Source organism: Phacochoerus africanus, chromosome 14 (genome assembly GCF_016906955.1).
Source record: "Phacochoerus africanus isolate WHEZ1 chromosome 14, ROS_Pafr_v1, whole genome shotgun sequence".
Lineage (NCBI taxonomy): Eukaryota > Metazoa > Chordata > Mammalia > Artiodactyla > Suidae > Phacochoerus > Phacochoerus africanus.
In genome coordinates this window covers 907,252-963,390 of record NC_062557.1, presented here as the reverse complement: position 1 = coordinate 963,390, position 56,139 = coordinate 907,252, and the positions used below count along the sequence as shown (strand labels likewise).

General features: G+C 66.2%; 6 protein-coding genes across 17 annotated transcripts; 3 read left to right on the top strand and 3 right to left on the bottom strand.

The window, feature by feature from the left end:
- Nucleotides 1-240: 240 nt before the first annotated feature.
- Nucleotides 241-26,468, top strand: ASPSCR1 (ASPSCR1 tether for SLC2A4, UBX domain containing). 6 transcript variants are annotated; one of them, XM_047757579.1, is made up of 16 exons: nt 241-383; nt 1,183-1,238; nt 3,985-4,099; nt 5,654-5,754; nt 12,672-12,729; nt 13,551-13,624; nt 13,876-14,320; nt 21,418-21,557; nt 21,799-21,880; nt 22,108-22,174; nt 22,843-22,905; nt 23,268-23,320; nt 25,739-25,790; nt 25,973-26,042; nt 26,118-26,293; nt 26,375-26,468. In XM_047757579.1, exons 1-16 carry the CDS (start codon nt 282-284, stop codon nt 26,386-26,388), a joined length of 1,668 nt encoding a protein of 555 aa, XP_047613535.1. In that variant the 5' UTR covers nt 241-281; the 3' UTR covers nt 26,389-26,468. The 6 variants fall into 6 exon arrangements, 3 of the variants coding, with proteins under 3 accessions (XP_047613535.1, XP_047613536.1, XP_047613537.1); XM_047757580.1 differs by lacking the exon at nt 26,375-26,468 and having other exon boundaries at nt 23,135-23,320; nt 26,118-26,257; XR_007131764.1 differs by lacking the exons at nt 26,118-26,293; nt 26,375-26,468 and having other exon boundaries at nt 23,268-25,790; nt 25,973-26,019.
- A 1,271-nt stretch (nt 26,469-27,739) lies between these two features.
- On the bottom strand, nt 27,740-30,670 carry CENPX (centromere protein X). 3 transcript variants are annotated; one of them, XM_047757586.1, is made up of 5 exons: nt 30,418-30,670; nt 28,578-28,629; nt 28,317-28,370; nt 27,966-28,054; nt 27,740-27,889 (listed from the first exon to the last, which is right to left on the bottom strand). In XM_047757586.1, exons 1-5 carry the CDS (start codon nt 30,445-30,447, stop codon nt 27,875-27,877), a joined length of 240 nt encoding a protein of 79 aa, XP_047613542.1. In that variant the 5' UTR covers nt 30,448-30,670; the 3' UTR covers nt 27,740-27,874. The 3 variants fall into 3 exon arrangements, with proteins under 3 accessions (XP_047613542.1, XP_047613540.1, XP_047613541.1); XM_047757584.1 differs by lacking the exon at nt 30,418-30,670 and adding an exon at nt 29,122-30,392; XM_047757585.1 differs by lacking the exons at nt 28,317-28,370; nt 30,418-30,670 and adding an exon at nt 29,122-30,401.
- Nucleotides 30,671-30,684: 14 nt separating this feature from the next.
- On the top strand, nt 30,685-37,584 carry LRRC45 (leucine rich repeat containing 45). 3 transcript variants are annotated; one of them, XM_047757577.1, is made up of 17 exons: nt 30,685-31,309; nt 31,761-31,822; nt 32,178-32,248; nt 32,472-32,650; nt 32,905-33,033; nt 33,646-33,758; nt 33,996-34,054; nt 34,258-34,335; nt 34,559-34,694; nt 34,796-34,873; nt 34,972-35,083; nt 35,157-35,227; nt 35,655-35,747; nt 35,854-35,946; nt 36,400-36,570; nt 36,659-36,806; nt 37,009-37,584. In XM_047757577.1, the coding sequence occupies exons 1-17, from the start codon at nt 31,090-31,092 to the stop codon at nt 37,203-37,205; spliced, it is 2,010 nt and encodes a 669-aa protein (XP_047613533.1). In that variant the 5' UTR covers nt 30,685-31,089; the 3' UTR covers nt 37,206-37,584. The 3 variants fall into 3 exon arrangements, with proteins under 3 accessions (XP_047613533.1, XP_047613532.1, XP_047613534.1); XM_047757576.1 differs by having other exon boundaries at nt 30,686-31,309; nt 36,397-36,570; XM_047757578.1 differs by lacking the exon at nt 32,905-33,033 and having other exon boundaries at nt 30,686-31,309; nt 36,397-36,570.
- A 478-nt stretch (nt 37,585-38,062) lies between these two features.
- Nucleotides 38,063-40,902, top strand: RAC3 (Rac family small GTPase 3). 2 transcript variants are annotated; one of them, XM_047757583.1, is made up of 6 exons: nt 38,063-38,220; nt 38,742-38,813; nt 38,992-39,109; nt 39,222-39,284; nt 40,161-40,324; nt 40,436-40,902. In XM_047757583.1, exons 1-6 carry the CDS (start codon nt 38,186-38,188, stop codon nt 40,494-40,496), a joined length of 513 nt encoding a protein of 170 aa, XP_047613539.1. In that variant the 5' UTR covers nt 38,063-38,185; the 3' UTR covers nt 40,497-40,902. The 2 variants fall into 2 exon arrangements, with proteins under 2 accessions (XP_047613539.1, XP_047613538.1); XM_047757582.1 differs by having other exon boundaries at nt 38,065-38,220; nt 40,161-40,320.
- Nucleotides 40,903-41,897: 995 nt separating this feature from the next.
- DCXR (dicarbonyl and L-xylulose reductase) lies at nt 41,898-43,848 on the bottom strand. Of its 2 annotated transcripts, XM_047757587.1 has the most exons (8): nt 43,689-43,848; nt 43,501-43,598; nt 42,839-42,993; nt 42,712-42,754; nt 42,534-42,633; nt 42,381-42,445; nt 42,175-42,292; nt 41,898-42,064 (listed from the first exon to the last, which is right to left on the bottom strand). In XM_047757587.1, the coding sequence occupies exons 1-8, from the start codon at nt 43,738-43,740 to the stop codon at nt 41,961-41,963; spliced, it is 735 nt and encodes a 244-aa protein (XP_047613543.1). In that variant the 5' UTR covers nt 43,741-43,848; the 3' UTR covers nt 41,898-41,960. The 2 variants fall into 2 exon arrangements, with proteins under 2 accessions (XP_047613543.1, XP_047613544.1); XM_047757588.1 differs by lacking the exons at nt 42,712-42,754; nt 43,501-43,598 and having other exon boundaries at nt 43,689-43,825.
- Nucleotides 43,849-45,907: 2,059 nt separating this feature from the next.
- On the bottom strand, nt 45,908-48,174 carry LOC125114349 (carbonyl reductase [NADPH] 2-like). Its single transcript, XM_047757589.1, is given in 9 exon segments — nt 45,908-46,358; nt 46,456-46,573; nt 46,820-46,884; nt 47,008-47,107; nt 47,201-47,243; nt 47,338-47,492; nt 47,598-47,695; nt 48,107-48,119; nt 48,121-48,174. Coding segments are annotated over 9 exon segments (735 nt in total). The 5' UTR covers nt 48,160-48,174; the 3' UTR covers nt 45,908-46,254.
- Between the last annotated feature and the right edge of the window lie 7,965 nt (nt 48,175-56,139).

Sequence of the window (56,139 nt, the reverse complement as noted above, 5' to 3'; positions counted from 1 at the left end):
GCCTAGGGCAGGGAGCCCTCGCCTCGGTGCGCTCGCGGCCCACACGGTCAGCACAGACCCGGGCCACGTGGCCCCGCGGGGGTGGCCTCGCGGGACCACTGCTGGGCGGGCGCTCGGGGGCCCAGCGAAAGCGTCGGGGGGCGTGGCCAGGCAGGGGCGGGCCCGGAGGCGCGCTGGCCCCGCCCCGGCCCCGCCCCCGCGCCCGCGTGGCCGTGCGTCCCGCTGTAGCGGATAAAGTTGTTTGACGCTGGGCGGGCGGCGGCGGGTCACGTGAGCGGAAGATGGCGGCCCCGGCAGGCGGCGGGGGCTCCGCGGTGTCGGTGCTGGCCCCGAACGGGCGGCGCCACACGGTGAAGGTGACGCCGAGCACCGTGCTGCTGCAGGTGCGGCCGCGGGCAGGGGGGGCGGCGGGAGGGGGTCGGGGGCGCGGCGCCGGCCGCTCCTGCGGTTGCTTCGAGGGCCGCGGGGGCGGGGCCGGGCGGAGCCGGCGGGGCGGGGCTTGCGGTGGCCAATGGGCGGCCTCCTGGCGCGGCGGGCGCCGGGCTCCCGGCACCGAGGGGCCGGCGGGGGTCGCGGCCCCTGCCGCCCTCAGCGGAGGCGGCGGCGCGCCCAGCCCCGGTCCCCACCCCGGGGACGCTCTCCGGCGCGGTGCGCTGCCGGCGGCTGTGCTGAGTCACTGGCGGCACTTCGCCGGGCAGCCGGCCGACGTCGAGCCTATCACGTTGAAAGTGCCTGCTGAGCGCGGCTGTGTCGGCGACCGTGCGCGCACATGGTGCGGCGGGGGCCGAGCCGGTGGTGACATCTCAGGGCGTGCTGGGCGCAGAAGGGGGCTCCCTCCGGGGGTGGGGGGGCAGGACCCACTCGAGCTGGTTCTCTGTGAGGGGGAGTCCCTGAGTGTGTGGGAAGAGGTCTGTGGGGACGGATTGTTGGGGACCCGGTGTGGAGGGCCCCCCCCGCAAGAGCTGGGGTGACAAAGCAGGTCCAGTGCGGAGGAGGACAGGGCGCAGTGAAGCGTGCGTGCCTTTGAGTGGTCGGTCCCTCTCATGGCTTGTACTGGGCTGTGTCCGGCAGAGCCAAGCAGCTCTCCAAGAGGCGAATTGTGCCCTGGGTGCCTCAGTGTCACTTGCCTACCACCCCCGCGCCCATCGGATGCAGTGGCTCATGCCCTTATCTCACCCCTAGGTCCTGGAGGACACGTGCCGGCGGCAGGACTTCAACCCCAACGAGTACGACCTGAAGTGAGTGCTCTGGCCACTGTGGACTACAGTCTGTCCCCTCTCCCCAGCTCCCCTCCCCTCCCCCAGCCCGTCCTCCCCAGCTTAAAGGGACACAAGCCTACTTTCTCACCCGTGGGAGGCCAGGAGCCCCCGGTACAGTGCTGGTGGAGCCGCACTCTCTCCAGAGGTCTGGGGGGGATCTGGTCCTGCCTCTTCCAGCTCCGGGGGGCTCCAGGTGACCCGAGGCTTGCGGCTGCCTCCCCATCCTCTGCCTCCTTTCTCCTGTGTGTTGTGTCTCTGTCTCTTTCTGTCCCTCATGAAGTCATGTGTCCGTGGATTTAGGGCCTCCCGGGTCATGCAGGATGACGTCATCTCGAGAATCTTGATCACCCCTCTGCAAAGGCCCTGTTTCCATAGGTCACACTCACGAGTTTGGGGGGTCAGGGGGTGGATAGATCCTTCTAGGGGTTACCATTCTACCCACTGCAGAGGGTTTTTATGCATTTGGTGCTATAAGGTCCTGGTGGGGCTCTGAGGGTGAGAGGAGGTGGCCGTGGAGAAATGCGAAGAAACCTGCAAACAGAGAGGGGGTTCTGGGGCCTCAGAGCCCCTGTGTTTGTGTGCACAGGTCTCTGTGCGCGGGCGTTTTTCCGAAGAGAGAGCTTGCACCAGATTCTCCAGGGGTCAAAACCCCACACTGGTGGATGGGTTTCTGTCCCGTAGCGGGAGCTTGCCACCTTAGCGGTGTGTCCTCACGGCAGGGGTGGCGAGGAGCCCGAGGAGCGGGAGCCTGTCTGTGCGTCGCGTGGGGCTGTGCATAGGAGGTTCTGAGCAGAGAGGCCCTCACGCCATCCTGGATCCCTGCTTCCTTCCGCAGCCCCCGAAAATCCCAGGCACCTGGGCCGGCTGGTGCCCTGGTCTCCAGGCACAGAGCTGGGTGGTCCCCTTTCCGCTCTTGTGTTCTGAACCTGCCTCAGACATCCACGTGGTGTCTGGTCGGAGCTGGTCAGAATGTCAGGCCTCTGACTGTGCGTATTGATTTTTTTCCTGTCTCCTTTGTGGCCACCAATCGCGTGATTTGTTTAAAAAGTGCTGCCACTGCCGAGGAAGGCAGCCTCGGGTGCACGCATGGGCGCTCCCTTCTGCTCACCGCCAGGGCTCCCAGCACAAGCTCCCAGGCTTCCCCTGGGGTCTGCTGTCCCGTCTCGCCTCGGCGTCGAGGTTGTTGTATGGCAGCTTCCGGCAGTGTGGAGGGTTGCCTTTCCCGTCTTCAGGTGCTGTGTTCCCGTTGAGAAACTCATTGTTTGCAAAGGCACCTCGGCCTTCATGCAGTCGGGTGACCGCCTGGAGACCGTCCGATCTCACAGTCTCTCACCGGCACTGTCGTTTCCCCCCTAGCCTTCGGTAAAAAGAGAGCTCACCGTCTGACTTCTGAGCAGCATAAGTACGTTCTCTCATTCGCTCTCCTGGCCGTGCATTCTGCCCTCTCTCTCCTGTAAAATCAAAGCCGCACCGCGGTGGCGGTTTGTGCCGTGGGCAGGAGCTTTTCTCAGGCCCAGCTGATCTCTGGGGTTAGCAGTGCTGGTTCCTGTTCCCGGAGGCTTCCTGGGAGCTGAGGGGGTCTGGAGGAGAGGCCGCTTGGCTGCCACGCTCCCTGCCCCCAGGTGAGGCCGTGTCCAGGTCTCTGAGTCCCTTGCAGCCCCCTCTTGCCTCCTCAGCGGTGGGCGTCGGACTCTGTGTCAGTCCAGACGGGGGTGCGTCGAGCGGGACGTCAGGCCCTGCGCGTGGTGGGCCCAGCGCAGTCTTGGGGTGGCCCAGGCCACCTGGTGGTGCTGCTCATCTGAGTTTCCCGTTTGTGCAGCGTGCTGACCCTGACCCTGGCCACGCTTCCCAGGAAGGCAGGCTGCCGAGAGAGGCCAGCGGGCGTCTGGGAGGTGCTGGGGTTCGCCCTGTGCCCATCTCTCCTGGCCTGGGGTAGGAGTTCGCTGGGCTCCCCCCAGTTCCTTCCAGGACCCGCCCCCACTTGGACTCAAGCTGTGCGAGGGGGTCAGAGGACGCTCCAGGCCTCGCCTGCTTGTTGGAGGCTCAGAGCTGCAGGTCCCTGTGCGGCGGCCCAAACGCGCGGGACACGGGCAGAGGGACTTACGGGCTGGTCCAGGGTTGGAGGACCTGGCTTGGCCGGCCAGGAATGGGGGTCTCAGCCCTTCATCCCCAAATCCCGGCCACCGGGAGGGCCTGGCACTCCCTGGGGACTTCAGGCCGGGTCATCCTGTTTGTGCTTTTCTAGAACCTTTGCCTCTGTTGCTTGTCTTCAGAGTTGTGGCTCTGCTTCAGAGAACGGCAGGAAGCAGGAGTGACTGGAGCCGGTCATCTTGGCCAGTGGCTGGCTGCACGGGGAGCATGGCTGCAGCGGCCAGGCCGCCGCAGCTCTGGGCGGTGATGACAGGGCTCTATTCGAACTTTCCTGAGCAGAGCAGGGCGCACGCCCCTCGGTCACGCCTGTGTATGTTCTGATTTTCCGAGTGCGCTTGGGCGGGTCCCACAGCGCTGCCCCATTGGAGGGAGCCCCAGGGTGACCGTCTGTGTGCTTTCTGTCCCTGCAGCTCGCGCTCTCTTTCCTTCCCGAGACCCGCTACGGGAGCTGGGGACCTGCTCTGCCTCTGCAGGCTGCAGGATCGCTGGCGGGATGCGGGCGTCCCTCGGCTCCCGGCAGCCCTGGGCTGGGCTCGAGTCGGCAGGCAGCCCGTGGCTTTGGTCTGTCTTGCAGGTTTCAGAGGAATGTGCTGGACCTGTCTCTGCAGTGGCGATTCGCCAACCTGCCCAACAACGCCAAGCTGGAGATGGTGCCCATCTCCCGGAGCCGCGAGGGGCCTGAGACCATGGTAGGTGGCCCTCGCGGTGGGCTGGCAGCACCACTCCTGCCTGCCCTTCCCCTTCCCGTTCAGGCTCAGGTGGTCCGGGCCTCAGGAGGCTTCAGCAGACCGCCTTCCCGCCTTGCTCTCCGAGAGCTGCTGGTGGGAGACGAGAGTCTGCGTTCTCTGTGCTGAATGGCCTTTTTGGGGTGGGGGTGGAGAGGGGTTGTGCTGTGTCCCCATCAGCACGCGGGCAGCCTTCACCATGGGACCTGATGTTTCCAGCCAGAAAATCTCTGAGAATCTTGAGCCGGCAGGGCTCTGCGGAGGCCACGCGGCCTCAGTTCTGGGGTGAAGGCACAGCTGGGGCGCAGGGCTCTGCCACCCGGAGTCCTGGTCGTCCGACCCACACGCTGCTCTCCACCAGACCAGTAACCCTGGCCCCAGCCCAGGGGGTTAGCGAATGACTGTAGGGTCGCTGGGCACAGAGATGGCAGTTAAAGGACTGCTGCCAGCTCACACCCGGCTGTGTTCTCCCAGCAGGCGGGAGGAAGGCCCGGGCCCTGGGGTGTCAGCTCTCTCCAGAGGCCCCCGGGAGTCAGGCAGCTGGGGCTGAGCCCACTGCCCCTCTCTGTCCATTGCCGCTGTGATTCTCAGCCTTTCTCGTGGAAGGAACACTGCCTTGCTGCGCAGGTTCCTGGAGGGCGGCCTGGAGGAGCCGTCCCTCTTTTGTTAGTTATTGGGATTTATTGTAAATGAACATGCTCCTGGAGTTCCTGTTGTGGCTCAGCGGGTTAAGAACCTGACGAGCATCCATGAGGTTTCGGGTTCGATCCCTGGCCTTGCTCAGTGGGTCGAGGATCTGGTGTTACCGTGAGCTGTGGTGTTAGGTCGCAGCCATGGCTGGGATCTGGTGGTGCTGTGGCTGCGGCGTAGGCCGGCAGCTGCAGCTCTGCTTCGATCTCTAGCGTGAGAACTTCCACGTGCCACAGGTGCGGCCCTAAAGAGACAACTAAATAGTAGATAAACATGCCCTTGAAGAGTCTCAAGGCTGCTTCTGAGCAGGAGGAGCCATGGTGTGGTGAGTCTGTGCCCGGCCCTGGCAGCTGGGGCAGAGCTGGCGCATTGTGGGGCTCCAGCCCTGCTGTAGCACGTCTGTCGTTCTGCAGAGGGACCTGAGAGGTATTTACCCCTTCCCAGGTTGTAGACCTGTGTCCCTGTTCAGGGAGGCAGTCACTCAAGATGGGCCGACAGAAGCAGTGTGCTCGTTTATGAGAAAGGGAATTCAGTAGACAGGGGGAGTTAGTTACCTGTTAGGTAAGAAATTACCCTGGGGAGTTCCCTGGTGGCGCAGTGAGTTAAGGATCTGACACTGCCATGGTTGAGCTCAGGTTGCTGCTGCGGCGCGGGTTCTAGCTCAGGCCCAGGAACTTCTGCACGCTGCAAACTTGGCTGGAAAAAAAAAAAAAGTAAGGAATTGCTCTGGCGAGTGAGGGGCAGCGCTCAGCCTGGCTCCCCGCGCCCCGGCGAGGGGCTCGCGCCCCGGGCTCAGACCTCTCCCTGACTTGGCGCGCGTCTCCCCAGGTGCGCATCGCCCTGCAGCTGGATGACGGCTCCCGGCTGCAAGACACTTTCTGCTCAGGCCAGACGCTCTGGGAGCTCCTCTGCCATTTTGCGCAGATCAGGTGAGTGTCGGCGAGCAGCCCGCAGGCGGGGCTCTGCGCCGTGCTGGGGACATCGCCCGGCCCTGCCGATCCAGACCCACGGGTGGGAAACGAGGGCCGCGCCTGTTCTTCAGCCGCACCAGCCGCGCAGGTTGCCGGCAGCTGGTCCTCACTGGGGGGGGGGGTCCCGGGACAGCTAGACCTCCCCCTCCTGGAGAGCAAGACACACTTTGGTGCTGGGGGGAGCTTGAGAGGCCCCCCCCCCCCGCCCCCGCTGCTGCCGCCGCCACTGGTGTAAACTCTTTAAGGTGACGCTGGGCTGTGGTTGGGGCTTTTTTTCTTTCGGCTGCACCCACAGCATGCGGAAGGTCCCATGCCGGGGATGGAACTTGCGCCACAGCAGGAACCAGAGCCACAGCGCTGACAGCACCGGCTCCTTGAGCCGTGAGGAAGTGCCGGGCACCGGCTCTGTTTAAAGAGAAAATCTTGCCGACAGCTGTCACGTGTTAGGTCTGTCTGGGGATTAATGTTTATTTTTATTTACTTATTTATTTATTTATTTGGTCTTTTTGTCTTTTCTGTGGCTGCACCCACGGCATACAGAGGTTCCCAGGCCAGGGGTCGAATGTTTAAACTTTGCCCCTGTGTGTGTCAGAAGGGTCACCTTCTAAGTTTTATTTCTTCGTTGTGGGAGGGAGTCTCATGAGTCCACTTTTAAAACTCTCCGTCCCAGAACGCGAGGATAGAGTGGCTGCTCTGTGGCTGTAGGCAAGTTGCTCACCCTCTCTGGGCCTCCCGAGGGTGATGAGAGGATGCGTTCTTTTGTCTCGAGTGCCGAGAGAATGGGGCCTGGCTTGAGTATGCCTGCGGGGCAGGGGCTCTGGGCAGGTCCCCACCCTAGGGAAGCCTGCTCCGAGCGGACGAGGGACCTGCTGCCCCAGCCGTCCCAGCAGCCGATTCCTGCTGCCCCACCTGAGCCCCACCCGAGCTGCCTCCGGGAGCTCCTCACCAGCCCTCTCTGGTGCTGGTGGCCCTCTGTTCCCTGTTCTTTGTAAGAGGAGGCCGTGGGGGCAGCAGTGCCAAGCCCCAGCGTCCCTACCCCTCCTAGGTGCCTGGTCCCTGGCAGCCAGCCTCTGCTCCCCGCCAGACGCGTTCTGAAAGGACCCCCCCCCCACTGCACCCCCCGCCACCTGCATGGCCTCCAGTGGCATTAGCGCTGCCTCCCTGTGCAGCTCTGGGCACCTGTTGTCCCACCAGGCCCTGGGGGGTTGGGCTGCTGTTCAGGGTTTTGTGGGGTACTCCTCAAAGCTCAGGGCCTGGGGTCCAGCACCTCCCTGCCCAGCTGCTGGCTGCGCTGCTGAAACGACGGGGCCTCTGCTTGTTTCTCTTTGTTCTGTCATTTATTCGGCACAGTCGGCCGGGGCTGCAGTGGGGAAGCTGGTTCTGGGCTTGCAGAGCTACCTGACCGGTACCCACCCCGGTGGGTGTTCAGAGCGCTCAGATTTCCCCAGGAAGGAGGGACACCGCCTTGGGGGCTGGGGAGGTCTGGGAGGAGCCAGCTGCACCTGCAAAGGGAAGGTACTGCTGCTGGGGCCGAGGGCCCGCACGGGCAGAGGGCCCGGGGCCGGACTGAGCAGGAGCACCCGTGGAGCGCTGCGATTCTCGGCCTTCTCCCAGGAGGCCGAGCGCCGTCAGGGGGTTGGCAGTGACACGGCCTGGAGGACGGGCAGTGTCTGCCGTGGATGTGGGTGGGGAGGGTCTGGGGTGGCGGGCCAGTGCTGGATGAAGTGGGGTCTGGGATTCCCTCCCACTGTGTGCTGGGCGAGGCGGGGCCCTCTGGACGGCGGGGGCGGGGGGGTGCCCGCACTGTTCCGAGAACGGGGGTGGGCAAGTGTGCGGCCCCCATGGCTGCCACGTTGTTGTCGGCTCTTGGCGCTGGGGGCTCCGCTGGCTCCCCAGTTACCAGCTGGGTACCGACAGCCAGCTGCACTGCAGCCAGAGCCCCAGGCGTGAAGAGCCCCGTGGCCCCACGCGCCCAATCTGAGTGAGGCAGCCGGAAGGGGTGGCGGCCGTCCAGACAGGCGGCAGTTTGTCCCCCGTCTCTGAGGACCTGGAGATGGGTGACATCGAAAAAGAGCGTTCACAAGTTCTCTTGTGGCACAGCAGGTTCAGGATCCAGTGTCGCTGCAGCGGCTCGGGCGCAGTGTGGCGAGGAAAGCATGGCAGGAGGTAGAGCAGGGCCACGGCTGGGGATCGAGGGGTGTGATTGCTGGCATGTGTGACCGAATGCCGCATGTCTGGGGACAGCTGGCGGCCTGAGGATCTGCCCTCCTGCTCACATGCCGGAGGGTCAGCCGGTCTGTCCTGTCTGCAGCCTGCCAGAGCTCATCCTTCCTGGGGTGGCTGGCGCCTGAGGGTGCAGGGGGCCCTGTGAGGCTGGGAGCTGATGCCTGGATCTGGGGTGCCGGGTCCCTGCCGTCCTGGCTGAGGTGCCTCCTGGGGAGGAGCTGCAGAGCCCGGTGGCCAAGCGTGAGGATGGAGGCCAGAGGAAGGGTCCAGACGGCCAGGCTGTGGGCTTCCGCGTCTCTGGAAAGAGGACAGAGAAGCACGGGGGGGAGCTGAAGGCCGTGACAGCCCGAGTGACCGGCAGGGCCTCGTTGGGAGCTGCGGGCCAGGGGCTGGCTCCACAGGCTTGGGGACGGCTGGCCTGCTTGAAGGCCTCACCCCGCCTGGCACCACCACCAGGAAGGAGTGTGCCATAGGAAGATCATTTGTTCTAGAATGCTCTACCTTGCCAGATTAGTGAGGCGTGAGCACACACGAAAAAGCTGTTTTTAGACCCAAAAGATCACCTGTCTGCTACGCGCAGCCTCTGCACAAGCTGCTGGCTGCTGCACGGAAGGGCGGGCATGGAGGGCAGGGAGCTGAGGGGCCCCGCGTCGCCAGAGCCCCTGCTCAGGCTGCGGTCGTCGAAACAAGGGGTGGCCTGGGGAGCAGGCTGGACTCTGCAGTCTGGGGTCCACCTTCCCGAGACCCGGCGGTTCCTTGGCTGCCCGTGTCGGGGGGCCAGGGTCACCCCATCATGAGGATGGCCGTGCCCCTCCTGGGCCTGCGTCCCGGTCCAGGGGTCGCCTTGGGGAGGCCGAGGTGCTGGGAACACAGGTCGCACGCGCCTTTCGGGCCGACTGGCTCAGTAAACCGGGCTTAGGACGTTAAGAAACAGCACTGGGGAGCAGTGGGGACAGCGGCAGAAGAAGCAGGGTGACGAGGCAGGGAACGTGGGCCAAGGCAGGGGTTGTGCCGGGCCAGTCCTTCGCTCACACAGGGCGTTGAACACGTGGCGTGACGCACCTGCTCTTGGGCTGGGACCGTCGTGTCTTCACAGGATCCCCTGGGCATCATTTCTGCGCCGTCCTGCTTGTGTGTGTGTGTTCGTGTTCCAAGGCCTTTCTCCGCTGTCGCTCGTGCACAGCAGGAGGTCTGCACCGCCGGGGCCGGGGCTTTAGAGGCAGGATTGCTGGACCTGCGGGTGGGACTCGTCTAGGCTTCAGCTCCAGGCCTTTGCTTTGGGAAGCTGGCATTGCCAGCGCTGAAGCTGGGTCCAGATGAGGGAGCGCGTGCCCCAAAGTGGTGAGCTGGTGAGGCCGCGCTGGGGCCGTGCAGGAGCCGCTGTCTGCGTCCCACCCCGCGGAGCCCTGTGGATGCCGGAGCGCCTGCCCGCCGGTTTCACGGAGCCGGTTTTTCTCGCTTGAAGTGGTTCACGAGAGCAGCGGGCGTGCCAGATGCGGCCGGAGCTGCTGGAGGTGAGCGGTGCGGGCCCTTTGCGTGGAGCTCTGGGTGGATGGCGGCCTGGCTCGACCCCAGCGTCTTGAGCGACTGGCTGTCCACTGGATGGGCGTGTGGGCCACACGTGGGGACAGGAGGTAATTCGGAATTTTCTCGTACCCACATCAAAGGAAAGCGGAAACAGGTGCAATTAATTTCAGGAATATAATTAACTCGACTCAGAACATCCAAAACATTATCCTCGGAACGTGTCATCAGCGCGAAAAGGAGATACTTTACATTCCTCGTTGGTCTGGAAATTGGCGCGTCTCACGCTTGGAGCCGCCTCCCTCCGTGCGGGGCGCCCTGCGAGGCTCAGCACTGCGTGGAAGGGTGGCCACCCCAGGGGACGCTGGCTCGCTGTGGGCCGGCCCGCCTGCCTCTGCTGCTCGGGCCTCTGCTGCAGGGGGGGCTCTGGGCGCCCCCCACCCCCAGGCTGGGGTCTTCCCCCCACGTCTGGCCCTGTGTTGGAGCCGAGCCCCCGCCCCCCACCCCTGGCTCTCAGCCGCGTTCATCCCACTGATTCCAGCGTCCCCGGAAGAGACTGGCCATCCACCTGTTCTCTGGGTCGCGTGGCCCCTGGGGCACAGCAGGCTGTAGGGAGGGGCTGCCCACGAGGGCGGGGACCCGCCTGTGGTCAGGTTGGCGATGGGTTTCTGTGCCCAGGGCCTTGCAGGCATGGCCAGGGCGTAGATGCCAGGGTGTCCGTCGAGGGTGCCGTCTTTGAGAGACCTGGGGCTCCCTTTCTTTGGAAACTGGCCGCAGGCGCTCAGCTTTGCCGCTGGGCCTCGGCCTCTGTGCCCCCCAGTGCTCCCTCATCTCTGTGTGGGCCGGGCAGCTGGGTGGTGGGTGCATGTCACCTGGCCCTCTTGGGATGTGGCCTCAGCCACCGAGGGCCTCCTTGTGGCAGCAGGAGCTCCTCTGAAGCTGAAGTCACAGCTCAGTTCATCTGAGCCACTTTTGGTGGTTCTTGCGTCGGGGGGCTATGGTGCCAAGCTCGTGTTGGTGGCATCTGTGTTTGTACCAGTCCAACTTGGTCAGGCCCCAACGGGTGACAAAAACAAGGGGCTCCCAATTCTGGCCTCACCCCCCGGTTCACAGAAGTGCCTTGCCGGGAGCTGTCCGGCTGCGTCCGTGGCGGGGAGAAGCACGGCGGCAGTAGCACCTCTGCCCCGCTGGCCCCTGGCCTGGCGTGGGGAGCGGGCTTGCTGGCCTTGGATGGTGGGAGGACACCCCCCCCCCCCAGCCTCTCCCCAGCACCGTTCCTCTGGGCCAAGTGCCTGGCTGGGGTGTGGGGCAGGCCCAGCCCCCGCTAAGCTACCTCCGTCGGAGACACGGGGGGCTTTGGCGGTCTGTTGCAGGGGGTGGTAGCAGCGCCCCGATGCGCTGGAAGGTTCGGGTCGTCCACTGTCCTTGGCCAGACGGGAGAGCACCGCTAATTGGCCGGGAAAGTCTGGAAGCGATTGCGCGGCTGCCCCTCCCCTCGGCATGTTTACGGGCCTCTCCTCAGATGCCTCCCGCGGAACCCGATCCCTCTGGAGCGGCGACATCAAAGCCAGCCTGCTGTTTGATGTCCGGAGGCCTTCCCTTCCCGGGCGCTGCCGTGCCCTCCGCCCCGCGGGTGACGTGCAGCCCCGCACTGGCCACAGGGGTGCTGGGCAGGGGTTGTGAGGAGGACACCTGGCCCGAGCCCCCGAGAGCAGAGAGCACTCTGCTTGTCGCGTGGCAGGCGGGCAGCCAGCTTCCTGAGCCCAGGCAGCCACTGCCTCTGTCGCGGCTGAGAGGGGCCGCGTCCCAGCGGCTCTCTCCCCCCTGGCCCGGTGGCTCTGGTTTGCGGGAGCATCTTCTCTTGCGCCTCCTCCATCGTGGCTTCAGGACGAAGAGCCTGTGGGCCTGGCCAGGGCTGTCTCTCCGCCACGTTGGGGTCTTACGTTTCCCTGAGCCTGACCCCACTGTGTGTGCAGGGTCACGCCTGCCTGGCTGGCCCCCGAGTTGCTCGGGTTGAGAGCTGGAAGGCATCCCTGGGGGAGGCTTTGTTGTGAGCACAGGCCGGGGGCGGGGGGGTGGAGAGCATGGGCTGAGCCCCCCCCGGGTGCCAGCCGGTGGGAGGTGGCCCGGGACCTGCCCCAAGGGCCCCCCAGGGCGGGCTCTGGGTTGTCTGTCAGTCCTGGGGGCCTCACAGAAGCAAAAACCGATAGCAAACGAGAGGACGTGCTGAAGGCACTTAGAGGACAGTGGCACGGGTCTCGGGGACGGGCCAGGTGGCAAGTGTCAGCGTCAGGTGTGGTGACCGGCTCAGCCGTCGGCTCTCCCACCCGGCCGGGTCTGTTTGAGCCCTGGGGCCTGGCAGGGCAGCGCTGCGCGGCCTGAGGACGTGCCAGGCCTCCTGCTCTGGTGGCCCAGGCCTCTCTGGAGGGGCGGGACAGGCCTGGAGCGCTGCTAGTCCGTCTGGGTCAGACGTTTATCTGGGGGCGAGGTCTACAGTCGTGTGTCAGAAACGCAGAATGAGCTTCGCTTGGTTGTCGCAGGCCTGCTGCAGTGATGTAACCATCCAAAGCCAGGGCTTGGTCACCTCGTGGCCTGTAACCGCGATGGCCAGCGCAGGCCGGTGTGGGAGGTGCCGGCTGTCCCGGGTGCGGGCCTGGTTGTGCACCTGCAGGCCCCCACCCTCCCCCATCCTCCGGTTGGGCGTCCCCCGGGGCCCTTCCCTCCCGTCCTGGGGTCTGGTGTACAGGGAGGGCGCCGTGGCCAGGCCGCTGCCCCGCCGCTTTTGTCCCAGCCTTGCCCTGCTCTGTCCTGGAGGTCGTGTGGTGGACCCAAGCCCCGTGCTCCCTGTGCTTCTGGGGCAGCCACCTCTCAGGGGACACGGGCGACGGCTTCAGGTAAAAGCCCAGGTCTCGGCCCCTCCGGGGCTTTCTTGGTCCCAAGCCCAGGCATGGTTGGTGGTGGCCTGGGCGAGGCTGGTCCGGGGGCGGGGGGGGGGGGGCTGGCGCTGCCCGTCTCCTCGGAGGCCGGGGCAGGTGGGAGACGCCGCCAGGCCGTAGGCTGACGGCCAGGGCGGACGAGTCCTCCTCGGAGACGGGTCTGTGACGTCTCGCTCGCTGTCCCCGCAGGGAGCGTCTGGAGCGGCCGTGTCAGGCGAGCCCAGTCTGCGTGTACATGCGGGACGAGGTAGGTGCCCGCGCCCGCGCCCGCCCCCACTTTCCGGCCTGGAAAATTCACTCTCAGACTTGCCTTCAAAGCGGCGGCCGGGAGGCTCGGGCCTTGAAAGCGTGGTGTGTTTCATGGAAAAAAGGCCCGACGCCGGCTCCGCTGGAAGCAACCAAGGGCCGCCCAGGCTGCTCCCAGCCTCCCTCAGAGCCCTGTTTGTTTTCTCAGCTCCTCTCAAAGCCCAGGAGTCACAAAAGCGGTTTCATTTTCATACACATTTGCTTTGCTCCGTGCTCTGATCTTTCCAAAACCGAGTATGGCGTGGGGCAGGCTTGGCCTGGCACCGAGGCCCTGCCTGTCCCCGCCCGTGACGGGGGGCCCTCCTGGCGCGGGGTCCCCTGGCTCACAGGGGCTTTTTGTTTCGACCCTGGCCAAGTGCCCTTTCCTGGCGGGGGTGGCCACCGTCCCCAAGGGCCCCCTGCTGGGGCTGGGCCGTGCCCACCTTCTATCCCAGTTTGAGGCTCCTGACCCAGGGATGTGAGCAGGGGGGCCCTTGGGGGCCACATACCCTCCCCTGGAAGGCAGATCACTGAGCCTCGCGCACCCGGGCCTGGGTCAGGGCCATCGTGGTCAGTCCCAGCCCTCGGCGGGCTGGTCAGCTGGCCACATGTGGCTAACCCAGGCCCAAGCCCTGCCCGCCCGGGCCTCTCGGGTGCTGGTGCTGGGCTGGGGCCGGCTGGGGACCCCAGGGTGCTGGTGACAGAGCCCAGGCTGGGAGAGGCAGGCGGATGGGGCGCTCGGTCAGTGGGCGGTCAGCAGGACGGCACGTTCCCTCCTCGCAGGTGACCGGCAGAGCCGCCTTGCAGAGCACGACCCTGCAGTCGCTGGGCCTCACCGGGGGCAGCGCCACCATCAGGTGGGGGCCTCGGAGTCTCGTTCAGGGAAGGAAAGTGGGGTCTGGGAGGAAGGGAAGCAGGCACGGGGGAGCCCCGCCCCTCCCCTGGCGGCTTCCCCCGCCTGTGGCCTGGGGGTCGGACACCCTGCGCTCTGCTGCGGCTGCGGGGGGTGCTCCCGGGATGGACTCGGCTCGGTCGGCCCCCGAGGGGAGCCGCTGCGTGGAGACATGGGGCCGCACGTGCCGAGCCTCACTTTGCGGGCTCCCCTCAGGTTCGCCATGAAGCCCTGGGACGCGGCCGGCACGCAGGAGCCCGGGGCCTCCCGGAGCAGGAGCCCGGGAAGCCCGCGCCTGACACCAGCCGGCCAGGCCGCCGGCAGCCCTCTGCTGCCGCTGAACCCCGCGGGGCTCAGCCACGGCGACGTGAGCCGGCAGGACGCGGCAGCCAGCGCGGGGCCCGGCCTCACGGACGGCCCCAGCCCGACGCCCGCAGACGCCCAGGCCAAGCCCGTCGTGAAGGAGCCCGCACCTGCCCCCTTCGTGCCCTTCTCGGGCGGGGGACAGCGACTGGGGGGGCCCTGCGGGGCCGCCAGGCCTCTGGTGTCACCTTCAGCCAAACCGCCCAAGTCCTTCTCCAGCCCCGCAGGCCCCTCGAAGCCAAAGAAGTCGCGGCCTGGCCAGGAGCCCCAGCAGGAGCCGGAGCCAGAGCTGGAGCCGGTAAGGAGCGAGCTGGGCGCTGGGGTCCTGTCTCCTGCCCGCACCTGACCTCTAGGGGTGCAGCGTGGTCGCCGGGCGCCTGTCCGTCTCCTTGGGGAAGCGCTCTTTGGTCTCATGTCGTCTGCAGTCCGTTTTCTGGAGCATGGGTTTAGGTGTGCGGCCTGACGGGTTTTGACACACGCGTGTGTCCCTGTGGCCACGTCGCAGCCCGGAGCCGCCGTCCCAGAGCCCTGGGGCCGGCCCCCTGCCTTCTGCCCGGGCTGGCGGTTCTGAGCAGCTTTTGATGTGAAGGTGGTTTGGCCACAGTTCCTCCTGAGCCAGGCGTCCCCCAGTCACTCTCTGTCCTGCGGCTGGCATGTGTGGGGGGGCGTGTGGCATGTGCCCCACATGGGCAGACAAGCCCTATGGGGGCCCTCGTGCATCTCTCGTGGGGATTCTTTGGCGTGGAAGTTGCCAGCAGCTGCCTGAGCCGCAGCCGGGAGGGGGGCACGCGGCCCTGGCTGAGCTGGGATAGACCGGCCTGGCCCTTCCCGGCAGTGGGGGGCTCTGGGGGCGCCCCTTCCTGCCGAGGCACCACCCTCCTTTGAGCACCTCTGGCTCCAGCTGTCCCCAAGCCTGACACCCACCCCCGTCCCTGGCTCTGTCCACCTGAGCGAGGGGAGCCCAGGCGTGTGGCTGCTTGCAGCCCTGTCCGAGGTCCCGAGAGAGGACAGGCGTGGGCCCCTCAGCGCGGAGCTGGGTCTGGGCGGCGGCGGCGCGGGACTTTCTATCGGAGCGCCTGTGGGCTTTCACGAGTCCTGGCAGGGCTCCCGCAGGCTTCTCTGGGTCCCTCTGCGTGACTGCTCCCTCAGCAGCGCTCACGCCCTGTCATCAGCAAAAGCGTGTGCTGGATTCCCCAGGGTCCCAGGCTCTCCCACCTCTGGAGCGTCCACCCAGGCAAGCATGGCCGGCCTCTGGCTGGTGGCCGGAGGGGTCTTTCCCAACTGAGAGACCTGGTGGTGGGGCCAGCCTGGGTTTCCAGCCCGGGCAGCATGCTGTCACCTGCGGAGCCCCTGAAGCCGTCAGGCATGTGTGTGCCTTCCAGCCTGCTCCCCCTCTGCTCTGCCCTTCCCTTCCAGCCGGGCAGCTCTGCCCCACCCACGTCCCCAGCAGTTTACGTGGTGACGAGAAGGATGCTGCTGCCGAAAGAACCCCCCCTCTGTTTTTATTTTACGGTTGTACTCTCTGTATATGGAAGTGCCCAGGCCGGGGACTGAATCGGAGCCACAGATGTGACCTACACTGCAGCTGCAGCAACGCCAGATCTGTTAACCCACTGTGCTGGGCCGGGAATCGAACCTGCTCTTCGCTGTGACACGAGTGGCGTAGTTGGACTCTTTTTTTTTTTTTTTGTCTTTTTAGGGCCGCAGCCAAGGCACATGGAGGTTCCCAGGCTAGGGGTCTAGTTGGAGCTACAGCTGCCAGCCTGCGCCGCAGCCACAGCAACGCCAGATCCTTAACCCACTGAGCGAGGCCAGGGATCGAACCTGCATCCTCACGGATGCCAGTCGGGTTCATTAACCGCTGAGCCACCACAGGAGCTCCCATAGTTGGATTCTTAACCCGCTGTGCCGCGGCAGGAAGTCCCGAGAGCGACTCCCTTTTTACAGGTCACCTTTCTGGGTGACAGAGAACCACTGCAGCCCTCCCACCCCCCTGCCACTGGAGGGGAGCTTGTGGAGTGTGGATGGTGAGGCTTCAGCCCCACGAGTGGAGTCCGCTGGGTTTCATGCTGGGTGGCCTAGCTCACCTGCTTCGGTGGCTCCAGCAGCTTCTCAGCTTGAGCTGGCGTCCTGGCAGATGACGTCAGTTTTATCTCTTTCCTTGATATTCTTGTCTCGTGTTGTCTTTTTTGTTGTTGTTGTTGTTGTTGTTGTTGCTATTTCTTGGGCTGCTCCCGTGGCATATGGAGGTTCCCAGGCTAGGGGTTGAATCGGAGCTGTAGCCACCGGCCTACGCCAGAGCCACAGCAACGCGGGATCCGAGCCGCGTCTGCAACCTACACCACAGCTCACGGCAACGCCGGATCGTTAACCCACTGAGCAAGGGCAGGGACCGAACCCGCAACCTCATGGTTCCTAGTCGGATTCGTTAACCACTGCGCCACGACGGGAACTCCTCGTGTTGTCTTTTTTAATCATGTTGCTTTGACGGAGCCTCTGAGTAGCAGCAAACGTCATGGGCATCCTTGCTTGTCCTTGATCTTGGGGTGTCCGTTTGTCCGTGGAGGGTGACATGTGCTGTGAAAAGCCTGTGTCGGGCGGGGTTTCTGGCCCGGCCTCTCTGAGCGGCTTTCTCTTGCACAGGTGGGTACGGAGCTTCACCAGCTGTTTTCCGCGCTGAGGTGATTCTGAGCCTCTGGCTCCTTCCGTTTGTTTGCGTGGTGAGGTTTCGGATCGGTTCCCCCAGCAAGCTCCCCTCGCGTGCCGGGGGGGGGGGGTCCAGTTTGGTTGGCGTCTTCAGCGACACCGCTGGCTGTGGTCCACGTGCGTTTGCGCGCTGGAGCCCCCTCCTCACGCTTGCTTCCAGGCCACACACCTGGGAGGGTGGGGGACCCCTCTGGGGGTGCGGGAGGCTCAGCCCTGCGACAGAGGCGCCTCCTCCTGCTCCCCGGACCTCCCTGTGTTCTTGCCGAATGGGTGGGGGCGGGGCTGAGCCAGTCCCCGGCCCCGTGGACGCCCGTCCTGGGGAGGAGCTGGTGGTGCTTCTCTGGCTTCTCCAGGGACCCCGGTGGCTTCTATGCTGAGGTTCCAGCTGCCTTAGAAACTAGCATGAAGCCCCCAGTTTCGTGGCCTCGTCACTGGGCCCGAACCAGCCGTCATCGAAAGCAGGCCGTTGTGGTCGGAGTGGGCTGGGGCCAGGGGCCTGGTTCCCTCCAGGGCTCTTCTTTCGGGGGCCAGGAATCCAGCACCGGGGCAGGGCCCCTCCCTCCCTGAAGGCTGTGGCCTTCACGGCTCCTGGGAACCCGCTGGTGCCCCGTGGCCGTGTGGGGAGTGGCCTGGACTGGTGCCGGCTGGGTAGGTGGTTGCTGTCCCGGGCGCAGGAGCCCCGTGCGTCCCCAAGTGCTGACCCCGGGGGCCCAGGAAGGAGGGGTCCCGGCGAGGGGCCGCCTGGCCGCCAGCAGCGCTGGTCTTTGATCTGGGGGCCCCGGCAGCTGGTTGACTGGGGCGCGTCCCCCGCCCGCCCCTCGCCTCCTGTCACACTGACAGCCGCGCGCCCGGAGGCCCGGCCGGCCACATGGTGTCTGCTTTGTGTCCCCTTAAGTCCTGGGGGAGGGGAGAAGGAACCGAACGGAACTTTTGGGGAACTTCAAAGGTGCGCTGCAGTCATCAAAAGAGTTTCCAGGTTTCCCGTCCGTGTCCTGCCTGTGTGTGGTTGGGCTTTGAGTGAAGAGTCGGGAGAGACAGGATGAGATGCAGGCAGGTCCTCGGCTGAGGCCCAGGATGGTTTACAGACGCGGCGGCTCCTGCCTTTGATGTCGAAACACGGGTTATTAGAAGGTAGTTTTACTGGCGGACAGAACCGGGTGCCGGGTGCCGGCGAGGTCGGGGCTGTGCGGCGGCCCGGCAGGTCCTTTGAAGCCCTTCCGTTGGCCTGGGGGCTGCCCTGCAGCTCTTTGTGCTGCTGGCCGTGGTCCCAGCAGGCGTCCCCCACGCAGCTGGCCTGGTTTGTGATCAAAGGCCCCGACCCCCTGGGCAGGGCAGGCTGACCGCGGTCTCCCCTGTGCCCCTCGCCCTCCTGGGGCGGTCCCGGCCCCGGGGACCCGCTCGGCACTGCGCACCCCGTCTCTGGGCAGGTGTCAGCTCGCCTGTGGCCGTCCTGCTCCCAGTTCCAGGCAGGTTCCGAGTGCCAGGGGCCGGGGTGGACCGAGAGCCGTGCCCCTTGCTGGCCCCTGCCCTCCTCTGGGCCTTAGTGCCTTCTGTGACGTCGCCAGGTGCGGGCCCGGGGCAGGGGAGTGTGAGTGGGGCCCTCCCCGGGGGTGCTGGTGGACGGCCCCCCGATCTTGGCCTTGGCCTGGGCCAGGACGCCCACTCAGGTTTGTGGGCAGACAGCTCTGCAGCTCTGAAGGTATCAGTGGCCCGGCGACAGCGGATGCCCTACTGCTGAGGCTGTCCTGCAGTCTCAGCCGTGACGGGGCTGGCGGGGCGGTGGGAACTGCAGGGTGCTCGGCCGCTGGGGTACCCCTGCAGCCCCAGAGCTGCTCGGCTGGGGGGCCCCCTCTGTGGGTTGCCCCCTTCCCCTGGGGGTGAGGCGGGCCCACGCACGCCCCACGTTTGCTTCTTTGCGCCCTGGGGAGCTCACGCGCCCCGTGCCCGGGGAGACCTGCCTGGCCTGGCGAGGGGCTCGGGGTCAGGCCTGGCCTCGCACTGGCGCTGCGCTCCCTGCAGAGGGCGGTGGCGAGTGGCGAGTGACCCCGCTGGCCCGCGGCCCTCCCGCCCGCCCGCGATGCGGTTGGGCTCCGAGCCCCTCGGGGAAGCTGTTACCCCAGCCGTCGTCGTCCGAGGCCGGCTGCGCCGAGAGGGCAGCGGGAGGGTTAGCAAGCGAGGAGAACAGTCCTCGCGGGGACGCGGGCACGTCTGGGCTGAGGTCACCTCCAAAGCGTTGCCGCATTTTTCCTCAGTGCGTCGTCCATGTCCTGGAAAATTAGCGTCAAGAAAATGAAACTGCAGCGGCAGCAAGGCTGCTTCCGACACGGGCGGACCCCCGTGTGCCCAGGCGGGTCTTCAGCTCTTCGTGGGCGGCCCCTGGAGCGTGTCCACTGGCTGTGGGGGCCCCTCGTCCCCTCCAGGCCCGGCCTCTGGCTGTGCCTGGGGCCACGCTGACCTGGTGTGAGGTTGAGGACGGACGGGGCCCGCAAGCTTTTCTCCCCTCGGGGCTCCCTCGAAGGGTCCGTCCTGGTGGCAGGGGCTCCTTACAGAGGCATCAGTGGCCATCCCAGTGGACAGTTGGTCCCCAGGTGGCTCAGGTGTCAGTGCAGCACCTGTCCAGCCTCCGGCCGTCAGCCAAGGCCTCCTCCGAACGTCACCCGCAGGGGGTGCTCCCGGCTCTCCAGGCGCGCCCTCTGGACCGCTGGCCAGTGTCAGCCAGTCCACATAGGGGCTGCCCGGAGGCTGGCAGTTTGTTTTTAGGAGCCGGGCAGTGAGCCCGTGATGGAAAGCCTGTCCCTTGGCTGGGATGACCCAGGCCCGACGGCTCCCTGGAAGTCCCTGGAGGAGCTGATGCGCAGGTGGGGGTTGGGAGGGTTCCAGGCCAGCCACCCCACCCGCGTCCTCGGCACCAGAGGGGAGGGTCACCTTGGAGCCCCAGCGCGACCCCTGGAGTTGCGGCCCTTGCCAGTGCACGGGGAGCCCCATGGCCAGAGTGTGGGGCCGCTGGTGGTTGCCCCTGTGCGTTTCCTCCCTGGCACCCCGTCCTAGACCTCTGCCCTCCATCCAGAAGCCTCCCCATAAATCCACCGAGGACTGGAGCTGGGCGGCGTAACTGCACCCCAGGGCCCGGTTGCCAGGGGAGTGTCCCAAGTGAGGGGTCTGCCCCGCTTCCTCCCGCCCTCCACCCCAGCCCCTCCCCTCTGGTCGCAGTGTCTCTGTGGGCCGGGCGACGTGGAGGCGTTGGAAGCCCCCTGGCAGCAGGGTGACACATCCCACCGGCCTGTCTGCTGTTCTTGTGGGACCCGCCAGGGGCCGGGTCGTAACGGCAGCTGTTGGGCTCGGGGGCTTGGGCTCCGGGGCTTGTGTGCCTGGGCCTGGCCCTGGCAGACACACGGTGCCCAGCTTAGGCACATCCACGTCCGCTCTCGCCCTCCCCCAGGGGCCCAGGCGCACACTCGGCCCTTCTGGAATGCAGGCGCCGCGGCTGTGGGGGGCAGCCTGGCGCCTGGCATCTTGTTATAAAAAGCTCTGGCGTGGACGGCCTGCAGGCTGCAGGAGGGTTGTGGCTTTGAGGGGACAGCCCCTCGGGGCCTTGGTCAGCCACCTACGGGCCCTGCTGCCAGGGCCTTCACCAGCCCTTCCTGGCCACCCTGCCCCGGTGCCCCAAGACCGGAGGGGCTTCCTGGCGAGAGCCCGCCTCCCGTTATCATGGGGCGCCATGCGGCTGTACACCCGCCGACAGTGGAGACCTGCCGGCCTGGGCAGTCGAGGCCTTGAGTGTGGTTGGGGGGCCCTGGGCAGCTTCTGCCCGCGGCCAGCCTGGGCCTGGCCCTCCCCGAACGCGAGAGTCTGGCCTGTGGAGCGGGTGGGGGGTGCTGTGGCCAGGACCGCAGGACGCAGCATCCAGAGAAGCCGGCCGAGCCCAGCCCCGGTGTCGAGAGGCAGGAGGCGAGGGCCCTGTGCCGAGGCTGGGATGGGGCAGGGGCAGGCGGGAGCAGGCCAGGGGCCCAGCTCCCCGGGCGGCCTCAGCGCCGCCAAGTGCCCCCACGGTCTCTCGAGCTACCCTCGCAGCGGTTTCCCGCCTGGAGGTACTGTGAGCAGAGCAGGCCCTGCTTTGTGATTTCTGTCGTCATTGCTGCCAATTAGGCATGACACTGTCCCTTCCTGTGTCGCCAAGGTGGGCGGAGGGCAGGGTGGGCTCGGGCTGCTCCCCTGGGGAGGGGAGGGGGTTCAGCCTGGCCGTGGGGCCGATCGCTGGCAGGTGTTTGCCAAACCTTTAATTCAGGGGCTGTTGTTTGGCTGCCCCTCCCCGGTGTGGCCTTGACCGGGGCACTGCTCCCTACATTTGTCCCCCACTTTGGAGAACCCTAGTGCCAGGCAGCTCCCTGGCACTCGTGGGGAGCCCCCGTGGAGACAGGGAGTGAACAGAGAGGCAGCTGGGGTTCTTGTAGCAGTGTGGGTGCCAGAGGGTGCCAGCTGGCCCGGCTGAGCCCAGACCCCAGGGCTGTGTGCCCTGTCGGTGAGTGGGGGTCTCGGCACCGGCGTCGTGAGGCAGGCAGGTGTAGAGGAGGGGCTCCGTGGCCTTGGCCTTGGGCGGACAGATGGGGCCGCATGTCTGCCCAAGTGCCATGGGGTGGGAGCCGGAGTTCTTCCCGAGCCCTGTGTCAGCCGAGCCCTCTGCCTGCCCAGCCGGTGGACCGAGCCCCCGTGGTGTGCCACCCCGACCTGGAGGTGCTGCTCCAGGCCTGGCCTGCGGAGCTGCCTGATGAGTTCTTCGAGGTGACTGTGGACGACGTCCGAAGGCGCCTGGCCCAGCTCAAGAGCGAGCGGTGGGTGCGCCCTGGCCCTCGGGAGACCCCCCCAGCCCATGTTGGATGCTGACACCAGGCCCTGGGCAGCAGCTCAGAGGGCGTGGGGGTGCAGGTGGGGGCTCCCAGTTCTGTCCAGCCCCGGGGGGCGCGGGGGGCAGCTCACCCAGTCCGAGGGGGTGGCGGGAGGCCCGGAGTCCAGGTCGTGTGGGGGCTCTGCTCTGGTTGGGGAAACCTGGGACCTTCCCCCCCCCACCGCCAGGAAGCGCCTGGAAGAAGCACCCCTGGTGACCAAGGCCCTCCGGGAGGCCCAGATGAAGGAGAAGCTGCAGCGCTACCCTAAGGTACAGGTGGGGGGGTCTGCCCCTGGCGGCAGCACAGGCCTGCGTGGCCTCGGGTCATCCGCGGGCCCGTCGGCCCCGCGTAAGATGAGAAACGTCGGTGTTTCCACACGTGCACCCGGGGGTCCGACGGACCCGGCCCGTGGCCAGAGCATGGGCGGGCAGCCAGGTGCGGGGAGCTGGCCCGGGCTCCGGGCGCCCTGCCGACGGGCCGGCTTGTCCTGCTGCAGGTGGTCCTGAGGGTCCTGTTTCCGGACCGCCACATCCTGCAGGGCTTCTTCCGCCCCAGTGAGACCGGTGAGCAGCCCTCGGGGCATCTGGGAGGGCGGGCGGCCCCGTGATCCCCTCAGGCCCCTTCCCTCAGGGCCGTGGGGCTGCAGGGCTGGGCTCCAGGGATGGACCTTTGCCGGTTGCTGTGGTCTCCGTGGGGCAGGTGGCAGGTGCGGGCTAGGGGCTGGACTCACATCAAATGCTTGGCAGGCCAGGTGGGCAGTTCTGGGCGCGGGTGGGATAGGGGCACCCGGAGGAGGTGGGCCCAGGGCTCCCCAGCACCTGCTGTTGGGTCTCCAGCCTGGGGCTGTGGCTCACCTGGGGGGAAGGCAGCAGTGCCACCAGTTCTGAGTGGGGTCCTTGGTGACCCGGACCCAAGACTGCAGAGGTGGGGTGGCAGGCAGGTCCTCAAGGTCCCCGGTCCCCAGGGGCAGCTCTGGCTGGTGGTGGGCGGGGCGAGCGGCCGAGGGACGGACAGCCCCCCAGCAGATGGGGTCCCAGGCTGGGACCATCCCACTGGCCAAACTGCCGGGGGCACCGTGGAAAGAACAAGCTTGGATCGCTGCCCTCAAAGCTCGGATTTGGCCTGAGGTCGAGCCGCTGGGTCCGTGGAGGCTGGGCCTGGCGGCCGCAGAGGTGCAACACCAGAGCGGGTCTGCCTCTGGGCCCCCGCCCACCTGCCCTTCCTCCCGCAGTGGGGGACTTACGGGACTTTGTGAGGAGCCACCTGGGCAACCCCGCGCTGCCCTTCCACCTGTGTGAGTAGGGGGCTTGCGGCAGCTTCTCCCGCGCGAACAGCGTCGTGGGGCAGATGGGGGCACGGGGGTGGGGAGGAAGGTGCCCTCTGCCTGCCCCAGGAGCCGTGGGGGTGGGGTGCAGGGAGAGCTGCAGGGCCGCACAAGGCGCTGAGCAGGGTGGGCATACCCTGCGGTGGGCCCCCCCCCCCCCGTGCCCTCCCCCCAGCTTCCTGTTGGGTCTTGGCAGCAGCAGAGCGATGGGCGGGGGGCTGTGAGCTGAGGGGCCGCTTCAGAAACCCCCCAGCTGTGGCTGCAGGCCTCCGGCTCCCGCGTGGGCACCGAGGGCCAGGGCGCTTGCCGGGACAACACCCGTCTCTCCGCAGTCATCGCCCCGCCCAAGACCATCCTGGACGACCACACGCTGACCCTTTTTCAGGTACCAGCCTGGCAGGCTGGGGGCGCTGCTGGGCCAGCCCGAAGCGGCAGAGGCCCTGGACCAGGGAGGGGCGGGCGGCCTGGAAGGAGCAGAGCGCCTCCGAAGTCGGTTGGGGCTTTGCAGCCTCGGCCCTGCCGGGACTGCCCCTGGTCTGGGGGAGAGGGGCTGGTTGCTGGGCTGTGGGGAGCCCCGGAAGGGTCAAGGGTCAGAGGCCGCAGCCACGGGTGGCCAGCTGCCCGGGAAGGCCTGGGGGTGCCAGCTGTTGGCAGCAGGTTTGGCCCCGGCCTGGAGGGGCTGCGGCCAGGCCTTTCTCCCCGACCCCGTGGCCTCTGCTGGGAATGCCGTGCTGGGCCCTCCCCGCTGGCCGGGGGCCCGGAGCTCCCAGGGCGGGGAGTGGTGATCCTGATGGGCTGCCCTGCTGGGCTGCGTCCAGAGCCAGAAGGAATGTCCTGTGCCTTCGCCCCGGGAGAGCGGCCCGGGGCCTCCCCAGCCCTCCAGCCTAATGGCTTCTCGTCAAAGTCTCTTCAGATATTTTAATTAGGAGCAGAGGCTGGCCTTTGTCAAGCGGCCAGCAGGCCCCGCAGAGATCCGAGTTGGGGTGAGGGGCCTCCGTGCTGCCCGCCCGGGGCTGCCACCGTCAGGGGTGGGGGGGGGCGGGGGGCGGGGGCAGACCGACTGCGGAGAGGCTGGAAGCCCACCAAGGAAAGGAGCCAAGGTTGGCGGGAGCAGGGGGCTCCCCCCGCGCCCCCTTCTCCGCCCCTGGGAGCCCCGGAGGCATTGGGCCTCCTCCTGTCCCCGCCCGCCCTCCTCACTGGCCAGCCTGTTGATAAACATTGAATTTGGAAGATGCTTCGGGGTGGGGAGGCCCGCGGCCGTGCACTCCCTCCAGTTGGGAGCCCTGGGTGCCGCCTGTCCCACCCACGTGGCCTGATTCCTGGTGACACTCTGCCCCCCGCTACCAGCAGCCGTCTCCTTTCATCCATCAGCTCGCCCTGGAGCCGCGGGGCCTCGCTCAGGGTGGCGTCCCTGGCTGCCCGTGATCAGAGAGCTGGCAGGGCCCCGGGAAGGAAGCCTTCTTCCCGCCCGCGGGCCAGCGGGCGCGGAAGCGGCCGGCTTTTATGTCCCTGGCAGGGCTGCCTGGGGCCAGGCCTGCGCCCCAGAAAGTGACAGCTCCGGGTGGGTGTGGGGATGGCAGCCCAGCTGCCCCTTTGGCTGCGGGAGCAGGAGCAGGAGCGGCTCTTTGCTGAGAGCGGCCGAGGGGGGCCGAGGGCGGGAGGATGCGGAGGTCGCGGTGTGGCCACAGAGCTGCCCAGCGCCCCCTCCTCAGACCTGAGCCCCTCCCTCCTTTCCTCCCGTCTCAGCCTCCTGCCCACTGCCTCGCCCAGGGCCCCGGCTCCACCCCTGGTGGGCCCCAAAGACCACCTCGTCCGTCTGAGCAGAGGGTAGACCCTCCCTCCCAGTGGTCCCCGTGGTCGCCCGCGCTGCCCCTCAGCTCTTTGTCCCTTAGGACCCCGAGACAGAGCCGGCGAGTAGGGGGCTTCCAGCAGGTGCTGAGGGGAGGCCAGGAGGCCGGGTTCACGAGGAGCCGCCTCCAGGAGGAGGGGGTCCTGCAGGCTTCAAGTGCCACAGCCCCCAGGCAGCCCCACAGGGCGGGTGGCCCCAGTGCCTGGCCGGTTGGCTGGGTCACCCGGGGCGGGTTGGGGCACCACCCTACCTGTGCGCCGCACCCCCCCCCCCACCTCCGTCAGTGTCCGAGGCCCTGGGGCACCTCCTGCGACCCTGCAGGCCACATGCCCCTGCCCCGGGCTCCCACATGGCCGCGTGGGGTTGCAGAGTGTTCTCAGCCGCCCTCGGCCTCAGCCTCTGCTGTGACCTTGGGTCCGGCCTCGGAAGCTTCCTCTTACTAACCCCCCATCCCAACTCCAAGAGCTGGGCCCTGAGAACGGGGGGACACACTCAGCTGGCAGCTGTGGCCCTTCCACCAGGGACCGGAGACGCGGAGCCTCAGGCAGTGGCCTTGCTGCCGCCTCAGGCCCGCTTGGGGGTCTCAGCCGTGACCATCCTCAGGTGCAGAGGCCGGTGGTGACCCGGGGGCTCTGGGCTCTGCGCTCCTCTGCTGCAGCCCCATTCGGCCCCACAGTCCAGCCCCCTGCCCGGAAGGCACCCAGTCCCACACCAGACCTGGAGCTTCTGCTGCGGGGGGGCGCTGCCAGGCCTAGTTCCTCCTTCAGGATGTCCGCTGCTCCCCGGGAACTGGGGGGAGAAAGGCCGGAGCGCACGGGTGCCCGTCCGGCTGGGGCTGGAGCTGGCCCCGGGCAGGACCCTGTGGTCTGATGCCCTGGCCAGCCAGGGCAGCTGGGTGGTGGGCCACGTTGTGGGGTGGTGCCCTGGCCCCTGAGCTCCCTCTGCACCCCTCAGGCCAGCCTCTTCCCCGCTGCCCTTGTGCATTTCGGACCCGAGGAGCCGACAGGTGGGTGGCCCCTCTCTCCGCCCACCGCCACTGGCTCTGGGCCTGGATGCCCACTCCTCAGACGGGTGTGGGAGGGAGGCCGGTGGCCCTGATGCCCCCATATCCCCCTTCGGGCCGGGACAGCCACCTGCCCGGCCAGGCCCCTTGCCCTGTGGCCTGAGGTGAGGCTGGATCTCCCGCAGGCATCTACTTGGAGCCCAGGCTGCTGGAACACACTGTGTCCCCATCTGCTGCTGACGTCCTGGTGGCCAAGTGAGTGATCCCAGAGGGGTAGGGAGGGCCCAGTGCCCACTGCCCACTATCCTGCTCCTTGGCCTTTGTCCTCAGGTGCATGTCCAGGGCCGCCGGGACCCCATCCCCGCTGCCAGCCCCTGCCTCTGCGCCCCTGGAGTTGGAACCAACCTCTGAGGGAGAGGCAGCAGGGCCCCCCGCGCCAAGCCCTGGGGTGGCCCAGCCCGTGAGGAGGGACCTGGGCAAGGTGCCCAAGTGGCTGAAGCTGCCAGGTACCATGGGGGCCACCAGGCGGGTGGGGCCGGGGGGTGGCGGCTGGGACCCTGAAGTCACCCTGTGTTCTCATGCTGCAGCTGCCAAGAGGTGAGAGCCACCAGCCCAGAGGTGCCCACTCTGACAGCCACAGGACCCCTGCCTACCAAGCGGGAATAAAGACGCGAGCCTCTCTCCAGGCCCTTCTGTCGTCCTTTCTGGGAAAGGGCCCATGGACCCTCTGCCTGCTGCTGGCCCTGGGACTGGCCAGTCCGCAGCCGGGCTGGAGGGTGACCTGGGCCTGGGAGGCCGTCACCGAGGGCACAGGGCCCCTGGGCTTTAGCTGACGGATGGAGTTGACCGCTTCTCCTCTGAGAAGGGCCTCCGGGCATCCCTTGTCTGCTGCCAGGAGGGTGAAGGACGGCCCCCACCCCGCAGGGTGGGCGGGCAGGGCTGGCCTGGGGTTTCCCGGTGCCCCGCCCACCCCACTTCTGCACGCACTTCAAAGTGGCTATGGGGCACAGGCGCTGGCACTTGTCACCAGCCTCTCCCCTCAGGTCTGATTACTTCCACATGCGCCCAGAGCTTTGAAGCCCGAGACTCCCTGCTGCAAGGGGGAGACAGAGGTGGGGAGCCGCGGCTGGAGGGAGGGCTTCCAGGTGCCCGCGGCAGCAGGCGGGGGGGGTCCCTCCCCAGTGGGCCGGGTCTCCCAACCCTGCAGGTCGTGACTCTGTGGTCTCGGCCCTGGGGCAGCCTCTGACAGTCCAAGCAGCTTTTGGGATTGGTGGGAGGGGGGGTGGGCCCCTGAGGGCAGCCAGGTGTCCCAACCAGACTTGGAGAGGGGCCTGAGCAGCTCCGAGCTGCCTGTCCCTGGTGTGGGCCCGGGCCAGTGGCCCTCTCTTCCCACAGTGTGCCCCCCCGGCAGCCAGCCCCACATGGTCCTGGGCACCCCAGGCCGTGACGTAGGTGGGGTCCCAGGCAAGGCAGCTACACGTGCATGGGCCCCAATTTCACTCCGCGAGGCCGGCCCACGGCGCGGCCCTCACACCTGCTGCGCGTCACCCGCCCCCCCGACTTGGAAGCAGCCCGGCTCCGGGGGATGAATGGCAACAGGCTGTGTCTGGAGAGGCGGCTCTGGTTTACTGACGCTGCTCTGTGAGAACAAACGCACAGCTCAGGGGAGCATCTTCTGAGGAGTGTCAAGTGGCTGGAAGGTGACAGCCCAGCTTGGACGCTGGTGGCAGCGCCCCATGACTCTGCTTGTGTGCGGAGGACACTCGGACAGTTGGCAGGAGGCCCACTCCTCCTGCATGTGCTCCTGCCACCCAGTGGGCGCTCGGCTGCTCCTGGGGGGCACAGGGGAGGGCACCACCCAGGCGCCAGCCCCCATAGGCTGGGTTCCCACTCAGTCCCCCATCTGCCGCATCCAGGCAGAGCGTGACATGGGGAGGGGCGCTTTGCTGGGACGCTGGCCTGTCGCCGGAGCGGAGGAGAACCTGGGGGCAGCAGCGCCTGTCCCTTCTGAAAGTAGAAGCCACAAGACACGTGGACACGGGGCTTGGCCGTGACGCAGGCAGGCAGCCACGGTGAGGTGGAAAGCCTTAGAAGTCCAGAAGCTGTTGGGGGGCAGGGGGCGTGCTCAGAACCTGCGGCTGTGGCCGGACCAGGCCCCGCTCCCGGAGGCGCACCTACCAGCTGCGGCAGCACCTTCTCCAGCTGGTCCACATCCACCCGGGTCAGGTCCTCCGCCTGGGCCTGCCGGACGCTGCGGACGGCCGCTTCTGCAGGACACAGGTGAGCAGAGACGGCCGAACCCCAAGCCCTGGGCTTTGGCCCCGCTGCTGCCCCACCCCCGTGCCAGCTGACAGCTCAGAACCGGGGTCGGGCCTGAAACACCGCTTTCCAGGGACACAGAGCTGGGGTGTTTGTGGGAAAGTGGGAGTGTGCCCTGGTTTCCCCACCAAACACCAAAATGCAAAGGGACCACGGTGGTCTGGGCAAGCAGGACGGGACCCCAAGGACCCCGCTGGGCCCTCCGCTCACCCACAACGAAGACCTTCAGCAGCTCGGCCGTGAGCTGCAGCGCGTCCCCGCTGACTGCAAGGTGGGCAAGGGAACGGGTCACGGACACGCCCTCTCCCTGCCTCCCCACTTTTGTCCCTGCCGCTTCTGACCCGGCTCACGTGCTTCGTGTCCAGTGGCCAAAGGCCCTGGCCCTGCAGAGCTGCAGTGCAGGGTCCCCGTGCCTGGCTGGCCGCCCCCCCCCCCCACCGCCGTCGCCCCCCCGGCCTCCGGTCCACGCACCTTTGGTCTTGTCATCCTTGAAGTGCAGGTGCAGCAGCTTGCTCACTAGCTCCTGGGGGACAGAGGAGGTGTCAAGTGGGCCACTGCCCCCCCCCCACACCCTTTAGGCTTTGAGTCCTGGATGGGACAGGCTGGTAATTGCCACTAGAAGTGCTCTCTCTCTGGGGTCGGGGACTGGGCAGCGGGGAGACCGCTCCCTGGGAGGCTCCCGGCGGGACCAGAGCGGTTTTGTGCTTCTGGCCCAGGGACAAGGCGCTCTCCCACTGTGGGCCCTTCACGGGTCTGTCCACGCCAACACAGACAGCATCTTCCCGTAACTGGTGGGGAAGGGCACCATAGGAACCTTGGAGCTGGGCGGTCAAGGTCAGGGACGGAGCCCAGGCTACCAGCGGGACTTCCTGAACAGCAAGGATGGGCCAAGTGCGGGGCAAGGCCCAGTCTCCTCAAGGGGGAGCTTGAGCCCCAGAGGACAGCACCACTAAGAGGAGATGGACTCGGGGCCAGCAACTCAGCTCAGCTCGGAACATTTTCGTGAGGGACACACCCAAGGAGCCCAGGTAGAGCAGCCAGTGGGCAGCTGGGCCTGAGAGATGGCAGACGCTGGTGATGAGAACCGGGGAAGGTTGCTGAGGGTGGAGGCCAGCCGGGAGAGGCTGTGAACGAGGGGCCAAGAGGACAGCAGCAGGGGGAGCCCAGACGGGGTGTTGTGCAGGCAAGGTGTGCTGGGATCCTCCAGGCCTCCAGCCTTGTCCGCGGGAGATGGCACGGCCTCGCCCAGAGCTGCTGAGCAAAGCGGGAGAGCAGCGCGCGTGACGGGGAGCGGAGCTTGCCCCCGCCAGGGCTCAGGAGAGTGAGAGCTTGCAGCAGCCCGTACCTGCGGCAGCGTCGCAGCGGCCTCGCGCACCCTCCCAGAGTGAGCGCGCGAGCTTGGCGCCACCTGCTGGTCCCACCAGGAAAGCCCAGAAGGCCCTGCCGCCCCACTAGCTCCCAGACTCCAGGGAAGAGCTGAAAGAGCCAGGCTGCCACCTGGGGAGCAGCTGCTGCACCGGCTTACCCTGACAACTAAAGGAGCCAGCACCAGCTGGGAGAGGGGGGTCCCCAAGCTTGCAAAGGGCAGCATGAGATCTGGGATTTGGTCAGCCTCTGTCTGTCTGTGTGGAGGACCACAACCCCCCACCCCGGCCCCGTGCCCCTCGCCTGGGACAGGCCTGCTCGTGGGTAATGACGGCAACCCCAGCTCTAGCCTGAGGCCTCAGGGCTAGGACTCCAGAGCTGCCCAGGATCCCAAGAAGGAGGCCCAGCCAGTGCTGCCCACTGCAGCTATTACAGTGCAGGGAGGGCCCGGCCGCAGTGATTTCCCCTTTGACGCATTAACCCCTTCTCGGCCTGGGCAAAGTGGCCATCCTGGGTGAAGAGGGAAAACTCCCCCACTAGGGAGACTGGCTGGACAAGGAAGTCCTCACCCGGGGCGGAAACCCTTCCCCTCACCCAGGCACACAAAGGGCTGCTATCAAAAGCTCAGTGCTTCCTACCCTTAGCGCAGAGCAACAAAGCGAAACCCAGAGACCACTCACAGCCTGAAGGGTTTGGGAGCCGAGCCTGCCGGCCTAGCGACCCACCCACTCGGGCCACGGAGGACTAAGTACGCGCGGGATGGGGGTCGTGGCCGGATTCTGGGAATGGGCCGACCCTAGAAGGTACCGGCCGGCAGGACGGGGACTGGTTTAGGGCCCACACGTGGCTCACGCAGGGGGCCGGGCCCCGAGCTCGCTCCCAGTGCCTTCCCCGAGCCCCCGAGCCCCCGAGCCCGTCCCGCTCCGCCTCGCAGTCCCTCGCTCACTTTCCGGAAGCCCGCGCCGCTTTCCTCCATGACCGCCGCCAAGTTGTGCGTTCTCAGAAGCCCGGCCCCCGCGCCTCCACCAATCGACCCGTAGCGCGCCTTCTGAAGCCTCGCCCCTGCGCCCCCCAGCCAATGGGGTCGCCGCGCGCGCCCACTCCCTCGCCCTAATTGGTCCTAAGCGAGCGCACTGCCCCCGCAAAGCGTCCTGGGAGTCGTAGTTTCCGCCAGGCCTTCCCGGCGCGCCCTGCTCTTCCTGGATACTGAGGGGCACCGCGGCCGCCAACCCCCGCGGCAAGCGGGCGGGGTTCCTAGGCGCGAGGCCTGGGGCGGGGGGCGGGAGCGCCCGCTCCGCTAGACGCCCCGCCCCCGAGAGCATCCTCCTCCCGGATCCTGGGCTTTGGCGTCCCCGAGGATCACCCGCCCCCGCCCTCTCGGGGCCTCCCGCCAGTTGAACCAACTGTTTGCTCCTCATTCCGCGGCTGCTGAGGGCGTAGGGTCTCTGTGCGCCCCCCCTGCGCTGTCGGGGGCTCTCCGTAGGCCCCAGGGGGAGGCTTACAGCCAGCAAGGACTGGGGCAGGGGAGCAGGAGCCAGCAGCCCACTTCCCCAGCCTCCCCGCCTCCGGGTGAGGCCTGTCTGGGAGCTTTGCCGGAAGCCCCGCCAGCCCTTCCCTCATGGAGGAGTTCCAGCGCGCCTACAGCCGGCTGTGCAAGGAGAGCGGGGCCGAGCCCCAGGAGGCCGTCCTGCAGCGGCTGCTCGGGCTGCTGCGGGGCCGGCTGGACCTGGCCACACAGAGCCTGACGCTGGACACCTGCAGGGCTCTGGGCAAGCTGCTGCAGAAGGAGGCGCTGCTGACGGAACTGGTCCTGAGTGACTGCATGCTGAGCGACGAGGGTGGGCACCGACGGACCGCAGTGGCCACAGCAGCCCTTGCAGCCTTGGAGGGCGGGCAGGGGTCGGCGTCCCTGGGCTTGTTTGCCCTGCTGCTCAGCACCCCCAGGCCTTGGTGCTCGGTGGCCCGCCTGTCCTCTTCTTTGGGAGGTCTCCCCTTCACTGTAGTCAAAGCAAGCAGCAGCATTCACTCGGGAAACTGGGGACCATCTCTCTAGCGAAAAAACCTTAGTGCCCCCAGCCAGCTGGCTTAGGAGAGTCCGCATGGGGGGGGGGGGTCTGCAGCCGGACTCTGCACCTGCCGCGTGTCAAACCTGACACAGGAATGGGGTGACTGACTCATTTTTGCCATGAACCCTGGCTGGTCTGGGACCCTCGTCCCTTCCCTCCGTCTGGGGAGCGGCCCCTGATGGAGCCACCAGGAACAGAGAGTGACTGTCCTGGTCCCTTACAGGAGCCACGCTGTTGCTGCAGGGACTGTGTGTCAACACCGTGGTGCGGTTTCTGGATCTAAAGGTGGGTGGATCTGTGCTCAGGGCCCTGCGTGCCCCCCCCCCGCCCCCCGGCGAAGCTGCAGTTGTCCTGGGGCCCGGGGATCCCGATGGTGGCGAGAGGTGGTGTCTGTACGCACTGATTCTCAGTCTCCTGCACGTGTGCCAGTGTTCTGAGGGCAGGAATGTGAGTTCCAGAGCATTCCACAGCAAACCAAGAGCCTGCATCAGGGGGCCACTGTGGTCAGGGAAAGCAGAATCTGAAAGGATTCCACGCTTTCCACCCATAGCTCGCTGTGACCTCACCCACTTCCCGATGAGGGTGTTCGGAGCCCGGCCCAGGACTCCAGGAATGACGGGCTGGCCTCTTCCTGTTCTAGGGCAATAACCTTCGCGCTGCAGGAGCTGAGGCTCTGGGAAAACTCCTCCGACAGAACAAGTCCATCCAGAGGTGAGGTGGCGGTCCCAGCCTTTGCTCCTTCTCAGCATGGTTCTGGGTTGGCTCCAGGGGACGCGGTGCACTCCTGCGCGCCAGTCTTCCTGGGCTGGGCATGGACGGGGGTGAGTGTTTCTCGAGGCTCCAGCCTCTTTACCACAGCCTCTCAAGCCTGGTGCAGCCCATGGAAGCTGGAGGCCCCATGGGGCCACACACCCCCCGTGCACCCTTCCTGCAGCCTCACCCTGGAGTGGAACAGCCTGGGCCCGTGGGAAGACGCCTTCGCCACTTTCTGCGGGGCCCTGGCAGCCAACAGTACCCTGCGGCAGCTGGACCTCCGCAACAACCAGATCAGCCACAAGGGCGCCGAGGAGCTGGCCCTGGCCCTGAGGAGCAACGCTAGCCTCCAGCAGCTGGGTGAGGCCACCTGGCGCCGGCCTTCCCCGGCCCCTGGTCCTCAGACCAGGCTGGGCGGTCTTGGTCGGGGCAAGGGCTTCATCTCTGTCTGGCCCCTCAGCCCTGCTTCCTTTGGTCTGTCCCAGAGCGGAGGGTGTGGGGCTGGGTGTGGGGAACGAGGGCCCCCGACACAGGCAGTGCTGCCCCGCAAAGGAAGTGTCTCAGGCTGCGCCAGCCCCCAGCCCCACCCTGTGCGACCCCAGGTTTCTTTCCAGACCTGCGCTGGAATCACATCGGCCTCCTGGGGGGCCGGGCCCTGGCGAACTGTCTCCCCAGCAACAGAACCCTGTGGAGGCTGGAGCTGGCTGGGAACAGCATCCCCAGCGACGTCCTCAGAGCCGTGGGTACGGGTGGCTTGCACTCCGGAGCAGGGCACAGAGCTGGCCCCTGTGACGGAGGCCTGGCTACCAGGGGAGGAGCTGCTCTGGGCAGCACGAGGAGACACATCATGGTGGGAGCCGACTGCCCGGTGCTGCTCCTCACCCCCTCGTGCCACAGTCCCCTTCCACCACGACCCCACCTCTGGCCCCAGGGTGGCTGAGCACCCTGCCACTCCCCTCAGCTCCTTGCCCTGCCTACTGTGGCCCAAGCTCTTGTAATTGCTCTGCCCCCAGAGCTGCTCTTGGCTGATCGTTTTGTAAACGCTGCCTTGGCTTTTAAGAGCCCACACGCACCTCTTAAAAGCCAAGCAGCGGCCTCTGACTTCTGGGGCAGGGACTAAACACCTACCTCTGGTGGCAGCGGAACAGCCTGCCCCTCCTCCCCCTGCGGGCCTCCCCCCCCCACCCCCTTGGAGCCCCTTACCTGCCTGGTGCACTGAGGGGTCCATCCGATTTGGGGGTGAGATGTTGCATGGTGGCTTCCGCGCATAGGCTGGGCCGGGGGCTGGGCCGGCCGTCGGCCACTCGTGGGGCTCAGGCCCCCGGGTACAAGGATCAGTTGGCTCCTTGCAACAGAGCAAGCCATGGACCGCAACCAGGACCGGCAGGCCACCGTCCGGGAGAGCCAGGCCCGCGCCCACATCCTCAGCAAGGAGGTGCAACACCTTCGGGAAGAGAAGTCCAAGCAGGTGAGGACAGGGCCGCCTCTGACCGCGGCCCCACCCACCCTGGCTGTGTGGACGAAGGGCCCCCCCTCGGTCCCCTTGCTCTGGGCCTGTGAGGTGGCTGCCCTCTGGCTGGGCGGGTGCGGGCAGCGGCGCCTTCCCGCGGACGAGAGGGAGCCCTCGGGCAGACAGCTGCCCTCCTTCTCCGGAGAGCAGGCGGGCTCTGGGCCCTGACGGGGCTCTGGCCGGCTCTGTGCCCAGTTTCTGGACCTGATGGAGACAATCGACAGGCAGAGAGAAGAGATGGCCAAGAGCAGCACGTGAGCAGGGCCGGGCAGGGCGGCGGTGTAGCGGGGGCGCCCAGGGTTCGGGCCCCGGTGTGACCTAACCCCAGCCGGTCGCCTGGCCACGGCTGAGGTCATGGGGTGTGTCTGCTGAGGGAGTCAGCTGGACTGCTGTGTGAGCCTCAGAGCCTGGAGGGCTCAGGGGCCCGGGTGTCTCGGACCCTCCTCTCTGCGCACAGGGCGTCGGCGGCCCGCGTGGGGCGGCTCCAGGAAGCCCTGAGTGAGAGGCACTCTGTCATCAGTGCCCTCAAGGCCAAGTAAGGAGGGCGGAGGGCAGGGTGGGGGCATGGGGAGGCTCCAGGACGCTGGGGAGACGTGCCCAGGGACAGAGGGCCGTCCCGACAAGGATTCAGGTCCCCGGAGTACCAGGCGGAGGTGGGAAACCGCTGGGGTGGTCACCTGGGGGGGCATCTTGGAGGAGGTGTCGCCGGCCTTGGCGAGGCCAGCAGTGGGGTGGGGATGGCCCTTGCCTCCTTGCAGGCTGCAGATGGCCGAGGCCGCCCTGGCTCTGTCAGAGCAGAAGGCCCGGGACCTGGGGGAGCGCCTGGCCGCCGCAGAGCAGGAGCAGCGGAGCCTGGCCCAGAGGCAGGCGAAGGAGCACAGGCTGGAGCTGCAGGTGGCCAGGGAGGGCTGGGTGGCAGGTGGGCAGGCGTGGCGCCGGCAGGCGGTGCGGGGTGGCAGGTGGCCCGTGGCCTCCCTTTTCCGTCTCACCCCCAGGAAGCTGCAGACCGGGAGTCTAAGCTCCTCCGAGACTTGTCTGCCGCCCAGGAGAAGAACCTGCGGCTGCGCAACCAGGTCGGGCGGGGGGGGCGGGGCCAGGCCCATGGCGAGCCGGGGGCGGGGCTTCCGGCGGCCGGGCTGGCAGCTGCCCTCCTGCGGCGCCCACTTTCCAGGTGGACGAGCTGGAGCGGAAGGTGAAGTCTCAGCAGGAGCAGCTGTTCCTGAGCAGGCAGGAGCTGACCACCACGTCCGCTGAGCTCAAGATGCGGGCTGCGCAGGCTGAAGGTGGGCTCGCGGGGCCGGAGACCCGGGGCGGGGCCGGAGGAGGCCCACCCACGCCCTTCCCTGGTGCTTCCAGAACGCCTGGAACTGGAGAAGACGCGGTCCCGGCAGAGCCTGGAGGACGCAGAACACCTGCGCTTCAAGGAGGTGCCTCGCTCGTTGCGTCCTCGGGCCTTTGCGCCCCCCACCCCCCACCGGGGCCTGCGGACGCCTCCGTGCGGCATGGTGTCCCCAAGGCACCCTCCTGGCCGGGCTCCCCTCAACAACCTGGGGTGCCCGTGGCCCTTCTCCAACAGTGCTGGCAGATGTCAGACCCAGAACCTCCCAGCTGGTTTCTAGAAGGAACCCTGACCGGGCTGGGGCCGCTGGGCAGGCTGCCAGGTGCTCAGTGTACCTGGTGGGGTGACGCTGGGACACATTCTCCGACCTCACTTCCTGCGAGGCCGCCTGGGGCAGCCCCTGCTGAGAAGGAACAGGGTCCCCAGGACTCAGCTGCTCCCCAGGGTGGGGATCCCCCGAGGAGGAGGCTGGGGAGCCAGCCTGCCAGCCCCACGCCCTCCCCACACCTGGGCAGGTGGAGCACATGACGCGCCACCTGGAGGAGAGTGAGAAAGCCATGCAGGACAGGGTGCAGAGGCTGGAGGCCGTGCGGCTGTCCCTGGAGGAGGTGAGTTGGGCGCCAGGCCCTGCCCTCCCCTCGAGCGGCTGGGTGTGGCCAGAAGGGGTGTCTGGGCAGGGGCAGGACAGGCCCAGGTGGCTTGTCTGCGGTGCAGGAGCTGAGCCGGGTGAAGGCGGCGGCACTGAGCGAGCGTGGCCGAGCTGAAGAGGAGCTTCTCAAGGCCAAGAGTCAAGTGCGTCTGGAGGAGGTGAGCCCAGGCCATGGCCTGCTGCTTGCAGCGCCCACCAGGGAGCGAGGGTGGAGGGGCTGGGCTCTGGCGGAGAGGGAGAAGGGAACAGGGGTTCCTGGGGCACAAAAGAGGCAGACAGCACACTCAGGCACCCCATCTGGCCCCCCCGCAGAGAGCCCGTGCCATCCAGCCCCGAGGTGGGGAAGGGGTTTGACCCAAACGTGCAGCCTGTGACCACGCGGTGGAAGCGGGGGACCGCAGGGGGGTGGCAGCCTGGGGCCGTGGGGGAGGAAAGCCCTCTGTCCAGGTTGAGCCCATTCAGGGCAAGACATGTGCTAACTTTCGTGACAAGGTGGTTTATGCTTTGCAAAGAAACCTCGGGCCGAGTTGGCGGGGAGGGGTCACTCCTCACGTGAACTGAGGCCCACAGGCCAAAGCAGTTGGCCTGCGCCTCTCCTGTGCCCACAGCAGCAGCGCCTGGCTCACCTGGAGGAGAAGCTGCGGCTGCTGGCGCAGGCGCGGGACGAGGCTCAGAGCACCTGCCTGCAGCAGAAGCAGATGGTGGCCGATGCCCAGGCCCGGGCCAGCCAGCTAGGCCTACAGGTGGAGGGCCTGAGGCGGCGCCTGGAGGAGCTGCAGCAGGTAGTAGCCGGACTCTGGGGCCTCCCAGGGGTGCCCCTGGCCCCCAGACGCCACCTCACCCCCGCCCACACACACACACGCCTGGCAGGAGCTGAGCAATAAGGACCAAGAAAAGGCGGCTGAGGTGACCAGGGTGCGGCTGGAGCTGCAGGAGCAGAATGGCCGCTTGCAGGCGGAGCTGACGGCCCAGGAAGCGCTCAAGGAGAAGGCGGCAGCCTTGGAGCGCCAGCTGAAAGGTGGCAAGGCCTTCTCGCTGGGTCGTCCCACAGGAGGAGGGGCTGGCCTGGGACTCTGCTCGGCGGAGGATGCTGGCAGGGGACGCTGGGTGTTTGTGCACCCAGGGGGCCCTGAGCAAGCCCCATCCCAGTCCCCGTGGTGCCCCTGAACTGCAGGAGCCCGGGGCAGCGCCCTTCCTCAGCTGAGCTTCCTCCCTTGCAGTGATCGCGAGTGACCACCGGGAGGCGCTACTGGACAGGGAAAGCGAGAACGCCTCTCTCCGCGAGAAGCTTCGGCTGAAAGAGGCAGAGATCGCCCGAATCCGGGAAGAGGAAGCACAGAGGGCCAGTTTCCTGCAAAATGCTGTCCTGGCTTATGTGCAGGGGTCCCCCCTGAGGACCCTGAGCCCCCCAAAGTGAGGGGAGACAGGAAGGTGGCATCTGTCGGACAGCTGTGTCGCACACCTGCCTGTCCATCCTCTGCTCAGGAGGAACAGGTCCTGGCTCTGGGGGCAGTGTCTGCAAGCTGGTGACCCGGAAAATCAGTGCTGGGGTGGACCTGAGACCAGGGCGGCTGCAGCTCACGACCAGGGGCTTCGCCTGGGGGTCCAGCGCCAGGCCGGCCAAGAGGGCTGGGCTGGGCCCGGCGCCTTCCCACTCCTTGGTGCCGCCGCAGGAACGAGAACACGGACCGTGGTGGCAGGAAATGTGGGGGAGCAGCGCCCCACCCACTGGTCAGTCACCCGGCGCTGTGTAAGCGCGGGGTGTTCCGAAATACAGATTTTTGCACTTTGTGGTACATTTGGGCCCAGCGCCTTTATCCCGCATCAGCCCGGGCCCTGCAGGAAAGGCCCCCCCGGGTGCGGCTGCGACGCCCTCCTAACTGCTGCCAGGTGGGGGGGGGGGGGTCGGGCTACTGCAGTACACAGGAGGGGATGGGGACAGCCGGGCCGGGAGCTGCCCGCCTTGAGGGTCTCTGGTGTCTGCAGGCACCCGAGTTGGCACCAGCTGTCCCCTGGCTGGAGGGCGGGTGGGCTCTTCCTAGCAGAAACCCTGTGCTCTGGGGCCACGGCAACCTGTCCAGCCGGGTGGGAGCCGCCTGCCTGCGCCGCCTCCCGCCCCTTGGCGTGGATCGCCTCCGGGGACAGCCTGTGGCCTCGGGGACAGGATGGGGGGGCGCCGTGTCCCCGCCCCCCCCACACCCGATTTCTCTGGAAGGCGCGTCCGCCGCCCCCCGCCCGCCCCGCCGGCCGCGCTCGGCTGTCTCCGCGCCCGGCGCTCGGCGGCGCTCGGCTGTCTCCGGCCGCTCGGCTCGGCGCTCGGCTCGGGTCCGCGGCCGCTGCGGCGCCGGGCATTTCTCCGCAGCTCGGCTCGCGGCCGCGCCCGCCCGGCCCGCGCCCATGCAGGCCATCAAGTGCGTGGTGGTCGGCGACGGGTGAGTGCGAGGCGCTCGGGCCGCTCGGCCGGGCGCGGGCGGCCCCGGGGCCCCTCCGGGCGGGGCGCACGGCCGGGGCGGAGTGGGCGGCGCGCGCGCGGCCCGGGGATCCCGGCTCTGGGTCTGGGCGGGGCGGCCGCAGACGCGCCCCCGACCGGGCCGGGGCGAGAGGGCGAGGCGGAGCGAGGTCCCGGCCGGTCGCGGGGCGCAGGCCTTCGGCTCAGGCCCACCTGATGCTGCGGCGGCCCGCGGCCCCGCCTGGCCTCCCGGTGGGTGCGGCCAGGCCCCCCCCCGCCCCACCTGGGCTGAACCCTCGGCCGGCTCCACCGTCTCCTGCCCGGGGCCCTGCCCCCGGGAGGCCCGCCCGCCCCGGCCCTCCCCCCTCCGTCCGTAGGTCGCGGCGGACCTGCAGGGCAGGCACCGCTGTCCCCGCCCTGGGCCCCGTGGGAGCGGGCTGCCCTTGCTGGGCAGCCAGCTGAGGCGGCCTGCCTCGAGCCGCATGGCTCGCGCTCTCTCCGCAGCGCCGTGGGGAAGACCTGCTTGCTGATCAGCTACACGACCAACGCCTTCCCGGGAGAGTACATCCCCACCGTGTGAGCAGGCGCCGCGGGCGCGGGCGGGTGGGCGCCGGTGCCCCGGGCTCCCCCGGCTCCCCTGGCTCCGAGGTCGGGCCTGGGTGGCCCTGGTCTGGGCTCCAGGGTGGGGCGAGGTGCTGGCAGAGCTCCAGGTGCGTGCAGGCCTGAGAACCCAGACACGGCCCTGCTCCTGCAGTTTCGACAACTATTCTGCTAATGTGATGGTGGATGGAAAACCGGTCAACCTGGGCCTGTGGGACACCGCGGGACAGGAGGACTACGACCGCCTGCGGCCACTCTCCTACCCCCAAACCGTAGGTGACCCCAGGGTCTGGGTGGCTTGGGTGGAGGCCCTAGGGTCCTGATGCTGGGGACATTGGGAGCCTCCTTGACCACTCTCAGGGCCCCTCCCTCTCTTTCCTCAAGGACGTCTTTCTGATCTGCTTCTCCCTGGTGAGCCCAGCCTCCTTTGAGAATGTTCGAGCCAAGGTAGGCAGGGCTGGAAGCAGGGTGCGTCTCCCGTGGGGGGTGGCGGGGGAGCCCAGGGCACTCGTCCTCGTCAGAAAGGGGCCTCTTGCTGGAAAATCTTAAGTAGGGAAGTTAACCTTTTTTTTTTTTTTTTTAACATTAATGTTTTAACTTAAGGTTTCTTCTTTATCATAGTTGCTTTGTAACGCTCTGTCAGTTTCTGTAAAGTGAGCCGGTGATACGTGTACATACATCCTTTTTCTCGTGTCATTTTCCATCACGCTCCGTCGCATGTTAGTTCCCTGTGCTGTCCAGCAGGACTTCATTGCTTATCCACTGCAAATGCTATAGTTTGGATCCACTAGCCCCAAACTGCCGGTCCATCCACTCCCTCCCCCTCCCGCTTGGCAACCCCAAGCCTGTTCTCCATGTCTGTGGGTTTGCTTCTTTCCTGTAGGTAGGTTCGTTGGGGCCATTCATTAGATTCTAGATATAAGCGATGTCACAGGGTACTGTCTTTCCTTTTCCGACTCGACCTACTACGAGTCTCCAGCTCCATCCGTTCTGCTGCAAATGGCACAAGGGGTCCTTTAGAGCAGAGGAGATGCCTGTTATGCTTGGTGTGGGGTCTGAAGGTGGCCTGGGGTTGGGGAGGTGAGGGGCCAGGGTGGGGTAGGGGTGGTGAGTGAGGCTCTCACTCCAGGACAGGAGGCTCCTGGCGGTGAGGCCCTGGTGGGCCGGGAAGCCCCTTGGCTGGCTCCTTCCGCTTTTGGTCATTTCCCTGCCAAACCTGGTGGTTGCCCGTGAAGCAAGAAGGCCTAGGGAGGCACCACGAGGGAGGGCCAGGCTAGGGGTGCAGCCCCCAAGGGGTAGGGATCAGAGCCTCCATCCCTACAGTGGTACCCAGAGGTTCGGCACCACTGCCCGCACACGCCCATCCTCCTGGTGGGCACCAAACTGGACCTCCGTGATGACAAGGACACCATTGAGCGGCTGCGGGACAAGAAGCTGGCACCTATCACCTACCCCCAGGGCCTGGCCATGGCCCGGGAGATCGGTGAGTGGGCAAGACGGGGCCTGCTGGACCGGGGGGGGGGGGCCTCCTCTGTGGGGTAAGGGGGTGGGGCACAGAGGGCTGCGCCCTAGTGGTTTCCACCCCCTGCTGCTCCAAGGCTCTGTCAAGTACCTGGAGTGCTCGGCCCTGACCCAGCGGGGCCTGAAGACAGTGTTTGACGAGGCCATCCGGGCTGTCCTGTGCCCGCCCCCCGTGAAGAAGCCGGGCAAGAAGTGCACGGTCTTCTAGAACCCCACTTCTGGAGGAGCAGCCCCTGCCCCGCCCCGTCTGTTGCATTGCGCCGTCTGGTGTCCCTGAGTCCGCTGTGGGGAGTGGTGGGGGTGGGGGGGGAGAAGCACGGGGTCCTGGCCGCTCCGCTGCCTCTTCCTGGGCCGCAGCTCCAGCCTTCTGCCCTGGCTCCCAAGGGAGGCCGGGAGGGAGAGGGTCTCCCTCGGGCTGCAGAGGCAGGTCCAGGGCAGCCCCGGGACGGGCTTCCCCAACGGGGGAGGTGGGGTGGGTTCTGTCCTTGTGCCCCAGGATGGGGTGGCCCCTTATTTTATACAATAAACGTTCATCTCCTGCCCACCTTGTCTTACCTGCCTGCCCTCCACCCTGGGGGGTGCTAGACCCCCAACTCCCCGCTCCATGTATGGAGCAGGTGAGCTTGCCGCTCCACCCCGGGGCCAGAGGACAGGGGTGGGGAAGCTTCCTGAGCGGTCCTGTCTCTAAAGGAGGGACCAAGACCAAAGGGGGGCAAGCCTGTCCTGCCCTCCTCGGGCCTCTGGGGGGGCCACAGCCAGAGCAGCTGAGGTGTGGGTGGAGTTGGGGGGGCTGCAGAGCCTAGGGCAAGGCCGGGGGACACTGAGCTGTGTGTTCAGGAAGACAGAGCACCGGGAGCCAGGGCGTCTGGGCTGAGGTGGGAGGAGCCTGGTGAGGGGTGGCAGGGGGCGAGGGGGTCTCTCCCAGTCTCCACCTTGAGTCTTCACCAGGAAAACTGACAGTTCTCCAGCTGGCCTTGTGCCCCGTGTGCTTGGAACGGGGCGGCTCACTCACCCAGCTGAGGACTGGAAACCGTCCGCAGACTTGGTACAGGCGTCCCTCGAGTCATCGGCAAAGTAGTGAAGTCCCACCCAGCACGGCCCCGCTTGACCTCAGGGAAAACCAACCAACCTCCCTACTGAAAACACTGCTGGAGCTCCCACTGCGTCCAGCGGGGTCAGAGGTTCCGCAGCCCGGCACCGTGGGTTAAGGATCCGGCGTCACCGCAGCTGCGGTGTGTGTCACAGCTGGGGCTCAGAGTTGACTTCTGGCTCAGGAACTCCATGTATTGGGGGCAGCCAAAACCAAAACCAAAACCCACCCCTGCTCCCACCCTAGGGGCCTTGGGACAGGGCCAAAGGCCCTCCTTGGTCAAATGGACCACCCTCCTGAGGAGCTGGCCTTCCGGAAGGGACCTAACTTCAGCCAGAGGAGCCAGGCCGCCAGCCGGCCCGGGAGGTGAGCTGAAGAGGTGTCTCTACTTGGGCTCACTCCCCACACCCGGGCCCAAGCTCTGTGTGGCAGCAGCCTAGGAGTGAGTGTGCAGACTGGGCAGAAGCATCATGTTTATTAGGTGGGGGTGGGGATGGGGGTGGGGCGGGGGCTCAGGTGGCCAGGCAGCCTCCGTCCACCGGCAGCGTGGAGCCTGTGGTCATGCTGCTCCGGTCACTCAGCAGGAAAAGGATGGCGTCCACCACGTGCTCCACCTCTGCGGGGAGGTGCGGTCCAGGTGCGATGAGGGGGGCTGCCTCCCCCCCCCCCGCCCCCCACAGGCAGACCACTGGAGCAAGTCCCCACTGGGCTCCGGCCCGAACGCACCAGCAAACCTGCCCAGTGGGATGCGGTCCAGCATGGCCTTGGCCTTCTGGGGGTTGCTCCAGTTGGCCCGGCCCATGGATGTCATCACCACTGTGGGGTTCACTGCATTTACACGGATCTGCACCAGGACGGGCAGGGGTCAGCAAGGGGGGCTGGGGCTGCCTGGGCACCGGGTGGGTGACGGGAGGCATCCCAGTGGGGCTCACCTTGTGCGGCCCGAGCTCTAGAGCCATCATCTTGGTCAGCATGTCCAAGGCCCCCTTGGTGGAACCTGTGACGAGGGACAGCAGGTGTGGGGCCCGAGCCGGCTGCTCAGGCGGGGGTGGGGTTGGGGCAGGGCACGGCCAGGGCTCGCTCACAGTAGACGCTGTGGTTAGGCAGGGCGCGCTGGGAGGCCTGGCTGGAGACATTCACGATGGACCCTGGGGCTCCCCGAGCTATCAGGCCTCGGGCCACGACCTGGGATCACAGAGAGAGAGCGCGAGGCAGAGCGGGGGTCACCCACCCGTTCCCACTCCTGCCCTGAAGGCAGCTCACCTGGGACACCTGGATGACGGCCCGAAGGTTCACTTCAAAAGACCTGGAGCCAGGGGGATAGACCCTGGTCAGGTTCTGCGGCAGGAGACAGCCCTTTCCCGGGGGGTCCCCTCCTCGCCTGGCTCACCTGTCGCAGGCCTCCTTGGTGACCTCCAGGAAGGGCTGCATCAGCGCCACCGCCGCGTTGTTCACCAGCAGGTCCACGGGGCCCACGCCACCCAGCGCCCGCTCCGTGGCCTCCCAGTCGCCCAGGTCCACACACACAGGCTCTACCCCGGGGCACTGCGTATAAAGGTGGGAGGGTCACTTCTACCAGGGGCTCCATGCCAAGAAAGGGTATACAGCTGGGCCTCTGCACCAGAGGGACGGGGAGCCAAGTGCGGCCGACCTTTGAGTCCGACAGGGGTCAGCGGGCCCAGAGGAGCCGGTCGCCTTCTTGGGGCTCGGAAGCCCAGGCTGGGCGGGGGAAGGGGAGTTAACTCGGCCTCTGGGCCCCTGGTCAACTCAGGGCTTCGCTTGGGGACCAGGGCCCTGGCCCCGCCTCCAGCCAGTCAGTCCACTTCCTCCCAGCGGGAGTCTCTGGTCCCGAGCCTGCAAGGCAGCCATTTCTGCCTCCTTTAAGTCCAGGGAGCGTCGTCTTTCTCCCGCCTAGTCGGCGGCCCACGAAGGCAGCGCGCCGGGGAGGGGGTGCTACGGTCCTTGGTGAGCCCCAGCGCCCGACGCCCGCACGTCCCGGCCCGCCCCCGGCCCTGCCCGCTGCCCACTTTGCTGGGGCAGGGCAGCGCCTACCTCGCGGACCAAGCTATCCAAGTCGGCCTGGGTCCGGCTCACGGCCACCACCTGCGCACCCGCCGCGTGCAACGCCTGGACCGTGCTGCGCCCAATGCCTGCGGGGAGCTCGGCTCAGTGCGCGCGCGCCTCCCCGGCGGCCCCCTCGGCCCACCTTTGCCTGTCCCGGGCCGCCGCCTCGGACCCACCTTTGCCCGCCCCGGTGACGAGCGCCCGGCGCCCCGCAAGCCCCAGCTCCATGAGGCCTGGGCCCGCTCTGGGCGCTGCGTCCGCCCAACCGAGTGCCAGGGTTCGGCTGTGCGCAGGGGTCCGCGCGAGTCGAGGGGCGGGACTCGGCGGCCCAATCGCAGGCGGCGTCCTGGCGGGGGCGGGGACATGGAAATAGCGGCCTCCCCGCCGGGGCGATTGGCCGGAAGAAGTGGGCGCGGCAGGGCGGAGCCAGCGGGATCCCCGCTCGACCCCCGACGTTTTTCAAGCAGCCAGGTGGCGACCTTTAAGCCGGGCGTGAAATTGGTTCCGCGGGTCCCGCTAGCGTTTTTCCCCTGCCAAGGAGATTATTATAAAAAAGCAGATGTGCAAGCTAATACCAGCAAGAGCGTAGCAAAACGTGACACGGAGAACTCAGTGCCAACACGGTTTGCTTTGTTTCCGAAAAGAACAGTTCGGCAAAAAGGATCTCAGGCTCCCCTCCCCCCCAGACCTGGGAGGCGCTCTCGCCGGCTCCCTTGCGGTGCTGGGGGCCAGAGTCTGGACAACCCAGTAAGCCTGAAGAAGAGGCCAAGGCCAGCTAAGGTACGCTAGAGCCAACAAGGGGTCGCCCTGCCAGCCCACAGTAGGCCACCAGGACTTTGAACCCTTGGATAGGCGTTCCCATCGTGGCTCAGCAGAAAGGAACCTGACTAGTATCCATGAGACCACAGGTTCGATCCCTGACCTTGCTCAGCGGGTTAAGGATCCAGCGTTGCCGCGAGCTGTGGTGTAAGCTTCAGACCCCGCTCGGATCTGGCGTTACTGTGGCTGTGGCCTAGGCTGGCACCTGTAGCTCGGATTCGACCCCTAGCCCGGGAACCTCCATGTGCCTCGGGGGAAGCCCTTACAAAAAAAGGAAAAGAAAACTTGTACAGAGTGGGACGGCTTGGGGTCATCGGGTACACGGTGGCCAGCAAAGGCAGGCATTGCTTCCTGCAGCTTCAGGGTCAACTAGAGATAGATGTGTGTTCACGTGGCCGTGTGTGCACGGGCTCCTGTAAAAGCTATTTTGTTCTGTGGGCCGTGGTGGAAAAGTCTAGAATCACTGCCCTGAGGACCTTCTGTAGCCAAGGGTAAGGAATTGATGACTGCAGGGCTTCTGGGTCACTGGGGCTTTGGGCCCAGAGGGGTGGACAGTCTGCAGGAGAGGACGGCCAGGGGTAGCAGGAGACCCAGATTTGAGAATTCCCTGGAGGCCAGCCAAGCCAGTCCTCCACACCAGACCTGGCCTGCGATGCAACCCTACCCTCTGCCCACCCCACCCCCCACCCCCCGGCAAACCCTGCTCTCTGCCTGCCAGAAGCCAAGGGGGGGACATCTGCTAGGCCCCTCACTGGCTTTCCCCGGATGATGTCCAGACCCTCTGACTTGTCTGGTGGTCCTCGGAGGTCCAGCTGGACTGACTCAAGGCAGCTTTGGCATAGTCTTGCTCTGGGAGGCCCTGGGGTTGGCCAGAGGTGCCCTCGGCACTCCCCACCTCCGCAGGCCCCATGCTCTCCCAGCCTGGTAGTACCATCGCCTGGAGGGCCCCAGCCTAGCCCCCCAGCCCCTGACCCCTTGCCCGGGGTCGGACACTGCGCCAGCTCAGCACACCCACACTCAGAAGGCGTGTGCCCTAGGGGAACCTGGCTGAATCCCCACAGGGCCTGCAAGACCCTCTAGCCTCCTCAGCTGCAGGGTCAGGCCAGCAACAGTAGGTAGGGCAGCAGCTGTGGACCCCTCCCCAGCTTGGGCTGCCCTCTCATGGGGTGAAGTGTGCCCCCAAAGTGGAGCTGGGTTCCCCAGGGTCACCCCCTGCCCCTCATACCCGGGCTGAAGGCTCGATCCCATCTTAGGTGGCCTGTGGTGCAAGGCCTCTCCCCGCAGCTCCCTCCCGGGCGGGGCCAGAGCCACAGGGGAAGAAAGGTGGCTGCAGGCTGCCCTTTGCCCTCTGCCCAGAGCTGGTTGGGTGTTGAGGCAGGGAAGTGGACGCAAGGAAACTCTTCCTTGCAAGGAATCGCAACCTTTCAGCTCGAAGGCGGGGTCAGCGGTGGATCCGGCTAGCTTCCAATCTCTGTCCCCCTTACTTCTTGGAAGGTGAGTGTGTGTGCCCCCCAGTCCCCCACCCTTCCCTCCCCAGCCTCGGGGAGTGCCCATCCAGAGCCCTGGCACGACTGGCTGCAGGAGAATGGCCTCCATTTATTCAGGCAAATCACCCCAACCCTGAAGAGGAGACAGTGGGCGGACCGACAGGGGCGGGGTCTCCTGGCGGGCGGGTGTAGACGCAGAGGGTGGAGGGTGGGCTGGTGGAGCGGGTAGGGAACAGGCCTGTGGGGCGGAGCCGCGGCGTGGCGTGGAGGTGGGGCCAAGCGGTGGAGCGGGGACAGCAAGCACCGCCTTGGGCGCTGGGGGAGGAGCTGAGGGGCGTGGCCTGCGTTGGAGGCGTGGTTGGTGGTGGGCGGGGCGAGTCTGGAGGCGGGGCGGGGCGGAAGGCGCGCAGTCCCTTCGGGTGCCCAGCGCCTGGCTCTAGGAAGCCAGGTACCCCGCGTCCACGAAGATGCTCGAGCCGCTGGTGGAGGCGCTGCGGTCGCTGAGCAGGAAGAGAATGCTGTTGACCACGTCTTCCACCTCTGCAGCAGGTGGCATGCGGAGTTGGCGCGGCTCTGCCTGGCTGGTTCGGTCCAGCCGCCCTGGCCAGGCGCGCCGCTCCAAGAAGCCCGGGCTGACCTGCAAACTTCCTCATCGGGTGGCGCTCCTTCAGCTTCCGGGCTAACTCGGGGTCCGAGGTGACACTACGGCCCATGGCCGTCAGCACCACGGTGGGGTTCACGGAGTTCACCCGGATCTGGGGCTGAGGGGCCAGAGGGGCGGCCTCAGCCCGGGCCCTCTCACAGACCGCTTTGAGCTGGCTTACTCATCCCCTGACGACCCCCTCCCCCTGCCCTGTTCTCATCCCCAGCCTCCAGCCTGCCCTCCCCACTCACCCCCCACCCCCCCACCCCACCCCACCCCCGCCATGCCGACCTCCTGCATTTCCAGGCCCAGGTCCCGGGCACCACCAGCGTGCCCCCCCACCCCCCACCATGCCTACCTTGTGTGGCCCCAGCTCCATGGCCATGGATTTGGTCAGCATGGTCATGGCGCCCTTGGTGGAGCCTGTGGGGAGAGGGCAGCACTTAGGACCCTTAGGGATACAGCCCACTTTGCATGAGGCCCAGCCTGGGACCCCAGCAGCCCCTGCATGGAATGGGGGCGTCCAGGCCAGGCAGAAGGACTCACTGTAGACAGCTAGGCAGGGGTAGGTGACATGGGACACCATGCTGGAGACATTGACAATGGAGCCAGGCACTCCGCGTTCGATCATGCTCCGGGCCACGATCTGGAGGCGGAGACAGGGCAGCCTGACCCCACCACCCCCAGGTTCAGGCCAGGCCAGGCCAGCGCTGCGCCGCCTCCGCCTCCCACAGCCTACCTGGGACACCTGGAACACAGAACGCAGGTTCACGTTGAAGGACCTGCAGGGAGAGTCAAGTGTCAGAGGGACGATGGCCACGCCCGCCCCCGTCCTCCGCAGCCCCCTCCCCAGCCCACCTCCTGTCCCCTCCCCACCTGTCAAAGACATCCTTGGTGGTGTCCAGGAAGGGCTGCATCAGCGCCACCGCCGCGTTGTTCACCAGCAGGTCCACGGGGCCCACGCCGCCCAGCGCCCGCTCCGTGGCCTCCCAGTCGCCCAGGTCCACACACACGGGCTCTATCCCTGGGCACTGGGGGGGGGGGCGCACGGGCCGGTGACCAAGGGGAGCCCTGGCAGGCTCGTGAAGCATCCCCGGGCATCACAGGCCTGGGCCACGTTGGGGTGCACGCCTCACCTCCTGGGAGAGGCTGACCAGGTCGGCGTTGGTGCGGCTCACGGCCACCACTCTGGCTCCTGAGACGTGCAGGGCCTTCACCGTGTCCCGCCCGATCCCTGCAGGGGTGCAGGGCCCAGCACCTCTGGGCTGAGGCTGGGGGTGGGGGCTGCAGCTGTGCTGCTTGGGAAAGAGCGCTCTGAGGGTGGTGGCCCTGGAGGTGCTGGGGTCACAGGCCTGGCCAAGCAAGGCCCAGAGGGCAGCCCCTTCCTGCGGGGCTAGGCGAAGAGACCTCGGCTGGACCCCTCATCTGCCTAGACCGAGTCTAAGAAGCATCCTCTGGGGGTTCTCACTGACCAGGGAGAGGCTAGCGTCCTGTCCCAGTGGAGCCTAAATCGGCTGGCACGGTGGGTGGCGTGGGGGGACAGTGGCAGGCCGTGGCAGGCACAGAGGGACTCGATCCCAAAACAGGTTTGTGAGGCTCTGGGTCTGGCCCTTCCCCAACCCACCCCTGCGGGGCTCCAACCTACCTTTCCCTGCCCCCCGTCACCAGGGCCCGGAGGCCACTGAAATTCAGCTGCATGGTGCCAACGTCGAGCCTCTCTCCCACAGGAGAGGAGGGCGTGGGGTTTTATAGGCCACGCAGTGGGGCGGGTGTGTGTGGGCTGGCCCAGGGAGGGGAGGCTGGGGCCTCAGTGCCGCTTCTGTTTGTTTGTTCACAGAAATCTACCTTCCTGGAAGGGGCCGACCCTCCTCACCCATGACCCAAAGGTGCACCAGAAGCTGCCACCTGGGTTCTGGAAAAAAAGCTAAAACCCCAGGGTATGGCATGTGCCCCTTCCTGGCGGGCTGGGGGCCAATGGCCCGGCTGGGAGCTGGTCCCTGCCAGCCCTGAGCCTGCTGCTGTGGGCGGCGGCCAAGGCAGAGTCTGCCTAAGGCTGGCCCCCTGCACCCCGCCAACCCCATCCCCACCAAGGACGTCTGGGGGCCACTCTGGCCTCCAGAGTCGTTGTCAGCTGCCCGTAGCCAACCCGGGACTCCCACATCTCTGACACAGGCGTGGCCCTGGTAGGCAGGTGGGTCCCTGGCCTCACTCACGTCAGAAAGCCCACCCCCATCTCTCTGAGAAGTGCCCGCTTCCAGGAGGCCCCCCTGGGCTTGCCCTTTGGAGGGCACAGGCACTGCCCTTGGTCTTGTGATTCCTCGGCAAATAAAAGGAAGGAGCTCTGGCCCTGGCAGGGACTCGGGTGACACAGCCAACCTGGCTTTGTTCCCCCACCTTTGTCAGAAGCTCATTCTTTTGTTTTTTTGTCTTTTCTTGGGCCACTCCTGCGGCACATGGAGGTTTCCGGGCAAGGGGTCAAATCCGAGCTGTAGCCACCAGCCTACGCCAGAGCCACAGAAACACAGGATCTAAGCCGTGTCTGACACCTACACCACAGCTCACGGCAATGCCAGGTCCTCAACCCACTGAGCAACGCCAGGGATCAAACCCGCAACCTGGTTCCTAGTCAGATCCGTGAACAACTGCGCCACAACGGGAACTCCCAGAAACTCATTCTTAAGAGGGATGCAGTGCAGGCCGTGGCGATGGAGCCCTAAACATCAATTGTGCACACGGGGCAGCCGGCCCGACACTGAGCAGCAGAGGCTGAACGCGTGCCCACAGTGCCACCTGCGCGGTAGCTCCCATTCCTTCTCCTGAGTCCGCGGGGCTGGCCTTCAGGGGGCCTGGGGGACAGGGACACACCTGGGCTGTGGCCTGGGGAAGACCTCAGCTGCCACCCATCCCCTGCCCCATCGACTCACAGCGCTGCCGTCCCAACCCCCGTCGGCCCAGGTCAAAACCCAGCGGCCGCCCCCTCCACCGTGGCCGTCACTGCACAGAAGGAAGGAGTTACTAGAACACCAGGGGGTCTTTCCCCAAGCACCATCTCCCTTTTTTTTTTAATTTAATTTTATTGAAGTTTTGTCAATTTATGATGTGTTAATTTCTGCTGTACAGCGGAGGGATTTGTTGGTTTTCGTATTCTTTTCCTTACGGTTTCTCACAGGACATCCCGTATACCTCCCTGTTCTATACAGCAGGGCCTTGTTTATCTGGCCTCTGTATGTAATAGTTTGCATCTGCTCACTCTGAACTCCCAACCCGTCCATCCCCCTTGGCAACCACAAATCAATTCTCTAGGTCTCCGAGTCCATTTGTTAATGTTGATTTGTGTCATATTTGGGATTCCACTTCACTGATGTCACCGTATTTGTCTTTCTCTAGAGATAAGTTTTATTTTGAAATAATTCAGAGTTGCAAAGATAATAGGCACTCCCCACCCCCACCCAACCCGGCCAAGCCATTCGAGAAGCATCATGCTCCAAACTAGCATTCCTGGAGTTCCCACTGTGGCACAGTAAGTTGAAAATCCAACTGCAGGAGTTTCCTCTGTGGCTCAGTGGTAACAGGACTAGTATCCCTGAGGATATGGGTTGGATCCCTGGCCCCACTCCAGTAGGTTAGGATCCACCAATCAGAGACTGGCGCAGCCCAACCAATGGGAAGCCCCGTACTTTGGAACCCCCTCCCCAGCTCCTCCAATGGATTCTAGTTATCACAGCCCCCTCCCCACCCTGTAAAAGCAGGGTCCGCCCTTGTTCCCAGGCTCTGCCCTAGTTCATTGATTGTGGCTGTGATTCCTCTGCTCTTCCCAAATAAACCTGCTCTCGCTGGTGCAAGGAGCAGCTACTCAGTAAAGTTGGCAAGTGCTAGCCCTTGGCCCTTGCCTTCCTGGGCCCCTCACACCACGAATTCAGGAACCCCAGCTCCATGGCAGCTTTTGTTCCTGTAAGGAGAAGAGCCCCACAGAGCGCCCCGAGGATGCTGGGGTGCCCTCATGCATTTCTTCCCGTCATGGAGCAGCAGAAACAAATCCAACTAGGTACCATGAGGTTGCGGGTTCGATCCCTGGCCTTGCTCAGTGGGTTAAGGATCTGGCATTGTGGTGAGCTATGGTGTAGGTTGCAGACGTGGCTTGGATCCTGCGTTGCTGTGGCTGTGGTGTAGGCCGGCGGCTACATCTCCAATTCGACCCCTAGCCTGGCAACCTCCACATGCTGCGGGCAAGGCCCTAAAAGGCAAAAAAAAAAAAAAAAAGTACTGAGAAGTGCATCTCCGGGCTTTCTGGGTGGGTGAGTTGGGGGGAGAGCGGGTCTCACACGCTAAGTCCACTGCAACATTCGCTCTCTGCTCCCTGACCCCCTGCTCCACCACCTGGCACAGACATTCGGGCATTTTCCATTCGTTTAGAGTGGCCACCTTGGGGCCCAGGTTTGCCAGCCAGCTAAACACAATGGTGGAGCCCCCTGGCTGCTGGCAATCGAGCCCTGATGCGGCAGCCCTGCTCAGGGAGCCACGTCTACGCCGCCTTCTGCAAGTCCCGGGGCCGTTCTCCCCGATTCTGTGCCTTTTACAGCCCCACCTGTCCCCGCCAGGCCCTCTCTCAGGGCCGCCTCTGGTTGAAGGTCTGGCGCAGGAGGGCCCATGGGCTGTGTGCTTGGAAGCACCAGCTGTCCCTGCGGCCGGCGGGGCCGGGGGAGGGAGCAGGTTCTGGCTCTGAGTTCCGGGGCAGGCAGCTCCAACCATCACCCCCTCGCCCGGCCCCTGCTCCAGCTGCCACCATCACCAGCCGATGCTGCAGCTTTAACGACAGGCTTCCTGTGGGGTCAGGAACCAAGTTGCCCAGCATTCAGGTTGAGCTTTGGTGTCGGGGTTTGGACGTCTCTGCCTGCGTCCTCTGGGGATCCGCGCCTCTTCCAGGGCCACGCCGGACACGTTCAGGCCCCTCTGCAGGCCTTGGGCTGAGCCGGTCCTTCCCTGGAGGGGACTTTGGCCTCTCCTGGGCACTTAGAAGCAACCAGCTGGTCCTGTTAGACCTGAGCTGAGGAGCACAGGTGCAGGGCAAGGCCGGCGCCGGGGAGGGGACGTATCGAGGAGTCCCGGCAGGAGCAGGAGCAAGGGGCAGTGGGGGAGGGGGCGTCCTGGGGAAGGAAAAGGGCTGGGGGAGGGGAAGCGGATACCAACAGACAGACCCGGGAGGGCACCCGGAGTCGGGCAGAGGGACAGGCAGCCTGAGGGCCTCATGCGGCCACCCCCACCCCCGCAGGGCAGACTGTTTTTCTTCTCCTGGGATTCTGGGTCCTTCCTGGTCCACAATCCTCCTGCCAGGGGGCTTCCCTCTGCCCCCCCCCCCCGTTCAGATGCCGTGGCCCTGGGGCAAGGGGGCAGGCGTGGGGTGCAGAGTGTCCCCCCCACCCCCCACCCATGTGGCTCCTGATCACAGAGTGAGGCCAGGGATCGAACTCACACCCTCACGGATCCTAGTGGAGTTCATTTCCGCGGAGCCACGGTGGGAGCTCCCCGGAAGCGCCGACGGTTCCTGGTGCCACCCTCCGTGTCCCTTCCCTTGGCTGACCTTCTGTACCCTTTTGCTTTAGTAGAACTGTGACCGCAGTTCCTGCGGTGGCCCAGCAGGATCGGCAGCATCTCTGCAGCACCAGGACACAGGTTCGATCCCCGGCCCGGGACGGCGGTTACAGGCTCTGGTGTTGCTGCAGCTGTAGTGTAGGTCACAGCTGTGGCTCAGGTCTGGCCCAGAACTGCACATGCTTTGGGGTGGCCGAAACCCTCCCCCGTTATCTCAAGGACAGCAATTTCCAAGCAAATCGTGGGACCGGGACGTGGTTGTGGGGTCCCCTGAACCTGGCCTCAGACCGCTGTTTACTGGGCACCCACGGGACAAACCCCACCGTTGCTGCGGCTCCACCTGAGGAGGCCGGGGCGGCGCTCAGACTCGGCCCATGGAGGCCGCCTCCTGGATCCTGGCTCTTGGGTGCTGTGACCGTGGCCAGGACGAGTCCCCCAGGCCCACTTGGGGCTTGGCAGAGAGCAGCCAAGTGTGTAGGGCCCTAACTTCGCCACCGCACCTGCCCGCTGTTTTGGACGGAAACAGCTATGACCACAACCCTCCTGCCCCCTGAGTCTGCAGGGATGGTGACATCGCCTGTCCTCTGGCCAGATGGCCTGCTCCCCGCCTCTTCTCCGCAGACCCTCGGCGCCCCCTCCCCCGTCTCGGCCGGGGTGCTCTCCCAGCGCCCCGCCCAGCACACGTGGGCTTTCTGCCTCCAACCCCAGCCCTTCTGACGGCCCCACACCCTCGGGAGTGACCCGGTGACCTTCCCTTCCGCAGCCGCTGGGCCCTTCTGCACCAAGGAATTTTCTGCAACAAAAGCAACTTGTATTCCTTCTCCCTCCTTAGCACAGAGGCATCAGAAACCAAAGCCCATGCGGGCACCCCTCGCGCCTGATGTTTTTGCTAGTCTCATTGCCCTCTTCCCCCGCTAAACCCACAGGAGCCCTGCCTGTTCCCAGACCGCTCCTTGCGGCCAGTCCTGCGGTCCCCCGCAGCCCTCGCTGGACGGGCCTCGTTCCTCTAACGCTCTTGGCTGCACTCAGCTCGGGGGCTGCCCTGCGGGGGGGCGTCCAGTACGCACTTGCTCGTGTGCACACACACGCGGGCACACACGTTCTGGCCATGGAGCTGTGCCGTGGGGACGAGGAGGACGGCGTGGGAAGGGGCTCCTTCGAGGGCTGGAGCGCAGCCACCGGGAGCTGAAGTGGGGGGCGTGAGCGCGCGCGCATGCGCGGCAGGAGGGCGGGGGGGGGGGGGAGGGGGGCTCGGCCCCCGAGGGGACGGCAGGTGGACCGATGGGTGACCTGGGTGAAGGTTCTTCCCAGAAGCCTATTCATGTCGTTCTCTGGAGCCCTCGAGAGGGAGGGTGGTTTTATTTGCTTTTCTTGTTTCTCAGGGTGAGGAGAGGGCCCTTGAAACTCGAAACTGGAACGGACCTCAGAGGGGACATTTGGGGGGGTGGCGGGGGCTGAGATCAGGGCTGCCCGGGGTCCAGGACAAGCAGCCTTGAAAGGAATGGCCCCCCCAAGGGCCAGCCCTTGGGTGCTCGTGGGGCAAGGCCGCACTCGAGACTGAGCTGGGAATGTCCGCGGAGCCTCAGCTCCTCCAGGCGCCACCCCTCTGGGCTCCTGCACCCTGGCCTGGCTCTCAGCCCTCCGTTTGTTCTGTCACTTGCAGGAGGGAGGGCGGGGCCGGGCCCGCTGTCCCTGTTCCCCCCACCCTGGGCAGAGAGTGTACTTCTAGCGTCTGTCTGCAGAGTGAAGTCATGAACATTTAAATGAATAAAAGGCAAGGAGGGCAGCCAGCCTGCGGCCCCATGGCTCACGGGCTGTGACCTGGGCCTGCCCAGGGAGCGTCCAATCAAGCAGGCCGACCAGTGGGCAGCCCATGGGCTCGGATAACAGCCCCGGCCTGGTCCCCATCCATGGTAAGTGGACGGGGCCTTATTACCATCAATAAATAGGGCTGTTAGCAAGAAAGCACTATTGGAGTTCCCGTCGTGGCGCAGTGGTTAACGAATCCGACTAGGAACCATGAGGTTGTGGGTTCGATCCCTGGCCTTGCTCAGTGGGTTAACGATCCGGCGTTGCCCTGAGCTGTGGTGTAGGTTGCAGACTTGGCTCAGATCCCACGTTGCTGTGGCTCTGGCGTAGGCCGGCGGCTACAGCTCCGATTTGACCCCTGGCCTGGGAACCTCCATATGCCACGGGAGCGGCCCTAGAAAAAGGCAAAAGAAAAAAGAAAAAGCACTATTGCATTTCCATCATGGCCCAGCAGGTCACGAACCCTGCTCTCTCCATGAGCTAGTGGGTTCCATCCCAGGCCTTTCTCAGTGGGTTAAGGATCTGGCGTTACCGCAAGCCACAGTGTAGTTCACAGATGCTGCTTGGATCAGCTGTGGCTGTGGGGTTGGCCGGTGGCTGCAGCTTCAATTTGATCCCCTAGCCAGGGCACTTCATATGCTATGAGTGACGCCTTTTCTATGTATATATGTATTGCCCTCCCTGTCTCAGGGCGTGAACCCTAATTGGAGGTTAATGGGGTCTGAATCCCCAGAGAGGTGTTGGGCTGCAGGCAACACAGGCAGACTTCTTGGAGGAAGCAGCAGGTGCGGCCGAGAGAACGCATAAGGGGATCTGGAGAACCTGTTCAGGTCACTGGAAGCGGTCACCAGTCCTGTCACTGCTCGTGTGGGCACACGCACTTGGGCACACACACGGGGACACACGGGCACATGTGAGCACACGCACACATGGGTGGTAGGATGTAGAGGACCCGGAGGCTGGCAGGTTCATTCCTGATGCCCGCTGAGCCGAAGCCAGGTGTGGCCGTGTCCTCGTCACTGCACTTAGGGTCCTCCTGCCACACAGCTACACTAAATTGGGGACAGGACCCTGGCACTGGCTGGAGCAGGTCACCCCAGCCAGATCCCAAGGGAGGACGGCGGTGGCATGCTGGCTGCTGCCGCCTGGTCTCAGGGTGCCCACTGGGCAGAGTCTCTCGAGGGCCCAGGAGCTGGGACAGGACTGCAGCCTTTGCAGGTCACCATGGAGGGGGCTGGGAAGTGCTCGCCCCCTAGGAGAGAGACTGGGGGCCACGTGCAGGGCATATTTTATTTTCTTGTGGGCAAGGGAGGGATTGAAAGGAGAAAGGACCTGCGACCGTCCGGCCTTTGCTTTCCTGCCACTGTCCTGGTCCTTCTGGCTCTCAGGACAGTCCTTGTGTGGCTGGCAGTCGGCCAGGGCCCCTGCGGCCAGCTGACCATGCGGGGCATAGCTCCCCAGGTTGAGATCCCGACCCTAGGCCTCTGTGCTCCCTGCAAGGAGTAGACCCAGGGCTCCCGCTGCCCCAGGAGCCCCGCTGGGGCCTCGCCTCCTGGACCGACGCAGGCTCAGCGCCAGGCCTTTCCTGCCATGGGCACCCCTGGGCCCTCAGGCCCCCAGGGCATGGGCTCCTGCAGGCCTCCCCTTTTTTCCCTTTTTTTGGCCACACCTGTGGCAAATGGACGTGTCTGGGCTAGGGATCGAACCTGAGCCACAGCTGCAGCAACACCGGATCCCTAACCTACTGGGCCCCAGCAGGAACTCCCCTGCAGGCCTGCTTTGAGGACCTCGGATGCCTGTGGCCACCTCCACCCTGAAGGGCAGCCCCAGCCTGTGGCCTTTCTGGCCCCTCGCACTCGGCTGGATGCTCTTCCCCTCACCTGCAGGGAGTGTGCCTTCCTGCCATGGGGGCCAGAGTCTCGGAGGGGAAAGTGACGCGCGGGGAGGGGCCCCGCAGACACGGGGCGGAGCGCGAGGCACAGGCTGAGGCGCAGGACGACGTAGCGGCGCCCCACTGGGGAGTCTGTCCTTCTTAGGACACCCCCCCACCCCAGGGGCTCTGCCCCCTGGGAAGCTGACTTGTCCGCAGCTCGGCACCGGGGTCTGGGGAAATGAAAGGGCGCCTGGTGCCAAGGCGACTGGGCGGGTCCCACTCCCTGGGGCTCCTCTGCCCCCTGGAGTGCCCACGGCTCCCCAAGTGGGAAAAGGCCCCCCATTTAATAGGATTATGGCCTGATGGGCGGGTGTGGATGGCGGCAGCCCTGCCCTCCTTTGTCAGGA

Bases quoted from the DNA above. Each gene is read 5' to 3' on its own strand.
- ASPSCR1 (XM_047757579.1), top strand. From the start codon at position 282: ATGGCGGCCCCGGCAGGCGGCGGGGGCTCCGCGGTGTCGGTGCTGGCC. The intron at 12,730-13,550 runs GTAGGTGCCCGC...CCCTCCTCGCAG, and splicing joins GCGTGTACATGCGGGACGAG to GTGACCGGCAGAGCCGCCTT. The intron at 22,906-23,267 runs GTGAGTAGGGGG...GTCTCTCCGCAG, and splicing joins CGCGCTGCCCTTCCACCTGT to TCATCGCCCCGCCCAAGACC.
- CENPX (XM_047757584.1), bottom strand. From the start codon at position 29,697: ATGCTGCCCTTTGCAAGCTTGGGGACCCCCCTCTCCCAGCTGGTGCTG. The intron at 28,371-28,577 runs GTGCGTGGACCG...CCCACCTTGCAG, and splicing joins CAAGGATGACAAGACCAAAG to TCAGCGGGGACGCGCTGCAG. The intron at 28,055-28,316 runs GTGAGCGGAGGG...TGTGTCCTGCAG, and splicing joins GCTGAAGGTCTTCGTTGTGG to AAGCGGCCGTCCGCAGCGTC.
- LRRC45 (XM_047757576.1), top strand. From the start codon at position 31,090: ATGGAGGAGTTCCAGCGCGCCTACAGCCGGCTGTGCAAGGAGAGCGGG. The intron at 31,823-32,177 runs GTGGGTGGATCT...TTCCTGTTCTAG, and splicing joins TGCGGTTTCTGGATCTAAAG to GGCAATAACCTTCGCGCTGC. The intron at 35,748-35,853 runs GTGAGTTGGGCG...TCTGCGGTGCAG, and splicing joins TGCGGCTGTCCCTGGAGGAG to GAGCTGAGCCGGGTGAAGGC.
- RAC3 (XM_047757582.1), top strand. From the start codon at position 38,186: ATGCAGGCCATCAAGTGCGTGGTGGTCGGCGACGG. The intron at 39,285-40,160 runs GTAGGCAGGGCT...CCATCCCTACAG, and splicing joins TTGAGAATGTTCGAGCCAAG to TGGTACCCAGAGGTTCGGCA. The intron at 40,321-40,435 runs GTGAGTGGGCAA...TGCTGCTCCAAG, and splicing joins GGCCATGGCCCGGGAGATCG to GCTCTGTCAAGTACCTGGAG.
- DCXR (XM_047757587.1), bottom strand. From the start codon at position 43,740: ATGGAGCTGGGGCTTGCGGGGCGCCGGGCGCTCGTCACCGGGGCGGGC. The intron at 42,293-42,380 runs GTGAGCCCCACT...GTCCTGGTGCAG, and splicing joins TAGAGCTCGGGCCGCACAAG to ATCCGTGTAAATGCAGTGAA. The intron at 42,065-42,174 runs GTGCGTTCGGGC...ACCTCCCCGCAG, and splicing joins CCCACTGGGCAGGTTTGCTG to AGGTGGAGCACGTGGTGGAC.